This window comes from Chionomys nivalis, chromosome 5 (assembly GCF_950005125.1).
Source record: "Chionomys nivalis chromosome 5, mChiNiv1.1, whole genome shotgun sequence".
NCBI classification, from domain to species: Eukaryota; Metazoa; Chordata; class Mammalia; order Rodentia; family Cricetidae; genus Chionomys; species Chionomys nivalis.
The window spans coordinates 22,341,350-22,413,182 of record NC_080090.1 but is presented as its reverse complement, the minus strand read 5'-3'; the positions used below and the strand labels follow the sequence as shown (position 1 = coordinate 22,413,182).

Here is a 71,833-nt window from a genome sequence, read left to right as displayed (position 1 = left end):
GAACCGATAAAGAGATATCAATGGAGCATCTTACTTCAGGGTATGGCAAACAGTGCCACCTTATGCCAGAAGTTTGTAGCTCAGGCTATACCAAGGTTTACAGATCAATTTTCACACATTCATATTATCCATTGTATGGATAATATCCTGCTTGCCCGTAGAGATGAAGATTTTTACTGGAGCCATATGGACTATTACAACAGAGCCGAAGCCATGGAGGACTAGTTATTGCTCCAGAGAAAGTGCAGAGGCACCCACTTTCCCAATATTTAGGTCATATGTTATACCCCAAAGAAATTAAGCAGGTTGCTTAAAGAGCTAGAAAGACAAAGGTGAGTGATAGAATAAATAAGAGAATACCTTGGCATTCGATGTGGGGAGAAGGCCATCATTAGAGACTAGGAAATGAAAATTTCCTGATAAGGGCTATACCCTGCTCCTGTACCAAGTATATACTATAACATTCTCTCAGTTTTCAAGTTTGAGAATTTCTTTATCCACCTACCTTCTGCCTCATCATCCAGGAGGCCTTGAAATGTCTTTGGCTTAGTTAGATTGGGTTTGGGGTTGGGGAGAGATAATAGCATTAGCTCATTCCTAATTTTTTTGACTCAAGCAAGATCCATATTTCTGATAAACATTGTTATCAAAGCTCCCAAGAGCTTGGGTCTTTGGTCAACATAGCTCATTTACTTATGACAGCTCTGTGGTATTTGCTGGATGATCTCAGCCTAGACCCCTGGATTCTAGGGCTCATACAGCTTTGTAGAGTACAGTGGGAATTGAGGTAAAATCAGACAAGTTTTGGAGCATGGCTACTTCAGGAATTTTGGGTGGAAAAATAATAGAAAACTATCAGAGTAGAAGAAGACATAGAAATGGAGCCTGAAGAGGAAGGGAGGATGAGGAGAAAGAGAAAGGGGAGAAACATGCATAGATCCCCCTGGGAAGAGGAAATAGACAAGATGTCCTGAGAAAATTGAGAGTGTGGAAGTTGGGGAAGAAGGGAACATGGAAAGGGAGGAGGAGGGGAAAAGGGGAGGAGGAGGAAAACTTGAGGAAACTGGAGGGTCAAGATGGGGGAAGGACAGAGACAGCAAGGAAAGAGATATCTTGATTAATGAGCCATTATGGGGCTAGCAAGAAACCTGGCACTAGACAAATTCCCGGGAATCCACAAAGATGATCCCAGCTAAGACCCTAAGCAATAGTGGAGAGGGTGCCTGAACTGATCTTCCCTTGTAGTCAGATTGATGACTACCTTAAATGTCACCTTCATCTAGTAGCTGATGGAAGCAGATGTAGAGAACCACAGTGAAGCATTGGGATGAGCTCCCAAAGCCCAGTCGTAGAGAGGGAGTAGTGAGAATATGAGCAAAGAGGTCAAGACCGTGATGGGAATACCATCTGAAAACAGTTTACCTGAGCTGATGGAAGCCCACAGACTCCAGCCGGACAGTGGGGGAACCAGCATAGGACCAAAGTAGGTCCTGCAAATGTGGGTGACAGTTGCATGTCTGGGGCAGAGTGTGGGGCCACTGGCAGTGAGACCAAGATATATCCCTACTGCTTGTACTGGCTTTTTGGAACCCATTCTCTTTGGAGGGATACCTTGCTCAAACTAGATATAGAGGGGAGGACCTTGGTCCTGCCTCAAAGTAATGTGCTAGTCTTTGTTGATTCCCCATGGGAAGCCTTACCCTCTCTGAGGAGTGGATGGAGGGTGGAATGGGGGAAGGTGGAGGGAGCAGGAGGAGGGGAGGGAGTAGAAACTGGAATTGGTATGTAAAATACGAAAATGGGAAGTTTAAAAAAATCACAAAACAGACACAAACTTACGGCTACCACCCTCTTGGAGACATATCACTCCAACCTCTCTTTGGAGTGTTTTGCTAAATAAACTTCTGCAAAGTTGTCTGTGACTCTTGACTGGATTCCTTCCTCTGAGAATTCTTTTCCCTACTCCACCCCAACATCTTTAAGAACATGCTGAGGCTTATGTCTGGTTGTAGGTCTAAAGGTGAAGTAGCATAGGAGAGATGTGTTCTGAAGAGAATCAGTAGTGTGTTGTATGGCAGCTGTCTCTGGCGGAGCTGTTATTGTTTCCTCAGACAGTGTGAATGCCATCAGACAGAGGCAGGAAGGTGGATATCCATGGTTGTAGAGGTACCTATGCCACTGCAGTTGGTGACACTGTCACTGTTGGGAGCAGGAGTGCTGTCATAAGCTGAGAGGTAGCTCTACTGGGCTCTGGTATGCACTTTTACAGGTGACAATACTATTTCAGTGTTTGTGGGAAGTCACTTATCATTGTTTAAGAAAATGACTCATCAGAATTTAGGGGCTTCATATCCTTAGTTTGATCTGGTTTTCCCCCCATACCTCCCTATCCCAAGTTATAGGACCCCATTTCCATCAACTCTAACCTGCTATTAAGACAGCACCCTTTACGTCTCAGACTTAACTGGCATTGTAGTTCTACCAATTGCTGGGAAAGGTTCTGGGCTGAATTTTCAATAATTTTATCCTTGTGTTTAATGACAGGTGATCATGCTATCCTTTAAGGCCCCTCTGGAGGCCTTTTGGTTGTTTTTTATCTTATTGACAATAGTTTTTTCATATATTACATATACTATATTATGATTATAGTTCCTCTATCTGACTCTTTCCAGTTCCTCCCCACCATCCTCCTATCCAGCTCCACACCTTCTGTTTCTTATTAGAAAACAAGCATCTAAAGATTAATAATAGAATAAAATAAAGTAGAGACAAATTGGAATGGGACAAAACAGAAGAAAAAGAGCTAACAGAAAAGCACAAGAAACACAGAGACACATTGACACACGAGTCCCATAAAAATGTAAAAATCCCATGATACAATGTGAAGGATCTATAAGCCAAAAAAAAGCCCTTACATAGCATTATGAAACAGAGATCCTCAAAAGACATAATTGAGTTTGTTTTGTATTGCCCATCTATTGCTGGCATGGAGCCTACACTTAAAAGTTGTTTGCTTCCCCAGTGAGACTCCCTTGCCCTTGGAGAAAGCTAATTTTTCATTTGCAAGTGGTTATCAACTGGAGAGAGCTTCTGGGTTAGGGATAGGAGTTGTGTCCACTTCTCTCAGCTTTTGACCCCATTTGGTTCAAATCAGGAATGGTGTTACCTCCAGAAGTTCTTTTATTATATGAGATTGTTTTAAACATCTTGGGTTTTTGTTTTGTTTTGTTTTTTCTATTTGAAGCTGAATGTTGTCCTTTCAAGGTATTTAAAGAATTGTGTTAGAATTTTGATGGGGATTGCATTAAATCTGTAGATTGCCTTGGTAAGATGGCCGTCTTTACTATGATAGTCCTACCAGTTCATGAACATGGGAGATCTTTCCATCTTCTGCTATCTTCTTCAATTTCTTTCTTCAAAGGCTTGAAGTTTTTGTCATACAAGTCTTTTGCTTGCTTAGTTAGAGTTACACCAAGATATTTTATACTATTTGTGGCTACTGTGAAAGACGTTGTTTCCCTGATTTCTTTCTTAGCCTTTTTTGTCATTTGTATATAGGGGGGCTACTTATTTTTTTTTTTTTTTGAGTTAATCTTGTTTCCAAATATTTTGCTAAAGGTATTTATCAGCTGTAAGAGTTCCCTACTAGAATTTTGGGGAGGGCTTATATATACTATCATATTATCTGCAAGATACTTTGACTTCTTCCTTCCAGTTCTTACATTGGTGTCTAGGCATCTAAGGTTTGGGGTCATTTTAGGTGTAGGTGCCGATTTCTGAGTTTATTTTTCTTGGACAGGCATTTTGTTCCTTAATTTCTGTTTCCTCTCTGGTCTTCTGACTGGAGTGGCCTGTGATTGGTCTCCACTTCAGTTCTGGGCTGGACTTCTGAAGGCCCGAGTAGCCTCTGGTCTAGCAGGTGATTAATGCCCAAATTGGGGGCTGAGGTTCTGGCGGTCAGTGTGGCTCTGGTCCAGCGTGACGGGGGTCCTCTGCTGGGATTGGAGGCTGGGATGTGGTTACAGGGAGGGGTGGGGCAATTGAGAGTAGACTGGGTGGGCACTGAGTGGGAACAGTTTGCAGGCAGATGGTCTACCTAGAGATTTGGTGGCTAGTGTGCCCTCTGGTTGAGCAAGGGGCTTCTGCCAGAACTGGAGGATGGGATACCATGACAGGAAGGGGAGAGGTGGTTGGGGGTAAGGTTGACGGGCACTGAGAGAGAAGTGGCAGTGGGCAGTGTGCAGGGGGCAGTCTACCTGGAGTTCTGGTATGGCTTCTGGTCCACCAGGATGCCTTAGCTGTAATTGGGGGCCCAGGTATGGTGACGAGGGGAGGGCCGATTGGAGGTAGGCTGGGCAGGCACTGAGAGAGTGGGGATGGTCTGTGGGCTAGTGGCCTACCAGAGGTTCTGGTGGCCAGAGGGGTCTCTGGTGGAGCACGGGGGCTTCTGATGGAGTTGTGGTTTGGAATATGGTGACAAGGAGAAGAGGGGCGATTGGGGGTAGCCTAGGTGAGCACTGAGGGAGTGGGAGTGGTCTGTGGGTCAGGGGCTTACCTGGGGTTCTGGAGGCTGGCTTGGCTTCTGGTCTGTTCATTCTTTTATAACCTTTCACCCTTCTATCTTGTATCTCAAAGCTACTGTGGTTAGAGAAAACCGGAAAAAGTGTGTGGGCTGATACTAACACAATGCATGGTCCAGCTGCTACCATGAGACAGGCTAGTCTGAGGTGAAGATGTGCTATCCTCTACCATGGTCCTTACCCTTCTGTGGTCTTCTCATGGGTAAGTATACTCCTCTAACTCCTAGGATCTTCTTCCTGCCCCGCATGTGGGTTTATCCTAAGAATGGGACGTTGTCGTGGAATGTGTTGCCTTACGACGGTGTATTGTGTGCCTGCAGGGACTGGCATTCTGTGCCGAAATGAAGTCATGCATGCCCAGACTTTGTCCTTACTGCCCTCACCTTTCTTCTACTGATGACACTGGGTCACCTAGGCATTTCCCAAGGGGCTGAATGCTGGCAGCATGAGCTAGGGACAAGCCACAGCCAATTCTAGGACTCACTTTTCTCGTCATTTCAGCAGATTTTCTGACATGTTTATGTTTTTAAGGACTCGTAAGGGTTTTTGTGTGGTATCTGTCAGGTCCTGTTTCTCTTTCTCATTTCTCCTTTTCCTTCCAGCCCCAGAGAGTCACTCACTGTTAAGAACTGAGACTGCCACATTTCACAAACAACTTCAGGGCACAGGTCTGGCATGTGCTCAACAGTTTCTGTCTCTGAGGATTCTCACTGCTCATCCCCAGGGACCTAAGAGATGGCAGGAGGTGGCTCCGATGGTGGCGGTTAGGGGAAGCTAGACCTTGGGAAACCCACAGCGAAGGTTGCATTCCTTTCTTAATCTTATGAGTTTTATTCTTTCACGTTTGTTCTCCTTCAGGAGAAACCCAGGTTGTCCTAGCTGCAAGTCATTGACCATCATGGTTATTCTCACTACAAACATTAAGTGTTTCTTAGCATACTGATGAACCATGGATGAAACACTTTGAAGTACTTATGGCTTAGTAGTTCCTAACTACAGTCATTAAGATTTTAAAGAACTGAATCTTTCCGACAGTTTTTGAAATGGGGAGAATTCTAGAGTGGTTTCTGTTGTGGTAATGCACACCACGACCAAAAACAGCTCGGAGAAGAAAGGGTTTTTTCATTGTACAGGTTACAGTCCATCATCTAGGGAGCCCAAGGCAGGAACTTGAGTCAGAAAGCATGCGGTAAGCTAGGGATAGTACCATGTATAATGGGCTGGAGGCTCCTGAATCATTAGCAATCAAGAAAATGCCCTGTAGACATGTCCACAGGACAATTTGATGGGGCAATTCTTCAACTGAAGCTCCCTTTCCCCAGTGTGCCACGTTGACAACCGAGGTTAGCTACCATGAGGAGAAACTTTGCCTGGAGATCCCTGCTATGGAAGCAGTATAGTAAACTGGATATCAGGCTGGGATCCAAAATGCCTGTGTGTGTGTGTGTTTGTTTTCCCCCTGCTACTCCCTCCTTGGGGAGTGCGGGCAAGCTCTTAGGTTCCCTGAATCTCACGGTGTTCATTTGTAGAATGGAAATAGAAATCATGCGTTACGCGTTGGTTGGGAGGATAAAATGGCACACAATGCCCTCAGACAAGAGTCCAGGTGTTGGGATTTGTGCCCTGTGTCTGACCCCCTTGTGCCACTTTCCCCTCAGTTGAGTCAAGAAATGGGCTTCACACTATCAGCCTGTTACATGCCCCGCTACACCTAACTATGAGGCTAATCTAGCTAGCTTTCTGCATAAAATAAGGCATTTTATTCCTTACCTTATTCTCTTACCCTGGAGGGACTCATGGCTCTTGGAGAAGACTCATACAACTCTTCATACGAGGTAGGATGAAGTACATGTTTGAAACCAAACTGGTCAATAAATGTCAGAAACTCAGGGAGGGCATGGCTGGGATCATGGGTCTAGGAGAAGGCTGCAGCAGGGGAAGAGCGACTATGCCAGCTTCAGGGACCCCAGAGCTGCTTTCGCAAGGTGGGATCCCCAGGGTATATTTCAGATGGGGGCAATGCTCAGAGAGGAGTGTATATCTGATGTTGGCACTGTTCTCCTGTGGATGAGTCCTAACAGCCTGATCCTAGTGGAACCAGAATAGCTCTGCAGAGGGCGTGAACAGTGTGTGTCCAGTGGATTCAACGGTGAGCAAACCAGCAGGCTGTGGTTCCCTGGCATGCCACCAGCTTGGTACCATCCTGGAATTCCATAGGTACTGCAAACAAGGCTGCTTAGCTCAACCGTGTGTGTGTGTGCATGCGTGGGTGCGTGTGTGCATGCAAATGTGTGTGTACATTGTATGCAGATGTATATGTACATGGGTGGACACATTCGGTGGTCAGAGGTCTATGTAGAATGTTTCCCTTGATTACTTTTCTTTCTTTATTTTATTTATTTCCTTGACACAAGGTCCTGCTATATAACCTTAGTTGGCCCAGAACTTTCTGTATAGATCAGGCTATCCTTGAACTCTTAGAGATTCAACTACCTCTGCCTTCTGAGTGCTGGGATTAAAGGTGTGGGCCACCACACCTAGCCCTGCTTTATTTTTTGAGACAGAATCTCTCACTGATCATTGAGCTCACATATTTGGCTAGATTGGCTGGCCAACAAGCCCTAAGGGCCCCTGTCTCCTCCCTTCCTCCTGCAGTACTGCAGTTACAGGCTTATTACACATCTTCATTCTTGCTTGGCAAACAATTTACTGAGTGAGCCACCTCCCAAGTCCCTTGGTTTAGCTTTTAGCTGGTGCCAACTCATTACACTCGGGTACAATGACATGGTCAGCACTCTGGATCCAAATTTATATCCAGATACAGGCCTTTCCTGGTGCTATGGTGACTTTTCTCTTTAAATGACTATTTGGCAGACATTGGCCAGCTTTAAACTTTTTGCTTCTTGGAACTGCAGGGTAAAACCCAACCTAGGGTCTCAGGTACCAGTAGAATCTTCTGCAAAGATGGGTCATACCACTGAGAGGTGACTTTAAAAATGTTTCTGCATCTGGGCACAATGGTACATGCCTTTAACCCAAGAATTTGGGAGGCAATTTATGGGTTCAAGGCCAGCCTGCTCTGCATAGTTAATTTCAGGTCAGATAGCACTATACAGTGATATTTTATCTAAAACAGCCATCTTGGCAAGACAGACAGTACTGTAATCCCTGTACATGGGTACCTGAGACAGAGGAACAAGAATTCAAGATTATCCTTAGCTGTGCATTGAGTTGGAGGTCAGGCTGCACTACACTAGTCTCTGTCTCAGAAAACAAAACAAAAGGAAACGTCTCTACAAGGAGGTTGAACAATTTAGGTGATGGGCAAACGAGTTATATCCACTAACGGATTTCAGAGATATTAAAGATCTTTAAGAAGGGAAGGGCTGAGAGGTGATGGCTCAGCGGATAAAGACTCTTGTCACCAAGGCTGATGCTGTGAGCTCAGGCCCTTGAGCCCACATTATGGAAGGAGAGAACCGAGTTCTGCAAGTTGCCCTTGTCCTCTAACTTCCACATGGCTGGGGCACGAGCATGTCATTTAAAAAGAAGAGTCTTGAAGAATACTAATGATGAATTCTATTGAACTGTAATAATTATAGGTTGTGCTAATAAAGATAGTGAGTAATGTTTTACCACCTGATTTCACGTAGCCCTCACAAAATCCCAGATGTCACACCCTGCTCCACAGGGGAGCAAATTAAGAAATTTGATTCGAGATAACAGCTAGTACCTGGTAAAAGCAGGAGTTTGAACTTGGCTGCTCTTCCTGGTGTCTGGAACTTAGACTTACCTCTCATGTGCGCTTTATGTTGGGATTTTAGCAAATGCCCCCACAGAGCACCTTTAAACTGTCTTAGCCAACCGGGTGCTAATCCTGTTCCCAGGAATCATGGCTGGGTCTCTGTTTGTGGACCCTCAGCTCTGGGAATGCTGCAAGACAACAATGCCTACAAATGCATTCTGCTTTAGTTCATCCATCAGCAGGAGTGATTCAGAGGCAGCAGGGATCATTAGGTATTTCGCAAGTACTCCACACCTATAGCTGTTTCTTTCTGTGTCTGTGTAGAAGAGAGCCCTCTGCTGGTAGTGATGGGAATTGCATCCGCCTTACTGTAGTTGAATCACCATCTGGCTGTGTGGTGCTGAGCAAACCACCATGTTGTTTGGCTGTTTCCTCATCTCAGAAATGGAGTTATTAAGTCCCTGGCTTGCCCTCAGACATGCTGAGACCTTCTGTTTATTCTGGATGACCTGAAACTTCTGGGTTCACAAGGCTAGGGAACTTCCAGAGAGGATGCAGAATTCCTACTGGTGATTGGGACCCTTGGGACCCCTGGAGCTGCTCTCTGGAAGGCAGGTGGACAGCATTTTTCAACATGCCATTCATAACCAAGGACATTTGCCTCTATCGCTGTGGTGAAAAGTGGAGAGCTAGACACTTGACACTGGGGTCACGTGACTGATGTGGGCCCTGACGTCTCTCCGCAGATTAGCAACCTGAACCTGGAGGATGCAGGGTCTTACAGGGCCCACATCAACCTGAAGCACTCTCCTGTCACCTGCACCCGGAAGTACCACCTGCAAGTCTGGGGTGAGTATCCTGGGGAAGGCAGGTGGGGAGTGTCGGCCTGTGATTATCGTCACAGCCTTTAGCCACATGACATGTTCTTTCTAATCATAAGACTAACATATGCTGACTGCAAAATTTATGAAGAAGAGTAGCTGAGAGCTCATGGACTGGCTGGTTGTGTGTGTCAACTTGACACAAGCTAGAGTCATCCAAGAGGAAGGAGCCTCGGCCGAGGAAATGCCTCCATGAAATCCAGCTGTAAGGCATTTCCTCAATTAGTGATCAATGGGGGAGGGCCCAGCCCATGGATGGTGTTGCTATCCCTGGGCTTTTGGTCCTGGGTTCTATAAGGAAGCAGACTGAGCACGCCAGGGAAAGCAAGCAAGTAAGCAGCACTCCTCCATGGCCTCTGCATCAGCTCCTGCCTCCAGGACCCTGCCCTGTTTGAGTTCCTGTTCTGACATCCTTCAGTCATGAGCAGCAATGTAGAAGGGAAAGGCAAATGAATCCTTCCCTCCCCCACTTGCTTTATGGCCATAGTGTTTTGTCACAGCAATAGAAACCCTAAGACAGCCCAGGACCTGTTTCTCACCCACTAAAGCAGAACTCCTATGTAGGCAGCAGGCACTGAATGATTTCAGCACCTGAGAACTGGGTTTTGCCGCAATCTATTCCTGGGGTTCTGAGCTTCCCCACCGCTGAAATAGAAGCACTACATTTGGTTGAGAATAAACACACTGAACAGATGAGGGCAATCTCTCACTTTTCTCAAAGAAAATTTGAAAACTTTTAGCAAGGGAAATTACCAAGAAAACTGTAGGTGTGGGGTTGAAGCACTCACTGCCTTGGAAAGGCCAGAACCGGATTCACCCGACCAGTAATGGGACCAGAAGCCACTTTTGTGTTCAATTAGTTTATTGCCTATCGAAAGGGAGAAGGAATCAAAGGTCCAGGGCTACATGAGCCTCGCCCTACCATCCAACAAAGACGATGCTAGAATAAAAGAACCCAGGTGGTGGTGATGAAGATGGTGGAGCAAGTGACCCTGAGGATTCTGGTCTAGACCTTAGCTGGGGTCAGAGTGGTGTTGTGGTGGCACTGGGGTGGGAGTGATGAGGGGTCGGGGGTGGGTTACGCTCTGCATCTCTGCTCTGTGGGGATGAGGAGCCCCAAATCAAGAGGAATTGTCTCGGACAGCATCCAGGTGAGGGAGAGGCAAGGGATAGTAGCCTCAATCGGAACAATGACCTCATTGGCTTCCCTGCCTGTCCTCATCCTCTCCTGTTCTGGGAACTCACTGTGGCCATGACTCAGATTGGCTGTGACTCCAGCTCTGCCTGGAGGTGATGGGCAAGGTCCCAAGGGGCCACGGCAGAGCTCTTCTGAAATAGGTTGGGTAGAGATGAGGGAAAACTAATGGGGGGGGGGGGGGGGCTTCTTATTTTCTTTGGGTTGTGTGACAGGAAAGGCTCCTTCTCCTCTATTGCTTAGGGTCTTAGCTTGGGTTATCCTTGTGGATTCCTGGGAATTTCTCTAGATCCAGGTTTCTTGTTAACCCCGTAATGGCTCCCTCAATCAAGCTATCTTTTTCCTTGTTCTAATCTCCGCCCCTCCTCCATCTCGACTATCCTGTTCTCTCAAGTTCTTCTTGCTCCTCCCTTCTCCCTTCTTCTTTCCCTGCTACTCTCGCTTCTCCCTTTCTGCTATATTCCCAATTTTGTCAGGTGATCTTGTCTATTTTGACTTTCCAGGTGGATCTATATATGTTTTCCTTTGGGTTCACCTTGTTACTTAGTTTCTCGAAACTCAATATCCTTTGTTTATGGCTAGTATCCACTTATGAGTAAGTACAAACTATATTCATCTTTTTGGGTCTAGGTTACTTCACTGAGGATGGTGTTTTTTAGTTCCATTCATTTGCAATCTCTCATCATATAAAGAGCTGATTTGCAAAATATATAAAAAACTCAAGAAATTAGACATCAAAATTCTAAATCACAATTTAAAAAAAATGGGGTACAGAATTAAACAGAGAATTCTCAACAGAAGAATCTCAAATGACCAAAAGACACTTAAGGAAATGTTAACATCCTTAACCATCAGGGAAATACAAATCAAAACAATTCTGATATACCATCTTTCACCTGTCAGAATGGCTAAGATAAAAAACACCAATAATAGCTTATGCTAGAGAAGATGTGGAGTAAGGGGAACACTCATCCATTGCTGGTGGGAATGCAAACTTGTACAGCCACTCTGGAAATAAGTATGGTGCGTTCTCAGAAAATTGGGAATCAACCTAGCTCAGGACCCAGCAATACCACTCTTGGGCATATACCTAAGAGATGCTTAGTCATACTACACAGACATTTGTTCAGCTATGTTCATAGCAGCATTATTTGTAATAGCCAGAACCTGGAAACAACCAAATGCCTGTCAGCTGAAGAATGGATAAAGAAAATGTGGCACATTTACACATTAGAGTACTACTCAATGGTAAAAAATCAAAAACAAACAAACAAACAAACAAATAAAAGCAATGGCATCTTGAATTTTGCATGCAAATGGATGGAACTAGAAGTTTACTTTTTAATGAAGAAACATATGCTAAATTCATGCCTAAAACCCCCTGACCATGCAGAGAAAGCGGAGATGCAGATTAAATGCTGTAAAACATCAAATAGAAGGGTTATGGGTGTTGAGACCTATTAGTCAGCAGTATGACTATAATAATGCAGTTTAGGAACATGATTTTGTTGGCTGACATGTGTGAGACCACATGAAGTATTATATTTCAGAACAACTAAGAATAAACATCAATGTCTCACCATGAAAATTAAGGTAAGCATGGTAATGGATGTATTAATTTTATTTGCTCATGCACCGTTGCTTGCATATGCTTATCAAAACATTTCTTTGTGTCCCATATATATCCACATACATATATACACACACACACATATATGGCTAAAAATAAAAGAAAACAGAAAATAGAAGAAATTTAAAAATAATATTAAGTCTGGGATATAGCTCAATGGTAGATGATCAGCTTGGCAGAGTTTGGGTTTTCTGCACTGGAGACTAAAATTTAAAGAATGGAAATTCCTTGTGAATTTTGCTCCACTATCTGAGGTGTAAATATTTTAACATCTTTTATCCATTTAGCAAATGCATCCGCTAAATATCATTAGCATTCTGTAAGTTTTACTGAAGTACAGTGTAGAAGAGGTGTGGATAAGCATCTGTGCCCCCCCCCCGGGGAACACAGTTAAAATCATCACAACCTGCTTCTGAGATGCTTCTCGGCTATTTGGTCATAATAGTGGATAGCTTTAGCAGGACGTTGTGCTGTTCATGTACGGCAATGGCTGTGCTAAATGTGGGCCTGAGTGTCAGGGTTTAGTGGAAGCAAAGCCTGTCCCTGCTTCTCTGCAGCTCTAACACATGGCATATAACACTTATGCTAACAAATGTTAGCCTGACAAGGAAGCATTGATGGAGATCTGTGCTGGGTATTATGGGATATAAGGAGCCATGGTAACTGACTTCTGACAGTCATAGTCTCCTTTCCTCTCTATGGAGCCTGCATGTCACAGTTCCTGCATGTTTATAGTTCCTAGATTCCTCCTTCTAAGGGGCCGGGGCACAACTCACTTATACCTTTGACTTTTTTATCTCCAATGTCTTTCCAATTCTTCATTTTCCCATCTTCTCCTCTTCCTTCTAGCCCAATTACTAATCTATGGCACTATTCATCCAGACTCTTCCCTACTCTGCTCCCTGATGAAAAACTTATTTTTCTCCTCACCCTGGGAATTTTGAAGATTGGACTGATCTGAGCTTGACCTTGAAGAAGATCAAAAGAAAAATAAAAGCTTGCAGTCATCCTGGAGACTCAGAAATAAAGGATTCTGTGGGAGGAGCCCTGTGGATGCCAGCCTGTCCTGAGGTGAATGACAGAGGGTCACTGATTCTTACTGGAGCAGAAAACACTTTTCATTTGCAAACTGAGCTCACAATTCCCAAGAAATAGATACAGCTCTTTTGTTTAAAATAATCTGCGTATGCTGGTGGATGGTGACACATGAATTTAATGCTAGCACTCGGGAGGGAGGCAGAGGCAAGTGAATCTCTGTGAGTTCAAGGCCAGCCTAGTTTACAGAAATAGTTCCAGGTCAGAAAAGGCTTCACAGAGAAACCCTGTCACAAAACCTGAACAAAACTAAAACAAAAATAGTACTTATTTTTAAAATGCCCAGAAAAAAGGAAGTGAAGGCGGAAGTCACAAAATAATCCTACACTAGTTTAGAATTATGAATAATAAAGGGTTATTTGTTTTAGAGAAACTTACAGATCACTGTCCTAGATAAGAGTCCTCTGCTCGAAAAGGAACAAAGTCTAGCAGCCAGAAGCAAGAGTGGGAAGCTAGACAGAGAGTGCATGCTTTAGAGCTTCATTTCCAGTATAAGAGACCACGCCCAAGGGGACTGGTATCTTAAATGCTATTGGCTGAAGGAGAGGAATGCGCTCCCACAGCAAGGAAGCTTATTTAAGAAAAAATAAATGGTTTGAAATATAAAAAGATTAATAAGTCACTAAATACTAATACATCTACCTCACTGATTTTTTGTTGCTGTTTAAATAAATGAGTTCAGAGAGTCTCAATTCACTTTAAATGCCAATTCTTTGGAGCAGCTTTAATTATTGCCTCCAAATAGACCTTTGCTCTTATGCATAATTGTACTGTTTGAAAAATTACTTAGGAGACCACTTAGGCTAAAGTGGTTCCAGTGTTCCAGGTTCCTACTTAAAACAGACTAACTTGAAAGATCAACTAACGAGAATCCACTGAATAAGCTTTAACTATGGACTCTCCACTTTAACCAAGCAGCTTTTTTCTTGGGTTTGCTTCTATGAGTATCATAAAGATGTTTTTCCCCTTTATCTTCTGAGAAGCCCAGGACCACTGTGGTCTGGTGTTGCCCAATCCGTAAATTGCTATTGACTCAAACAAATGCTTTAGAATGTCAACTTGATCTTTTCTCGTTAAAGTCCTAATGTGATTAGACACCTCAGTTGTTGTGACTACAGTCTGTTTCCTCTATCAGCTCCAAGAAGGGAAGACCTGTTTGTTTGTTTGTTTGTTTGTTTGTTTTACGCAAATGTAAAGCCCTGGGAGAGGTGGAACATCTGGCTGTGGCTGTGGCTGAAATTTCAGCAGTGCAAGAATGAATGATTGGATAAGTAACAGTTAAAATTTACTATTCCTAAGGTTTGAAGACTGTCGAGTTTATCTGAAGACCTAAGATGTAACTATTTTATGTTTTCTCTTTCTGCTTTCAATAGGAAGTAGATCCTTTATTCTAAAATTTCCTAGGATGCTTTAATAACTGGCAAAAGAAGAGGGTTACAGCAAGAAGGCCGTCATTCATCTACTGATTAGCAGAAATCCATTAGAACTGGTGCCATATACAAACAACTGAACTCAAAGCAAAATTCACCCTGGAAGAAACTTCTTCCATTTTCTCCCTACCAGCTATCTCCCTATCCCTTTCCCACTTCACTTACAAATGAAGATTGATATACTCTGTCACTACATAGGAAACTGCCAAGCAAGTAGTTAGTGGTTTATTCTGAGATGTAAAAGGGCAGACAGAGCAGAAAGTAGTTGAGGAGAGGCTCTAACATAAAACAGGGTCCCCAAACCCACCGAGTTATCACAGTATGAATGATCTAGGAAAAAGTGAGGGTGTTATGTGTAGGGATAAGTCCCACCACTTAGGGGGTGTGTTCGCCTCGGGCTAATGTTTACCTATAAATCAGGCGAGCTTGCTCGCAGCGCTTGCTTCTGCTTTCCTGGTCTCCACTGGAACGGTGGTGCTGTAAGTCTATTTCCCCATTAAAGCTGTATATATTTTTACAATCTGTCTGCATTCGTTTACGCCATTACATTTTGGTGCCCAACATTTTGGCGCTAAATAGCTTGGCCAAGTCATGAGTGGAAAGTAACTACATTTAGATAATCTTCAACCTTTTCAAAGAGCTGTAGAAAATGGCCTTTAATCTAACTCAGAGTTTTGTGGTAGTGAGACACAATTGCTCCTGGCAACACCACTCTATTCCCGAGAGAATGTTGAGCACCAAAGACACTCCACCTGGAACCTTTCTTCTTGGCTGAACTGGCCTTTGGGCAAAGAAATGCCCATACCTCAACCACTGACAGAAATACAGAGTATCCGTGAATGGAAAAAACAGGACTGTCATATCCTGCCAAGACAGGGTAAGATAGTTTTGACAAGTTTCTTGCCTTTGAAAATGGTATGTCAGGGCAGCCATCTTCAGTCTTGGCTTTGAAGAGGAGCTGTCGCCAGTGGTTTCCTATTCTTGGGTGCAGCTGCTGTTGCAGGGAGACGATGCCTGAGAACTTTGGCAAAATGGAGAAGCACAACGTGGCATTGACCTATGATGATGTGTACATCAACTTCACTAAGGAAGAGTGGGATTTGCTGAATCCTGCCCAGAAGAATCTCTACAAAGATGTGATGCTGGAGACCTACAGGAACCTAACTACTATAGGATACATTTGGGAAGACCTTAACACTGAAGAGCATTGTCAGTGTTCTAGAAGACATGCAAGGATTGAAAGAAATCAAACTGGAGAGAAGTTTTCAGTATATTCTCACTGTGGTAAAGTCTTGTCTTATAACACTCATCTTCTAAGGAATGAAAATACACATAGCGGAGAAAAACGCTCTGAAAAAAAAAAAAAAGAAAATGGTATGTCAGTTATGTTAGGCCTTAGCCAAAATTGGTTGCTTCAACACTGCAAACGTGACCTTGGGTGATTGCCCAGGTAGCCAGTTGTCTCTGTGATTTGTCTCATGTTTTGGAAGTTGTTTGATTGCACTTCCTAATTACTCAGGTAACATTATTTTCCTTCTCAGATCTTCGATGGGGTTGAAGACTATATAAATGTAGTTACTTTCCACTCATGACTTGGCCAAGCTATTTATTATACAAGACCTAAGCTAGTTAGAATAGGATATTTGTACTTATTGTATATAATTTCATAGTAGGTTTAGAACTCTCTTACTTAAACAAAAGGGGGAAGTGTTGCTGGAGGTCCTTCTGCTCCTCCAGCCAATAGCCTCTGAGATACCAGCCCATTGGGGCGTGGTCTCTCTCCCTTTAAAAAAGCGGCCACTTCCCTCCTCACTCTCTCTTACTTCCTGCTCCACTTCAGGCGACTAGACTCCTTCCTGATTGCGCAGAGGGCTGTTGTCTGGGACGGTTATCTGTAAGTTTTTTCCCCTTTAAATAAATACCACCCTATTAATCATAATTCCAAACTGGTGTGGCATTGTTTGTGACTTACGCCTTCAGTTATGATTTTAATAGGAAAGGCTACCCCCTCTCCCACAGGCGCATGAGGAGTATTGGTATTAGCTCTTCTTTGAAGTTCTGGTAGAATTCTGTATTGAAATCATCCGAGCCCAACCTCCTAAACTTTTCTGGCCAGACAGCAGGGAGGGTTCCTGCTGCTGGGCTTTCTTTTCCCCAACCCTCCCTTCCCCCAAGTCTGCCTTTTTACCTGTGAGGTCCTTAGAACCCTGTAACACAGCCTACTCCAGTGCTGAGGGGACCTGAGAGGTGAGTCAGCGTCCACAAGCCTGGACAGCTGGACATCCCAGTCTCTGGGATCTTACCAGTGGGACAGAACCCAGGGGCCCCTCCCCAACTCCCTGGCTTTTCTGGCCAGCCAACGGGAGTGTTTCCACTGCTGGGCTTTCCCCAACCCAACCTGCCCTCAAGCCCGCCTTTTCATCTGTGAGTTCCTTGGAACCCTGCAACACAGGCTCCTCCAGTGCTGAGGGGACCAGAGAGGTGACTCAGCAGCCATGGGGCTGGACAGCCAGAAGCACCACTCTCTGGGACGTTCCCAGTGGGGCAGAACCCAGGGGCCCCTCCTCAACTCCCTAGGCTTTTCTGGCTAACCAGTGGGGAATGTTCCTGCTGCTGGGCTTTCCCCCAAACCACCCTGACCCCAAGCATGCCTTTTTGCCTGCGAGGTCCTTGGAACCCTGCAATAGAACTTGCTCCAATACTGAGGGGACCTAAGAGAGGGCAGATCAAGAAAAACTCCCAAGTACTCAGACAGCCACAGCAAAGATCGGACCAAGATGCCAAGACACTGCTATGAAGGTACAGGAAGCATACAGAACACCAAATAGACTGGATCAAAAAAAATTAATCAAAATATAAAACATACAGAATAAAGAATGAATATTAAGAGCTGCAAGGGAAAAAGGTCAAGTAACGTATAAAGGGAAACCTATCAGAATTAAACCTGTCTTCTCAATGGAAACCATGAAAACCAGGTCTTGGATAGATGTGCTGAAGACACTAAGAGACCGTGGATGCAAACCCAGACTACTATACCCAGCAAAGCTTGCATTCACCATTGATGGTGAAAACAAGATATTCCAGAACAAAAACAGATTTAAACAATATGTAGCCACAAACCAAGCCTTACAGAAAATACTAGAAGGAAAATCACAAACCAAGGAAGCCAACAACACCCATAATAACACAAGCATCTGACAACCCTCCACCAGCACAACTCAAAGAAGGGAAACACACAAACACTACCACCAGAAAAAATAACCAGAGTTAACAACCACTGGTCATTAATATCACTTAATATCAATGGACTCAATTCACCTATAAAAAGGCACAGGTTAAGAGAATGGATACAAAAACAGGATCCAACATTCTGCTGTTTACAAGAAACACACCTCAAACTCAAAGACAGACACTACCTCAGAGTAAAGGGTTGAGAAAAGGTTTTCCAATCAAATAGACCAAAGAAACAGGTGGGTGTGGCTATACTAATATCTAACAAAAATGATTTCAAACTAAAATCAATGAGAAGAGATGGAGAAGGACACTTTATACTCATAACAGGAACAATTTATCAGGAGGAAGTCTCAATACTGAATATCTATGCCCCCAATATAAAAGCACCCACATATGTAAAAGAAACATTAATAGAATTCAAAGCATACATCAAACCCAACATTCTAATAATAGGAGATTTCAACACTCCTCTCTCACCAATAGGACAGGTCAACCAGACAGAAACTTAACAGAGAAATAAGAGAACTAACAGATGTAATGAACCAAATGGACTTAACAGACATCTATAGAACATTCCACCCAAACAGAAAAGAATATACCTTCTTCTCAGCATTTTATAAAACCTTCTCAAAAATTGATCACATAATTGGTAACAAAGCAAACATCCATAGATACAAAGAAATTGTAGTAATCACCTGTGTACTATCAGATCACCATGGAATATTGTTAGAATTCAACAACAATTCTAACCCCAGAAAGTCTACAAACTCATGGAAACTGAACATTCAACTACTGAACCACCCCTGTGTCAAGGAAGAAATAAAGAAAGAAATTAAAGTCTTCCTTGAATTCAATGAAAATAAAGACACAATATACCCAAGCCTATGGGACACTATGAAGGCAGTGCTAAGAGAAACGTTAATAGCACTAAGTGCCTACATAAAGAAAACAGAGAAAGCATGCATTAGAGACTTAACAGCCCACCTGAAAGCTCTAGAAAGAAAAGAAGCAAATTCACCTAGGAAGAGTAGAAGACTGGAAATAATCAAACTAAGGGCTAAAAATCAACAAAATAGAAACACAGAAAACAATCCAAAGAATCAATAAAACAAAAAGCTGGTTCTTGGAGAAAATCAACAAGATTGAAAAACCCCTATCCAAACTAATCAAACGGCAGAGAGAGAACACAATAATTAACAAGATCAGAAATAAAAAGGGGGACATAACCACAGACACAGAGGAAATTCAGAGAATCATTAGATCTTACTACAAAAGCCTATATGCCACAAAATTGGAAAATGTGAAAGAAATAGACATATTTTTAGATAAGTCCCATATACCAAAATTAAATCAAGACCAGGTGAAAATTTTAAATAGACCTGTAAGTTGCGAGGAATTAGAAGCTGTCATCAGAAACCTCCCTATCATAAAAAGCCCTGGATCAGATGGTTTCAAAGTAGAATTCTACCAGAACTTCCAAGAAGAGCTAATACCTATACTCCTTAATGTGTTTCACAAAATAGAAACAGAAGGCTCACTGCCAAATCCTTTTTATGAAGCTACAGTTACCCTGATACCACAACCACACAAAGACTCAACCAAGAAAGAGACCAATCTCACTCATAAACATCGATGCAAAAATTCTCACTAAAATACTGGCAAACCGAATCTAAGAACACATCCAAAAAATTATACATTATGATCAAGTAGGCTTCATCCCAGAGATGCAGGGCTAGTTCAACATACAAAAATCTATCAATTTAATTCATAATATAAATAAACTGAAAGAAAAAAACCATATGATCATTTCATTAGATGCTAAAAAAGCATTTGACAAAATTCAACACCCCTTTATGATAAAGGTCTTGGAGAGATTAGGGAGACAAGGTTCATTCCTAAATATAATAAAAGCAATATACAGCAAGCCGACAGCTAACATCAAATTAAATGGAGAGAAACTCAAAGCCATTCCATTAAAATCAGAAAGAAGACAAGGCTGTCCACTCTCTCCATACTTCTTCAATATGGTGCTTGAAGTTCTAGCAATAGCAATAAGACAACATAAGGATATCAAGGGGATTTGAATTAAAAAGGAAGAAGTCAAACTTTCATTATTTGCAGATAATATGATAGTGTACATAAGTGACCCCCAAAACTCTATCAAAGAACTCCTACAGCTGATAAACACCTTTAGTAATGTGGCAGGATACAAGAGCAACTCCAAAAAATCAGTTGCCCTCCTATACACAAAGAACAATGAAGCAGAGAGGGAAATCAGAGAAACATCACCTTTCACGATAGCCACAAATAGCATAAAGTGTCTTGGGGTAACTCTAACCAAGGAAGTGAAAGATCTATTTGACAAGAACTTTAAGTCTTTGAAGAAAAAAATTGAAGATGATACCAGAAAATGGAAGGATCTCCCATGCTCTTGGATTGGAAGGATCAACATAGTAAAATTGGCAATTCTACCAAAAGCAATCTATAGATTCATTGCAATCCCCATCAAAATCCCAACAAAATTCTTCACAGACCTTGAGAGAACAATAATCAACTTTATATGGAAAAACAAAAACAATCCAGGATAGCCAAAGCAATCCTATACAATAAAAGTACTTCCGGAGGCATTACCATCCCTGCCTTCAAACTCTATTACAGAGCTACAGTAATGAAAACAGCTTGGTATTGGCACAAAAACAGAGATGTTGACCAATGGAATCAAATCAAAGACCCAGATATTAATTCACAAGCCTATGAACATCTGATTTTTGGCAAAGGAGCTAAAATTATACAATGGAAGAAAGAAAGCATTTTTAACAAATGGTGCTGGCATAACTGGATGTCAACCTGTAGAAGAATGAAAATAGATCCATATCTATCACCATGCACAAAACTCAAGTCAAAATGGATTAAAGACCGCAATATAAGTCTGACCACACTGAACCTGACAGAAGAGAAAGTGGGAAGTAGTCTGCAACACATGGGCACAGGAGACCACTTCCTATGTATAACCCCAGTGGCACAGACAATAAGAGCAACAATGAATAAATGGGACCTCCTGAAACTGAGAAGGTTATGTAAAGCAAAGGACACAGTCAATAAGACAAAAAGGCAACCTACTGAATGGGAGAAGATCTTCACCAACCTCACATCAGACAAAAGAACTGATCTCCAAAATATATAAAGAACTCAAGAAATTGGGCATTAAAATTCGAAAAAACACAATTAAAAAATGGTGTACTGAACTAAACAGCGATTTCTCAACAGAAGAATTTTAAATAGTCAAAAAATACTTAAGGATATGTTCAACTTCCTTAGCTATAAGGAAAATGCAAATCAAAATAACTCTGAGATACCATCTTACAACTGTCATAATGGCTAAAATCAAAAACACCAATGATAGCTTATGTTGGAGAGGATGTGGAATAAGGAGAACACTCATTCATTGCTGGTGGGAATGCAAACTTATGCAACCACTTTGGAAATCAGTGTGGCAGTTTCTTGGAAAATTGGGAGTCAACTTACCTCAGGATCCAGCAATACTACTCTTGGGAATATACCCAAAAGATGCTCAATCATACTACAAAAGCATCTGTTCAACTATGTTCATAGCAGCATTATTTGTAATAGCCAGAACCTGGAAACAACATAGATGCCCATCAAGCAAGAATGGATAAAGAAGGTGTGGCACATCTACACATTAGAGTACTATTCAGCGGTAAAAAAAAATGACATTTGAATTTTGCATGCAAATGGATGGAAGTAGAAAACACTATCCTGAGCGAGATAACCCAGACCCAAAAATATGAATATGGTATATACTCACTTATTCGTGGATACTAGCCATAAACAAAGGACATTGAGCCTATAGTTCATGATCCTAGAGAAGTTAAGCAATAAGGTGAATCCAAAGAAAACATACATAGATTCGCCTGGAAATTGGAAGCAGACAAGATCGCCTGACAAAATTTGGGAACATGGGGGTTGTGGTAGAAGGAAGGGGGGAAGGGGAAGAGGAGAGGAGAGAAGGGGAGGGTTGGGGAGAGCTTGAGGGAATGGGATAGTTGAGATGGAGGAAAGACAGAGATAAGAGCAAGGAAAGAGATATCTTGACTGAAGGATCCATTTGGGGTTTAGCAAGATACCTGGCTCTAGAAAAATTCCCAGGAATTCACAATGATGACCCCACATAAGACCCTAAGCAATAGAGGAGAGGGCGCCCGAACTGGCCTTGCCCTATAGTAAGACTGATGATTATCTTAAACATCACCATAGAACATTCATCCAAACATAGATGGAAACAGGGGCAGAGACCCACATCGGAGCACTGGACTGAGCTCCTAAGGTCCAGTTGAAGATCAGAAGGAGGGAGAGTATGAGCAAGGAGGTCAAGACCATGGTGGGTTCACCCACTGAGTCAATGTGCCTGGACTAATGGAAGCTCACCAACCCCAACTGGACTGGGAATGAACGAGCATGGGATCAAACTAATCCCTCTGAATGTAGTTGACAGTTGGAGCAGACTGAGGGGCCAATGACAATGGTAGGGATTTGTCTCTACTACATGTACTGGCTTTTGGGGATCCTATTCTCTTTGGATGTATACCTTGCTCAACCTGGATGTAGTGGGGAGGGCCTTGGATTTTCCACAGGGTAGGGTGCCTTGCCCTCTCTTAAGATAGGAGGGGTGAGGGAACAGGGTGGGGAGGGAGTGGGAAGAGGGGAGGAAGTGGGAATTTGGATTGTTATCTTTTTAAAGTAATAAAATAAAATAATAAAAGAAGAAACCATCTGGACCTGGACATTTGGGCGGGGGAGGTTGGGAGGCTTTTGATGACAGCTTTTATTTCCTTGCAGCTTTTAGGTCTATTTAAATTGTTCACCCGGTCTTGAATTAATTTTGGCATATGGTATCTATCTAGAAAATTGTCCATTTCTTTTATGTTTTCCAAGTTTGTGGAGTACAGGTTTTTGTTGTATGGTCTAATGATTCTCTGATTTCCTCAGTGTCTGTTGTATCCCCCTTTTCATTTCTGATTTTGCTATTTGGATGTTCTTTCTCTGCCTTTTGGTTAGTTAGGATAAGGTTTTGTCTATCTTGTTGATTTTCTCTAAGAACCAGCTTCATTGATTTTTTTTGTATTCTTTGTTTCTATTTTATGGATTCCAACCCTCAATTTGTTATTTCCTGTCATCTACTCCTTCTGGGTGCATCTGCTTCTTTTTACTTTAGAGGTTTCATGTATGGTGTTAAGTCACTAGTGTTAGCTTTCTGCACCTTATGCAGGTACTTAGTGCTATGAATTTTTCACACAGCTTTCATAGTGTCCCATAGGTTGGGGTACATTGTGTCTTCATTTTCATTGAATTCTAGGAAATCTTTAATTTCTTTATTTCTTCCTTGACCCAGGGACAGTTCAATAGAGCACTGTTTAATTTCCATGTGTCTGTGAGTTTTCTAAAATTAGTGTTGCTGTTGAATTCTAATTTTAAACCATGGTGATCTGATAAGATTCAGGGGGTTACTCATTTTTTTGTATCTATTGAGGTTTGCTTTGTTACCAAGTATGTGGTCAGTTTTAGAGAAGGTTCCATGAGGTGCTGAGAAGAAGCTATATTTTGTGATTGGGTGGAGTTCTCTAGATACCTGCTAATTCTTTTTTGCCATGACATCTGTTAGTTCTCTTATTTCTTTGTTAGATTTCTGTCTGGTTGACTTGTCCATTGGTGAGTGGGGTGCTGAAGTGTGGAATTTGATGTGTGATTTAAGCTTTAGTAATGTTTCTTTTACATATGTGGGTGATCTTATATTTGGGGCATAGATGTTCAGAATTGAGACTTCATCTTGATGGATTGTTCTTGTTATGAGTATAAAGTGTCATTCTCCATCTCTTTTGATTGATTTTAGTTTGAAATATATATTGTTAGATATTACGATAGTAATACCCGCTTGTTTCTTAGGTTCATTTGATTGGAATTTTTTCCCCAAGTCTTTACTCTGAGGTAATATATGTCTTTGAGGTTGAGGTGTGTTTCTTGTATATAGCAGAAGGCTGGATCCTGCTTTCGTATCAATTCTCTTAGTCTGTGTCTTTTTATAGGTGAATTAAGTCCACTGATATTAAGAAATATTCATGACCAGTGGTTGCTAATTCCTATTATATTTTAGTGGTAGTGTTTGTGTTTTTTCCCTTCTTTGGGTTTTGTTAGTGTGAGGTTATCTGTTGCTTGTGTTTTGGGGGGTATAGTTAGCTTCCCTGGGTTGGGGATTTCCTTCTAGTACTTTATGTAGGGCTGGGTTTGTGGATATTGTATTGTTTAAGTCTGTTTTTTTTTTTTTCATGGAATATCTTATTTTCTCCATCAACGGTGACTGAAAGTTTTGCTGGGCATAGTAGTCTGGACTTACATTCATGGTCTCTTAGTGTTTGCAGCACATCTGCCTAGGACCTTCTGGGTTTCATGGTTTCTACTGAGAAGTTGGGTGTAATTCTGATGGGTTTACCTTTATATGTTCCTTGACCTTTTTTTGCAGCTCTTAATATTCTTTCTTTATTCTGTATGTTTTATGTTTAGATTATTATATATTTTGATCCAGTCTATTTGGTGTTCTGTAAGCTTCTTGTACCTTCACAGGGATATCCTTCTTTAGGTTGGGAAAGTTTTCTTCTATGATTTTGTTGAATATATTTTCTGTGCCTTTGAGTTGGAGTTCTTCTCCTTCTTCTATCCCTATTATTCTTAGGTTTGGTCTTTTCATGGAGTCCCAGATTTCCTGGATGTTTTGTGTTAAGAATTTGTTTGATTTAATGTTTTCTTTGACCAATGAATTGACTTTCTCTAGAGTATCTGCAACCTGTGAGATTCTGTCTTCCATTTCTTGTGTTCTGTTGGTTTTACTTGTCTCTGTAGTTCCCATTTACGTACCCATATTTTCCATATCCATAATTCTCTCAGTTTGTGTTTTCTTTATTGCCTTTATTTAAGACTTTAAGTCTTTAACTGTTTGCTTCACCTGTTTGATTGTTTTTTTCTTGGTTTTCTTAGGTTTCTTTGAGAGATTTATTAATTTCTTCCAATTTTTGTTTGTCTTTTCCTCCATTTCTTTAAGGGAATTTTCCATTTCCTCTTTAAAGGTCTCCATCATCTTCATGAAGTTATGTTTAAAATCATTTTCCTCTGCTTCTTCTGGGTTAGGATGATCAAGTCTTCCTGTTGTATGACCACTGGGTTCTAGTGTTTTCCATGTTACTTTTTAGGTTGTTGGATGAATTCTTGCATTGGCACCTACCCATCTCTTCCTTTAGTTGATGCTGGCAGTGTCTTTGTGTCTTGGTCCAATTCTTGGAGTGGCTGTTTGTGTTTTGGGAACTGTTCTTTATCTGCTGTGTATTGTCACTGTCTATGTCTCAGGGTTTTTGGAGCAGCCTATCTCTTAGTCCTCTCTCTGTAGTAGCAGGCAGTTTCAGAGTTACATTGAGGTTGCAGAGGGATGTGCCAAGATTTTCTTAGATTTAACATTTTCTTTGACCAGAGTATTCATTTCTTCTATCATGTCTTCAGTGCCTGAGATTCTCTCTCCCATCTCTTGCTGTCTGTTGATGAGTCTTGCCTTTAAGATTCCTGTTAGAGTTCCTAAACTTTTTACTTCCACATTTTCCTCTATTTGGGTTTTCTTTATTGATTTTTATATATACATTCGGGTTTTGAACTTTTTGTTTTGTTTTTGTTTTCTTTCTATTTTCTTCCATTGTTTGTTGCGTTTTCATAGATTTCTTTAAGGGATTTATTCATTTCCTCTTTAAGGAACTCTATAATATTCATAAAGGCTATTTTAAAGCCCCTTTCTTGTGCTTCAGCTATGTTGGAATACTCCAGGCCTACTGTGGTAGGGTTGTTAGGCTCTAGTGGAGACATATTGTCTTGGCTGTTATTGATTATATTTTTACCATGTTGTCTAGGCTTCTGGGTTTGGGAAGGTTGTAGTTCTAGGTGCTTTTATCTGGTCTTGTCTCTGTTGAGTGGGTGTTTTGTTTCTTTGTTTCTGGGGCTCTCTCTGGTTCTTAGGAGAGTGTGATAGCTGTGGCTTGCCTGGTAGAAAATTCTTCTCGTGTCCTGATAGGTGTGGCCACTGGGGCTTCCTGGTAAAATGTTTCTAGGTATTGGCATCTGAGACGTAGGAAGGGAATGAGCTAAGAGGAAGGGCAGAGGGAAACCACAGGTGGGAGGGAAACAGGGTATTCCATCAAGATCTGCCTACTCCTCTGGAAATGGGAGCAGAGTCTGAGGAGAGGCAGCAACAGGCGGTCTGCTACAGACCTAGGGATGAGATTGGGGGATTGGATATGGAGGAGAAGAGGGGAGAGTGAAGATCTGAAACGCACCTTCCCATTTAGCTGGCCTACTGTTTCTCTTTCAGGCTTGACTGGTGATTCTGGGGAATGCCTGCTGGAGTTGGGGGTTGAGAAAACAGAATTAGTAGGGGAGAAGTTTGGAGGAAAGTGTTCACATCATCCACTGTGTTGGTAAACTGAGAATCACCCACCATCCAAAGCCAGGTGCTCCCCCATCCCACACCCTGCCTTCAGTGACTCAGCACCAGCGGCACTGTCATCACTAGCAGCCAATGCCATGTGTTTCCACTGCCATGGTCTCATATTTTTCCCTATGTACATGCTTCATACTCTCTATAAAGCCCTCACCATCATAACCTGCTCTCTTTTCCATCCCCACTCAGAGGCAGCATATGCAGACCCTGCCCCCAAATCTCCCACATGAGATCTGTTGTGCAGTATGATTGTGTGGCATTCTTTGCTCCTGTGATGGCCACAAAACATTTACACACTGGAGATGAGGGCAGAGAGGAGGGGGAAGATGAACAGGTGGTCTTCTACAAAGTTGGGGGTGGGAATGGGGGATTGGATTTAGAGGAAAGGAGGGAAAGGTGAAGATCCACAGAGTACCTTCATCCCTGACCAGAGTGGCCTGTGTGTTCTCAGGGGATGTCTGCTGGAGTGGGATGTTGGAGTAAAGTGATGGATGAGGAGAGAGAAGGACATTTAGAGATCTGTGTGATCCCCTGGAGATGGGGGTGAGGTGGGGAGGAGAGGAAAGGATGCAGGAGGTAGTCTGCTACAAAGCTGGGGGTGACATTGGAAGAATGGATTTGAAGGAGGGAGAAAGAGGGAAAAGTCTGCAGTTAGATTATCTCCCTGGCCAAAGTGCAACACTGCCCACTCTCTGATTTTTCTTGGACACTTCTCTTTATGTTCACCCACCTTAGAATTTTGAAATTTAAAAATTTATTATTCTCTGTGTACAAGAGGGCATGTATGCCAAAGCCCTGATGTGGAGATCAGAGGGTGACTAAAGTTGATTTTCTGCTTCCGCCTTTATGTGGGTTCAGGGGGTCAAAGTCTAGTCATCAGGCTTACATAGCAAGCAACTTCAGCCACTAAGGCCATCTCCCTGGCCCCATCTAAGAAATCTAGCCTTCTTCTGTTAGCCTCTGTTCTGTACTTGGCCTCAGCTTCATTTATTCCTGGTCTTAATCTTTTCCCTTCATGAAGGAGCTCAGTTCCAGGATTGTTTCCTGCTGGGAACTATTCCTCTAAGGCCATTCCAGCCTTTTACAGAATTGTTTTATAGAATTGCACAGGGGAAGTAATTCTTGGTCTCTTGATAACTAATGTCATGTGTCAAGTTGGGTAGGTTAAGGGATGCCCTGGTGATTGGTAAAATCCTGTTCCTGGATATATTTGTGAAGATGTTTCTCAAAGAGATTAGCCATCCATCAACAATGACACCAGAACCTTTCAGGGTTCAGGGAACAAACAGAACAAAATGGGAAACTTGGTTTCCCTGCTTGAACTGAGACATCTCCCTTTCTGCATGTAGACATCAACACTCCTTGTTTGTGAACTTCTAGATGCAGAATAGAGCTTACACCATCAAATTCTCAACTTCAAGACCTTTTAGACAGAGAATGAACTATACCAATGACTTTCCTGATTCTCCAGCTTGCAGACAACAGATCGTGGGATTGACTGGCCTTTGTAACCATGAGAGCCAATTCCTATAATAAATCTCCTCTTAGGTAAATCTCTGTCTTCATGGCCCACCTCCACAGGGACAGAATTTTAAGCATGGGTTTTCTGAATTGCTTCTGAGGCTTCTGGAATCAGAGCACTGGTGGTGCATAGATTGAGCCATTTGATGTTTGCTTTTGGTTACTCTTAATTAATACATATAAGAAGCAAGAATTTACTTGATTTCATACATCATTCTTGCAAACATTCATGGGGAATTTAATTTTCCCAGAGCTCTAAGCAAGCTCACTCTGGTGGTTTCCTTTTCTCCCTATCTGTGCTTCCTTTGGGACTGTTTGCCACTAAAACCCAAGAGTAAAATGGTGAAAAGAATGAGATCCATCAAGGGATCATTTCCAACTCAGGCTATACAGGCAACTAGAAATTTGAGGTGGTTCCTGATGAAGAGCCTTCTTTCCTGCAGGGATGAAATGACTGAAGATCAAGTATAGAACTCCATCTTGATTTTGGCCCCATTGAACACTTTCTACCTGCAGGGTGCCTGTTGTTGAAATGAGGTACTGCTTGGATGAATAAAATTTTGTGGGTTGGGATGGGAATATATGGGAAGAGCCTGATAAAAGCTGTGAGCATGGAGCTCCTAAATTTTAAGGACTGTTTTTTGCTAATGAAGGAGGTCTCCCCAACATCAATAAAGGTGCCTTTGGAATTGCTGTCACCCACCAACCAAATCTCTTTGGAAAGTGGCCTCTTACACACAAGGCATAAGACCCTCCACATATAATGGTTTCAACTTCTCCATTTCTGAGAGGATTAATGCTGCATTACCCACAGAAGCAGAAATGCTTTGTGGGAGGCAAGAGAGTGCCAGCTCACCTTAGGAGTTAAGGGTTCAATCCTTACCTCTTTTGCTTCCAGAGCCATAACTAGGTTCAGCTCCTGTAAGCCCTTGACAATGAAGTATTAAGTGGAACCCATGAAGAGTTGCACTATAATTCCTAAAGAACTGCCTGGGTTTTTTCATTTATCGTGTGCAATTTAGGATGGGACTAGGCATGAGATAACTGTGGAAGGAGCATAAAGTTGAATCAAGTCAAATTTAAAGGTATGGGGCCAGTAAACTGAGATTCTGCAATGAACATTGCAATACCAAGTTAAAACAAAAGGTTTCTAACAGTTTGTCTGATTTACTGAGTGAAACATGAACCAAGTGGAATTTTCTGTGTTGACTGACCAGCCCTGTGGTGGCAGTTGGTAACATTATATTTACTGATTTAGCTGGAAAAGGCAGCATTGTGTTCTTGCTGGAAGATACAATTCAGATATGAATATGCTTTTTCCTAGACACAGTTTTTCCCTAGTCTTATTTTAGCTTGTTATGTGTTCAGTTTATGTACCTGAGAACCTGTTCTTTTCTAAAGGGAAATGGAGGAGTGCATAATCTGAGGTTTTTCTCCCACCCTCCAGTTCCCGAATAACCACTCAGAGGCTTAATATTGCTTATAAATGGCCAATGGCTCAGGATTATTACTAACTACCTCTTACATTTAAATTAACGCCTTTCTATTAATCTATGTATTGCCACATGGCTATGGCTTTTACTGGTCTGCTGGCACATTGTTTCTTGGGTGGCCTCTGGCGTCTCTCTCAACTCCACCCTCCTTCCTATATCTCCATTTGTCTTTCTCACCCTGTCTTATTCTGCCTGGCTATAGCCCAAATCAGCTTTATTTATCAACCAATGAGAGCAACACATATTCACAGCATACAGAAAGACCATCCCACAGCAGAACCGTCTGAAGGAGAGAGAAGGTAGCAATGGAAGGACTGGGAGGACTGAAGGGAAAGGGAAACTGTGGTCAGGATGTAATGCATGAGAGAAGAATTTTTTTTTTTTTAAAAAGAATTTTTTTGAAATAGAGGTTGTTTTTTTCATATACTTTCTGGTTTTCTCCCTAGTCCCTCCTCATATGTAGGTGTACAGTGTTACTCCCTGTGCATACATAAGCTGCAGATACACATGAAGTCCTAGCACTCACAAATAAGCACTAGAGAAACCAGATTGTTATATGTGCAGGCTTTTCAACAGAAGGGATTCTTCCACACAGAAGGCTGAAATGGATGTTGTTTATAGCCTGGTGATTTTTCCTGTTCTGTAGAGTCAGGCATTACCTGAATCCCCCAGACACCTGATCATCACTTCTCAGCCAATAGAACCCATTCTTATGAAAGAGGTCCTATGTACTTTACCATAGGATTTACTATCTTGCGTATTACAAACTTTTTCCCTCTAGACCATCATCCTGAGCATTGTTTCTCAGTCAAGAGAACCCGTTCTTGTGGAAGAGGTCACAGGAACTTTGCAAAAGACATAAACTTGACAAAAGAGTTTCAATGTAGTCATACCTTATGTGTGAATCATGCATATGCATGTATAATCATATAAAATATTTAGAGCAATGCTTGATATATAGTTGAGACACTATTGAAATATTAACATAATTTTACAGTTTATTTGCTCTTTTCTTCTGTTTGCCAGTTTGACAGATGGCGATAAACACAAAGGTCACTTAGAATTAAGCCAGAGAGAAGTCGAGGTATCTATAAAATTTGTCCCCAGATTCATGAACTGAAGAAGGTTCCAGTGTCTCCCTCTCCCCTGAGTGTGAAGTGATACTGAATATGGGCTGCAGTCAGGATTGTCTCTTCCCACCCAGAGGTTCTCGTTTGTGGGGTTCTGCTTCCCTTCTGTGCCTGCTTATTTTGATCGTGTGATGAACACTGCTCATGAAAGATAGCTTTCAGGGATGGCTTGAGAACTAATAATGGCATTTTCTTCTCGTGATGATCCTTAATACAAGAAACATCAGATCTTTAAAATCTCATTTCCAATTTTCAGATGCCTTAATGTGGGCTAAGGCTAATGTATTTCTTGTTTATTTTTTTCTCTGAGGGTCAATCTTTTTGGGTTCCCAGGTCAAAGCGACAAATGAGTCCCATAATCTTGATGATTATTAGGCCCAGATTTTGTATCTCTAGAAAAGGGGAATCTCTCTGTCTCCTCTCTTAGATCATTGAACATACCCCCCAGGGCAGCTCTGGGAGCAGAAGTCTCCTGTCCCTATGGTCTATCTCTTGAAACCATTTTTCTTTCTCCACATTCATCCTACCACCCTATTCCACATCCTGGTACTTCTCATGGAACCCTACACTAGCCTCTAAGATGTTATCCTGCATCGAGCTTTGTCCCTTACAGTGTTTCTTACACTGTAACTATGTTCTATAAGCACAGATCTTTATGGGCTGGCCACAGCGACTTCTTTTCTTTCAGGTCTTCTCATCACAGGGCATTGCACTGGCTGTGCTCTCTGACTGCAAGGAGCCCCTTTTACGTTTCCCTCTTCTTGTTATTCATCTTTAGATTTCATATCAATATTGAATTGAAGATTCTCTGACCATTCCCTTGCCCTAGGTAAGCCCCCCATTGTAGGTGATCAGTCCTGACCACTGTATGCTATTTGCAGGGTAGTATGTACGTTGGCCTCTCACTGGAGTATAAGCACCCTGAGGGCACAGACTGCTGTTCTGGTTCACTGTTGTGTGCTCTGTACTCTTGGACAGTGCCTGACATTAGTGGTACACAGTAGTGCTGTTAGATAAAAATATGCATGCATGAGTGAGTGCAGGAGCAAACGCCCTCCTGAAATGATGCAAACAGTCTTGCTCCCCCTCCTTCCTTTTATTAGGTTTCTATATTCGAGAATTCATGGCTCATATTTCACAGGTTGCACACCACATAACTCCGAGGGCTGTATGTGGTGGGCCCACGAGGCGGTGTGACTTTTCGCACTAGTTGGTGGTTTCCTTTGCTGGTAGCTTGAGCTCAGGAGGAAAGGACCTCCTTTTGAGCCCACCTTTGTGAAATAGTGAGTTCATAGACTCCGGGCCCTTTTAGTTAAAGCAAGAGAGGGTGGTGGTAGGGTGGGGTGGGAAGGATGCTAATCCTATTTTTTTGCCATATGAGATGGTTCCCAGACAGAGGAGATGCGGGAGTGATGGGGGAATCTAAAGCCCAGCTCTCATTGCCTGCCCACAACCCACCACAAGATGCAAGTCATGCTCTGACCGAAATTAATCTTTTCCTGTGATCACTGTGGGAGGGTCTTCCTTTGTTCTCCCTCAGGGGGGGCATTTTCCATTTTCCTTCACCACACTTTTAACAGGTGGGTTTCAGATTTCCCCTTCAGTTCTTCTTAGCAGACACCAACTCTTTTATTTTCACTGAAAATCTATTTACAACTTTTTCCATCCTGCTCTACAATATGCATATTTTGAAATGGAAAAGCATTTGGAAAATGAATACACACAAGAAAAACAAATAATGAGATAGTTAAACTTTCACTCTCCCCACAACTATTATTAATAGTTAAATGTGCTTTCTTCACACATACATTTTTTTTAAAAAAAATATATGTACTCCGTATTAATTGAAAGATGGAGAAGCATTGGCCTCACTCCCTCCTTCTTTCCTCTCCTTCCCCCCATCCTTCTTCCTTCTTAATTTTTTTTGAACAATGTTTCACTTATTTCAGGCTGACCTGGAACTAGTTAGCAGAGGATTCTGAGTTTCTGACCCCATTGCCAACACCTCTGGAGGGCAGCTACTACAGCACACATCTTGACACCTAGTTATGTGGTGCTTGGACTGGGGCTTGTTTTCACGCAAGGCATTTCTTTCAACGTAACAGTACTCACGGAGCACATTCAATTCTACACGTTATCTTTCCCACTTATGATAACTGTTACATTTTCTAGCTTTATAAAAACTGTTTGACTTTCATTTTTTTTGTTGTTTTTGAGACAAGGTCTCATTATGTAGCCCCAGTAGACCTCAAATGTGTAGTCTTTCTGTTTCAGTCTCCTGGGTGGTAAGATTATAAGCACATAACCACCATGAACTACATTTCTTTAAATTTTAGACAAATGTAAATTTATAGCAATAACAAAAATAATAATTGTAAATATTGAAAGGATCTTCCTATTATATAGCCTTTGCTGGATTGAAACTTACTATATAGTCTGACTTCAAACTTATAACTAGCCTCCTTTCTCTGCCTTCCAAACACTGATATTATAAGCATATGTCTCCCATACTTGGCTATATAAACTGTATTTTTAAGATTTAACTTAATTTCATTATTATATGTGTATAGACATTGACTGGCATGTATGTTTATGTACCATGTGCCTGCATGGTACCCATGGAAGTCAGAAGAGGGTATAAGATGCCCTGGGAAATGGAGTTACTGATGCTTGTGAGCCACCTTCTCAGTATTGAGGATTAAACTCCTTTGGAAAATGAGCTGGTGCTTATAACTGCAGAGTCGCCCCTCCAGCTCCCTATCCTATACTCTTTAGTCTTTGCTCATTTAACCTTATTTATGGGCTCATTCTCAGGGAGTTTCCATAATTTGTTTATGGAAAATTGCAACATAATGCATATTTCAGTATGTGAATTCCATAATGTCTTTAAAAGAATCAAATTACATAATTATTATTATCTGGACAAACTTGAAGCCCTGGTTTCTCCAGGATGCACAGTAAATGGTTCTCGCCTCCAAGTGCTGTTATGGGCCCTTCCTCTCACCTTTGTGAAAACTTTGGGGGAAATCTTCCTTAATACATACTGATTTTATTTAAATAATATTTACTTTTTAATTAGAGTAATAAATACAGTGATCTGTAGTATTTAATAGCATTTACATCTGTGCCTTGGGCAAATGCCTACACAGCTCTGGGCAGAGGCTAGCTCAATCCTTTGTGGTCTTGACAGGGTTGCCATGTATTGGGGAATGCATCCTATTTTTAGCTTTTTAGCTTTCATTTCCCCTCACGACTTCAGCCTCAAGCTTCTTCCTCCTTCCCCAGTTTCTTGGCTTCCTCTTTTTTTTTTTTTTGGTATACTTATTTCTGTTTTTGCTTTCATCTTATATTTGGGAGTGCTTCCTTACTCCAGATACTTCTTCTTTATAGAAACATGCTTCCTCTTTTTTCAACATGTTTTAAAACTATTTGAGTTTATGTCCTTCAACCTTAGAATCTTGGTTCCCTTTTAGAATCCTCATTCAAGATATATAAGTTCTGGTTCTGGAAATATATCAAATGCACATGTACGTGCACGCACGCACGCACGCGCGCACACACACACACACACACACACACACTGCTCTATGTGTTCCCATGTCTCTTTCACAACACCAAAAAGTTAAAATGAGTTCTATGGGGCAAGGAATATGTCTGTTCTACCTAGCATAAGTTCTTAACAGTTGTAAACATTTTTCAAGCCATCAAACCCCAGACTCAGTTATCCCTTGACTCCAGCTCTTTGACTAGATCCAAAATGTGTATTCAGGCTATTTCTCTATTAAGAATAATTGGCTCCTTTAAAGGCCCAGAGCTTAGGCTTCTCCTTTGGAGCATGCAAGGGAAAAGTGAAGTAGAGATAAGGGGTCCTTGTCCTTCATCACTTGCTTTTTGAGTGATGGACACTCAATGGGGATGGTACCAGCCAAACATAGGGATTTAACTGGATGTCCTATCCTTGTGCATTTTGACCTCTGGCACCTGCATGCCCACATGGGGACTTCTGGGACTGTATAGCCATTGGTTCTGTGGCTCTCTGTAAAGTTGTTCATGAAGTGTCAAGCAAGATCAGAGTGTGTTGGAATAAACAACCAAGTCTGACACAGTTCCTGGCACATAGCTGTTGACTCCATTAATAATACATCATTTTGGGCTGTTAAACATGCTCGTGCTGAACATGCCTGTCCTGGTAAGCAGTCTCCTGTTATAGTTCTGATCTCAAGTTATAGAATAGGATGGAACTTGAGATCTTGTTCTGAGGTCTTAATTAATATATACATTTCTGGGCTTTTTTTCCTTAGGACCGACAGATTCATAGTCACATTTACAGGACTACAGACTCTGAGTTTGATGAGAGTTCTCAGCAGTGGAACAATGAACCTCAGGGTCCAAAGCAGCATACAAGTAGCTTATTCTGGAAGGAAGTTGTATTAGTTGGTCCTCTTGTTTTGAGGCCAGAATCCTGACAGAAGCAACTCACGAGGGCAGAAGGTTATTTTGGTTTTGAGTTCCAGCGATGAAATCCATCACCAGAAGGCATGAAGGCTGTAGGGGCTCAGTCTACATTAGAGGGTGTTTGCAATGGCTGCTTCTTTACATTGTGGTGGGCAGGACTCTGCCTGAGGTAGAAGCAGAAGGCTCTGCCCAAAGCCAAAAGTGAATATCACCTTCAAGGTCTTCCTCCTGTGGATGTACCGTCTCCAGGCAGGCCTTATCTTCTGTAGGTTCTACAGCATCCCTAACACCATCAGTTGTCCAAATTGAACACGAAGTATTCAAACACATGAGCCTGTGGAACATGCTTTAGACTCAATATATAACAGTCACACCTTGGCTCACACAAGCTCATGGTTATCACACAGTTCAAAATGTATTCCATCGAACTTTAAGAGTCCCTGGCCATAACAGTTCAATGTCTAATGTCTTTTATAAGATGCAAGGCAAACTCTTAGCTGTGAGCCCCTATAAGATATTAAAAAAAAATCTTACATACTTACAATGTACAATGGGAGAGGAAACATTCACATTCCATCATTCCGAAAGGGAGGGATTAGGCACAGCAAAGAAAGAACAGACCAAAGCTAGGTCAAACCCAACAGGGAAATGTAAATCCTGAAGCTCCGTATCTGGCATCCTGGGTACGCTGTGGCATCATGTATGCTCCAGTTGATTTGGGGAGGCCTTTTTTATTCTAACAAAAGCACACATGACCTCTTTCTTGGGTATATTCAGTGCCTGAAGTTTTCTCAGCAGATGCTTCATGTTCCTGGCAGCTTCAGTATCTTGGAGTCTATACTGCAACCTAGGCTTTGCCTGCATAGTTTCATGCAAGGTTGCTTGGCAGTTCCACTCAGAAAGACCAACCTTGATGTATACTCAGAGCAAGTCTCAGTGGCTCCTAGCTTCTACATTCTGCCTGTAAGCAAAGGCACCAGCATATGGACATTGCCAAATTCTGCAGATGGTCCAGGGTAGAGCCACACCCCCTTGAGTCAGGGCTTCAGCAGGCTCTGAGAACCCGCGCAGGTGAATCCAGAGAAACGCATTTTCAGTCTAATGTATGAAGTAGGATGCTCTGTGTTCAGACATTCTTCCTTTTAAATGAAATCTTTTCAAATGGGCTTTTCAGTTGGAGTTCTTGATAGATAGGGCCTTGCTCTCAGTGCTTCTTTTCTACTGTCCTAGTGCAAAGTCTGGGGGGTTACTCTTCAATGCAGCTCTTCTCTTTAACCGTTGCAGCTTTTTTGTGTATACCCAATTTCCCAACAACTTTAAATGCATTCATGCTGTTTATCAAACTGCATATTTTCTTCATTTTCCTGTTTCTTTTCTTTGTTTTGATTTCTTACTATAAATACGAACAAAGGGAGTATGGCTGTGTCACAGCATTGGTGTTGTGGTGTCTAGAAACAAATTTCTCCACTAAATGAAATAGGAATGAGCTCCATGCCAATCCCCAAGAGTCATTGTTCTTTGAAACTCCTTAAGTCTGGTCTTCGCCATCTGTATGCAAATGCACAAGGAGGCATTTACATTCAATCTGCAATAGAAGTTTCCATTTCTGCTGAGAATGGTGAATTCTTCATGTTTAGCTGGACTGAGAAGAGAGAGTACTGCTGTCTAGATAATATTTTCAAAGCTTAACGGCCTTGACGTAGGTGGCATTGCAAGCAGGGAGTTGGGACTCTTCACCTGCGGGCAGACATGGGAAGAAGAACGCGGGACATGAGCAGAGCCCAAGCACTCATAGAAGACCTGTCATCCCATACACTCTTTTTTTAAATTTATATTGAGCTCTACATTCTTCTCTGCTGCCTCCCTACCTCTCCCTTCCCCTTCAACCCTCTAGGTACCCAACCCATAGCTGCTTCACATACAGTCCTCCTGTTTACTTTTAGCTGAGAGAGATTATTCTTGAGGGAAATATATTTATCTTTCTCCATGCTTAACAAACTGAGTAATCTTATAATAAATTCACAAGCATTTCTGCCACTAAGAAAACCATCTTCAATATCCTTGTCTTTTCAATTCTTTTGGACAGGAAGGGAAAACAGACAAAATGGTGCCCCTGTCTCTTCAAATCACAGGTGATGAAGGGATAAGATATGCATCTTACCACATTTGGGGTTTGGCAGGGAGGGTGCAAAGTAGATGTAACATAACCAGAGCGAGAAAATCTCCCTCCTCCAGTTACATGCTACTACAGAGTCTTTACCCATGACCCGTCTCTTCGTGTGCATAGCACAAGCTGTAAATGGCCCTTCCCCTCTCTATGACTCTAGACAGAACCCTTCTGCTTTTCTATATCAATCCAATCTAGAATCCCCCTCCTACTTTGTTTGTTCCAATAAAACAGTTTTCATCTATTTCCTACATTTTTGGGTAACCTCAAACAAAGCCCTGAAAAACCTATCTAGATACATGCTCAAAGCTAAATGGCCTCAACATGTCTGGCGTCACAAGCAGGACTCCCCACCACAGGCAGACATGAGAGACTGGCAGGGGTCTGTTTTAACACCAGGGACTGAGAATCCCTACGAAATGTAAATCTGAACATGAGCCACAGAAAAGGGATTGGCAGTTAGGATGAGAGTCAGCAATAAAGGTTCTTACCACTTTGGGAATCTGCACAGTGGAATAAAGTGTGTTTGCTGCTACCTCTTCCATATTTGTTTCCTATTAATAAACCAACAACAAACAAACGTAATTATCACCTAACTTCTGAGTCACACAGACAAGAACATGGAGACATCCAGAGAAAGCAAAGTATATGTAAGAGAACACAGAGAGAAGAAAAAGAAAGTTCTGGGATAGGCAGAGAAGTTCTGTTGTTAGTAACTGATTAACAATGCCCATTAATCAGTTTTAAAGACAATCATTGTGTTTTTATTTGTTTTTATCACATTTTCTGTATTATGTTTCATTGGATTTCAAAATATGTTGAGATATATCTCATGAACTATGAGTCTCCTAAGGTGGCTAAAGGCTAACATGAAGTTATAGTGTCAGTGTTAAAAATGGACTTATCCAGTAATTCATAGTCTCTTGGTGAAACAGTAAGGATGCCCAATGAGCCAAAATAAAACAAGAACAAAAACTCATGATTAGAAAGGAAAAAATGTCCTGGGTGAGTTTAAGCTTATTTCCTGACCATGTAGGGCAGCCTTATAGTTTCTGTGGGTGTAACCTGAGCAAGAGAAGAGGAAGAGGTGATAAATTTTGACTTAGTAAGTTGAGTAGGCTACAAAGCAGACCAGCTTCCAACCTCCTGTGAGGAAGCAAAGACCACCATCATCAACTGTAAAAAGGAAGAGTGACTCATGGAACTGCTCACATGAGTGGTACAGGTGTGGAGAAGAATCAAGGGTTCTAAAGTTCACCAACTTCTGCATGGCTATGAGTTAAGGTGTGAGGGAGGCACACTGACTGAAGTCAAAGACTGTACATCTTAATCCCCTCCCTTTTCTTATGCTACCCAATCTTGTAGAGGGTAGTCTCAAGTGAAATAAGGAAAGCCTTGGAGGGATGGATCTGATTACAGAAAAGAAAATGGAAAGGGACTCACGTTCATGTAAGGGATTGTGTCATATTCTGGATTCTCTTCCAAGTGGGGACAGAAGTTTGGCTTTTCCTGGTGGATGTCCACTTTCTCCATGTCTTCCTTGGAAACTAAAGCCAGGTTTAGAGAATCAAAGACTGCCTTTCTTACCGTTCACAATCTCCCCTGGCCCACAAAACTTGGATGATCTACTCAGAGTGACCAACCATCCTAGTCACTCTGAAACGGAAACACTTTATAGGGCAGTAAACTTTCAATATTAAACTGGAGAAAATTCTGGACAAATCAGGATGAATTATCCACTTGTCACTCCACTTCCAAATCTCCAAATCAAGGTGGCTACAGTGAGAAGCAGAGGGGGTCAGCAACATTCCCAGAATGCCTCTCACAGAGGCATTCTCAAAGAATATCTTAAAGACTATCCCAAAGTCTGCATTTGTACTCAACTATTGCTGCAACTTTTCCTCCACACTCTACTCTTGCCCCACCATGGACAGTGCTGGTAGGAAGATGGGAAACAAATAAAGGTTTTGGGATACAGGACAGGGTACAATGTAGAGAGACAAAGAAAGGTTTGTCCAAGAGGAATGTGCCTAGCCTGAGGTAAAGGGGAAAGAGGAATCTTGATGCTGATTGAGTATGGAAGACAATCTGGTTGGGGACTCTGACAGGGATAAGGATAGGAAGGGCAGGGAGACCTTCCTGCTGGGAAGGAGCAGAAGCTGTAGCAGGAGGGGCTGTTTGTTGGGGTTTTTGTTCTGCCCAGTTCCCACAGCCGGCAAGTCCCAAATAAAATCACACAGAGGTCTCCATAAGTTATAAACTGAATGGCCAATTAGATCAGGCTTCGTATTAGCTCTTATAACGTATATTAACCCATTATCCTTATCTATGTTAGCCACATGGCTCAGTACCTTTTTCAGCAGGGCAGATCACATCCTGCTTCTTCCATGATCTGAACAGGACTGCAGAAAGAGCTTCCTTCTTCCCAGGACACTCCTGTTCTCATTGTCCCACCTCTATTTCCTGTCTGGTTTTCTGGCCTATACTTCCTGCCTGGCTATCAGCCAATCAGCATTTATTTAAATATAATTGACAGAATATAGGTGATTGTCCTGCACCACTTCCCCCTCTTTTTTTTAAAAGATTGTTATTTTGAAAAGACTTTGACTTCAAAATTGAAGTCAAAAGATATGTTACTTTGGAGAAGAGATTTTGTTTGTCAATTATGTTTTAAATAAACACTGATTGGTCAGTTGCCAGGCAGGAGGTATAGGTGGGATAACCAGACAGAAAGTAGAGGCAAGGCAATGAGAACAGGAGTATTCTGGGAAGAAGGAAGCTCTTTCTGCAGTCCTGCCCAGATCACCGAAGAAGCAGAATGTGACCTGCCCTGCTGAAAAAGGTACTGAGCCATGTGGGTAACATAGATAAGAATAATGGGTTAATATAAGCTACAAGAGCTAATAAGAAGCATGTGCTAATGGGACAATCAGTTTATAATCTTATGGAGACCTCTGTGTGATTTTCTTTGGGGCTAAATGACTGTGGGAACTGGGCAGGACAGAAGCCCCAACAACAAGCAGGCCCTCCTGTTACAAGAATCAACAATGTATGACCTGTATCATCAGAAGGGCCACATCCTTCTGAAGGAAGGACAGAAGTAGGCACTAGAAAGAGACTCTGTCCTCAAGAGAGAAGGCAAGGACTACATTCTCTACTTTGGAGCTAAGGCTTACAGCTATGGCACATACTTCTCTTTCTGTGTGTGTGTGTGTGTGTGTGTGTGTGTTTATATTCATGTGTGAATAGGTGCATGTGTTAGTACATGTGCATGTGTGGGAGGGTCAGAGATCAACTTCGGGTGTTGTTCTGCAGGTGTTGTCTACCTTGTTTTATGAGATAGAATCTCTCACTGGCTTGGGACTAACAGGTTAGACTAGGCTAGTTGACCAGTATAAGCCCCAGGGAACCACCTATCTCCACCTCCCCAGTGTTGGGATTACAAGTACATGCTGCCGCATCTGGATTTTTTTTTTTAAATATGAGTTCTGGGGTTTGAATTCAGGTCCTCACACTTGTATGGCAAGCACTTTACTGAATGAGCTCTCTCTGTCTAGCCATTGACTGTGCATTTCTTAAGGGAAGAGACCATGACCTCCTGGTTTTATATCTTCAACACTAAATCTTGCACACAGATTAATGTATTGCATGAGGAATAAAAAGGAGAACATATATGAAGCGAAAAATCATAAATGCTTTACCTTTTCCTTTCTCTGTATGCATAGCAACAGGAATAATCACCAGCAAGAGACCCAGTACAATTAACACTGGCAGGATATATAGGATGATGCTGGATGAATTTAGGTCCTTGGCAGCATCTTTAAAGAGAAAATAAAGAGAGGCATGAGGAGGGTGGATGTGTGTGGTAAAGTCAGCTAGGCAAAAGGACCTAACTTCCACATTCCTCCCAGCCTGCTGCTTTCCCAGAGGCCTTTAGTTGACACGGAGCCTGTTTCTATAGAAACTGGGAGCTAAAGAAGATAACATTTCTCCAACCAGAAGCTCCTGAAGAGAGGAGACTTTTACCTCCACAGAGATCCTGGATGTGGGTGGGGATTGAGGAACTTTGGCTGATGGGATTCTTGGCCATGCAAATTAAAGTCTTGTCTTTTTCTCCCAATCTCCAGGAGATGGGGAGGACGGCACCATCATAAGATTCATTGACTCCATGCCCAATGGCTTTCCAGCTGTAGGTCACATTCTCTCCTCCCTTGTCCATGGAGCATGTCAGGTTGGTTGTGCAGGTACCATTCATGTTGTCTTGCCCATTCAAGGTGACTTTGGGCCTTGAGAGATACTCTGTAAAAGAGCACAACAGAAGACGGAAGTTAGTCCTGAGCTCAACCTTCTCTGAGTTACTCTTCTTTACCTTGGACCCGACTATTGCTGGTAAATTCAAGAAGGGTAAGCAACTAACAGTTCAGAACAGAATGTCTTATTCTTATCTGGGAAAGAGACCTCTTAAGTCTGCTTGGCTCTACCTATATAGCAAGAATAACAATAGCAACTATTCTAGCAGAGATAATCATACAACAACAATGTAGTGATATTCACCACGCCTAGACGCAGGGCAAACACTGACCTTAGTTGTATTTAAATACTACCCAGTCTTTAGGCAGAGGCTTTTCATTGCTTGTCCTCGGACTTCCTTGAACACACTTTCCTTTATCCTCTTAGGGAGAATAATAATAATGTAGTAACACTTTTTACTAACTTGTGCCTACTCCTTTATGCTTAGAATATCATCAACAGCTTATCTATCCTAGAGTTTGGTCCATTAAATATTTCTGTTCAAATACCTTTTTCCTCTTCACCCTTCCCCCAACTAGATTACCTGCAGATTAACTCATTTCTGTTGCCTTCCACAGTATCTCAATGGAATATAAGCCTGGCTCAAGGTGCATTGCCTAGCTCCTGTAAGCTAGTCTTGGGTCCCTTCTCCTGGTATCTCTGATGCTGTAGTTCAGTGCACAGGACAAGTAACTCTTCTGGTAGAGAGCTGACTGGTTTGCAAGTTTAACTTCCTGAGTTTCTCTTTCCTCTCTCCCTCTCTGCCTTTCTCTTACTGTTGCCCAGGCTAACCTCTCAAACCTGATCCCATAGTTCTCCAGAGTAGCTACAACTACAGGCATAGTCGGATCTTATCTTCATTCTGATTTTGTGTGTGTATGTGTGTGTATTTCCCAGTTGCTTAAAGTTTATAGGGGAAAGAATGTAATTAATTTGTATCTAATAATCTTAAGGTAGGCACCATTGTCCTCACATATGTGGAACTAAGGTTTAAAGAAAGTAACTTGGCTAAGGCCATGCACACATCAAATAGCCAACTTTTGACTTCTATTTGTGTGGTAGCCACCTTTTTTGTCATTTCTGTTTTGTTTTTGAGACAGGGTTTCTTATGTAGCTCTGGCTGTCCTAGAACTCACTCCATAGACCAGGCTGTTCTGGAACTCAGAGATCTGACTGCCTCTGCCTCCCAAATCATGATATTAGATTCATGCTCCACCACTGCCCAACTGATAGCCACTTCTTAGGTTGCCCATCGTCTACACTGCATAGCCTCTTTTTAATTGTTTTTTTACTGAGCTCTACATTTTCTCTGCTCCCCTCCCTGCCTTTCCCCTCCCCTTTAACCCTCTCCCAAGGTCCCCGTGCTCCCAATTTACTTAGGAGATCTTGTCTTTTTCTACTACCCATGTAGATTAGCTCTATGTATGTTTCTCTTAGAGTTCTCATTGTTTTCTAGATTCTCTGGGATTACTGCACAGTCTCTTATAGAATATCAAAGTAAGCAGAGAACATATGGGCCATATCATCAGTGCAGGAATCCTCTGCTCCCTGATCCTTGCTGTGTGATTATCCAAACTTGACTTTAACATCCACTGTATCAGGATGCTCACTACATCCATATGCCTACCATCCACCATTAGAACTAAGCCTACTTACCATAGACATACAGCACATATTCCTGGGTGAAGGGAGACTCAAGAGATGTACTGTGAATCTCTGCCCGGTAGACACCTGAGTCATTCTTCTTCAACTGGCTAAGTGTCATGGAGTAGCTTCCATCTGGGAAGACAATCCTTTCTTTGTTATGATTTTGAGGCACTATGACTTTGTCCTTAACTATGATGGCAAAAGAAATTGTCTTGAAGGTCCATACAATAGTGTGAACCTGTTTTTCTGTGAAATTCAGACTGAAGGTCACAGATCCACCAAGGGCACCAACCATCTCCTTCAGAGTTCCAGAAGTTTTTGCTGTCACTGCAGACACAGAAAACGATAACATAAGCTCTTGTCACAAGTTACCACAACCTTTGAGTCCTTGGAAGATCCTGTGACATATCTTCAAGTTCAATAGAAGCAGAACCTCATCCACATTGAGGTGGCATTAAGAACAGACCCTTCTGCCTGCAAGGTCACCTGCCACCACCACACCATATTCTCAGAGACCCCCAACAGAGTAGTCCAAACTGTGGTAAACTTGAAAGACCAGCTCCATCCTCGACAGGTTCCTGTTGTTGGGGGAGGTAAGGAGAGACAACTAAAGAAGTTTCTATCTGGGTCTCTTAGGAAAACCAGATTACTCCAGAGATGTTTAGCATGAAGCTGATGAGATAGGTTGCCCAAACCAGAATCACTGGTTCACAAGCATCAACATGGTAATGGGAGGAGAGCTAGATGTTTGTAGGGACAGCAATAGTGGACACGTGTAAGGATGACCTCTCTTCCCAGTTTAAGACGCATTAGTAAACTCAAGGTCATCCCCACAAAAAGCTTCTATACTTACATGATATGTTTGTGTGGGAAGAAGAAAAAGGGAGTCTGAGTGTTGGGGAGCATTAAGACGCTCACCTCACATGCTAAAAATTGCTGTAGGGTTTTCATTCCACAAGAATTTTGTTGCTTTGACTGACACAGTCTTAGCTCACCTGGTAGAGCCTGACTCTGAAGCAGTCATCACTAGACTCTTGGTGGAACTTCCAGAAGTGACCAACTAAGTAAACATTTACAGTGATGGTGATGGGGTAACTGTCTGTAAAAGTCTAAGGGACAAAATCTGGGGCTAACAAAGGCACTGAGGCAAAAAATTTAAAGCATGTACTATGAACTTTCTTTAGCTGTTAAAGTTCTTAGAAGAGGAAGATTTTTACTTTCATCAGACAGAACAGAATTTACTCCCTTAAGTACAGGTCTGGGGAACCTTCAAAAGTACTGGCTTCTCTTCCTGGAAAAAATTTCCATTTTCAAACATTTTCTCCTATAACTTCTTAGTCAGTGTACATATACTTTACATCCCTGCAATCTTGTCAAAATATCTAGTTAAATTTGAGTTTTCAAAAAGTTCCCTACTCGTATAATACAAAGGCTGGAATGGTTTTAGACTACTTTTACTTTAATTATCTCAAAGGATGGAAAAATAGTACCAGTAAAAGTTACAGACAAAATCAAACATACTCTGGTTTATTTGATCAATTGATGCCTTCATTCTTACATTTCAATGACAGAGACAGAAAGGGTAAATATTTTGAAGTCAGGTGAAGATTGGGTATCACTTGCCCCCCTAGTGGGTCAAATTCCTGGACCTTCAAGTAATTTCATTTTCACATTGGTTTTGGGGGACTTTTATTACTCACTCCCTTTTATGGTTTGTATCTGTCCTTTTCTGAAGGAATAACAACATGCTTGAAGGTGGATACTTTATAAAGAAAAAGTAACTTACAGTTTGGGAAGTTGAAAATCTGAGCGTGTGCAATACCATATGTGAAGCCTTTGGTGAAGGTTCTCTTTGTTGGGTCACAAGACGGCAGAGAAACAGAAGGGAAATCACCCCTGTGCAGAAGAGGCCAAGAACAGAAGGGCCTCACCACAACAAATCTGCTCTCAGGACAGTTAACTTACTTCAAGAAAGTGGAAGCAATTCTGTCTCAGAATAATGGTACCTTCGTCACCTAACAGCCTCTGCTAGGCCTTAGCTCTTAAAGGTTTTATCACCTCTACCTCACCACAGTACTTTTAGTATCAAACTCATGGGTGTGACAGATCACATCTAAACCATAGCAAAGTGTTTAAGGGGCAAACTGAGACTATGGCTTTAGTATGTTAGTACGTGCACGTGTGCTTCAGCCAGGAGGAAGCCCTCTTCTCACTCCCTCACAGTAGGTGTCAACTTTCTCAGGGTAAATGTCACCAGATATGAGTAATGTGGAGCAAGGGTGCGGAAAATCTGAAATTTGCTGTCCTTTGTTAGGAGGGAAGTAGAGGATGACAGGGGGCAGAGTGCTCCATGGAGCACCACCATCCATTCTCTTCCTCCTCTCTCCTGCCTCTTCTTATTTTTCCTTTTCTTTTCTTTTTCCAAAGTTGGCTTCAAACTTGCTATGGAACTAAGGGAGAATGACCTTGAACACTTTTTTTTAAAAAAAATAAAAAGTATTTTTTTTTTTAGGTTTTTAAATTTGACTTTATGTGTATCAGTATTTTGTCAATGTGTAGATATGTATACCATGTGTGTGCCTGGTACCTGTCAAAGTTAGAAGGGGACAGATCCCCCACTAGAAATGAAGTTACAGGTGGTTGTGAGCCACCATGTGAGTGTGGGAATCAACCCCAAGTTCTCTGCAAGAGCAGCAAATTGCTCTTAGCCCCTGAGCTCCAGAGTCTTGACCTCTTGATCTTCCTGCCTCCACCCCCTAAGTGCAACCATCCCCAGATTACTGTTCTGTCTTAAGTGTATCTTCAGGATGGAAAAGAAAGTTAAATGAAGGAAGCAGTTCCCTGCCATTTCCTAAATAATAGGTTAACGAACAAAAAACAGTGTTGGGAAATTCTAGCCAGTTTAGTTTTATTATCCCAGTGACTGAGAAATGGGATCTAGAAACCAGAGACATTTTTAAAATTGCTCAAAGTTGAGATGAAACTTTGGCCTCATCTTCATCACTTCCAGGCATGATGCTACAGTTTGTTCAAATTTAAGCAGACAATGTTTGGTATGCTTGATCTTTTTAGGAGCTAAAGAGAGAACTGAGGACTTGAGCAAGATGTCATGATCCTTGTGCTCTCAAAATTGCGAGAAATCAGCAGTAAAACAACAGCACGTGCTATGAGAAGGGAAGTAATGATTGCTGTGGGGATTCCGTGGGAGGGTTTAGCCTGACCTGGAGTCTGGACTCACAAGCCTGCTCAACCTTTTGACATTGCGCCATGACAGTCATCTGAAAATTTTGCCTTTGAGAACTGCACAGTAGAGTTACTAGAAGCATCCCATAGTGTTGTAAGTATGTTTCCAATTTCGTGCTGGGTCACATTCCTGGATTTCTTGGGCTCTATGAAGCCCAGTGGCTACAGACAGGATGTGTTTGCTAAAGAATGTATGACTACCAATTCCTTCCTAAAGATCTGGGTCGCACGAGACTCACCTACCTCCCTCAGATGCCACTCTCCCACCTGTCAGCAGGGGATGGTGTGACCTGCTTCCTCTGTGCTCCCTTGACCTTTCACTTCACAGCAGCCAAGTGGTTTGGGTAAGTCTGATGGCACTCAGCTTCAGTGATATTCTCCTCTGGTCCAGTGATTTCCTTAGAGTTATCACATGACCTGAGAGAAGCCGGGGGCTTTAGCTCTAAGGCCAAGATAATGTTATAAAGCTATGGAAAATACAAAACCCACTTGCTGCCAATCAACAAGTATCCAGGCCTCTTCTCTTTCCTGATACTCAGTTGTGTGTGTGTGTGTGTGTACACTCACATGCACACCCGTACACACATGCTCCATATGTGCATCATATGTGCATATAGGGAGACATATGCTGTGGTGTGCCATGTGGAAGCCAGAGGACGACTATAGAGTCAGATCTCTCCTTTCAACTGCACATGGATTCTGGGGCTTGAACTCAGGTGGCCAGACTTGCATGGAAAGTGCCTATACCTGCCAGGCCATCTTGTTGGTCCCTGGTTTGCTTTTGATTTTATGCTGTTTTGTGCTTCAGCTCTCTATCTGAAATAAATCATATTCAAACCCCGTCTAAAGCCACACCTCTGGAATACCTTGACATATGTGTTTCTTTATTTCCTCTTCAACTTTTCAGGAAAGAAGTAGCCCTGCTTTGTGGTGACTGGACATGTCATTTTTTTGTGTGTGGATTAGCCAATGACCAGTCTACGGGTGTTATGTCCCAGATTACCCTGTCGTGGCATCACTGTGTCCACAGAAGGATATGATGGTCTCTCTTCCTACCAGGACACTGCAGAATGAAAAAGGGCTCTCTGTCTTCAGTGGGAGTCAAGGGTCCCAGGACCCATTCCGGCTCCTCCACAGTCATAATTCTAGAGACAAACACTTGGTGTCTGTAAGCCAGTCTGATGGACTTACCTTTGTTGATCTTCAGAACAAGCTCAGGAGATAAGAGTTAACACATTCCATTTCATAAATGAGGATACCAGGGCTGAGTGACTTTTCTAAGACCACAAAAATGGCAGAGATGTAGCTCAGTCTTAGAGTCCTTGGCAGATGCACATGAGGCCCAAGTTTGATGAACCCCAATTTGAGAGAGAGAGGTAGGGGTAGAGATCATCCATCTCAGAGCCCCCCCCCCACTTTAACATTTACTATTTTGAGTTTCAGTTCTCTGAGGGAAAAACACCTTCAAGTCCTAGGAATTTGGGGAGAGTGAATGTTGATCTGAAAGTATTTTGACAAATACAGAACAAGAACAGGTGACAGCATGGTGGGAGGCGCCAAGGGCATTGGTAGGAGGCGCCAAGGGCATTGGTGGGAGGTGCCAAGGGCATTGGTGGGAGGCACCGAGAGCAGAAGGCTCTTTGAGAAGGCTTTCCATTTTTCAAGTTTCATGTCTGAGGCATTCAAGAAAATAGTTCACAAAACAGCAGTGGGTGACTTTGTAGTAAGACAAAGGTTCAGTCACCACTGCAAATCTCCCTGGCAGCCAGTATGGAGAGGCTGAAGGCGCTGGACCAGGAGGCTGTCCGCTTTCTGCCTCTCTGTCTTTGTGTCAGGAGCATCATGATCTCTGAGAGACACTTTGGAGCAGAATGAGACATCTCCACCCTCGTGTCGCGCCCTTTCATATTTTCACTTCTCTCTCTTGTGACATTCCCCCGGAAAAGGTCAAAAGAACAGTGAACTGGAGCAGCAAGAAGCAGCCCCAGCCCCAGGAGGGCAAGCAGCCCAGGAGGAAAACACAGGGGAGGGGCCTGGCAAAGCTCCAACTGCCTGTCAGCCCAGCCCTTGACAATGCCACAGACACCACCACACTGGACAATCCTCCTCATGGAAGTCAAGAACAGAACATCTCAGACCTGGGAGGAATCTTCAGGGGGTAATAATTAGTTTGATTCCATTCTATTTCCCAGACAGGGAGACTAGACTCAGGATAATGAGGGACGCCACGAACCAAGGCGCTAAAGGCAAGATTTTCCCCTGTACCTCTTGCTACAGCTGGAGTCTAAAAATCTCTATCTTTCTGGGAACCTTAGGGAGAGGGGCAAAGAACAGAGAGCCAAGGCTTTGGGGTTTCCTCAATACCAGGGAGGCTACAACCAAAGGTAGAATCACTTACACGTTTCTGTTCGTAAGTGAAAAGCACTGCTTCCATAACAAAGTGGTTTGAAATGAGTGACCCTTTAGATAACTTCTTTTCTAACGTTCCCTGAAAATTGCATTGTAAATCAATACCATGGGGTACACACACAACAGAACTCACAAACTTTCCAGTCCCTCACACCCCTTGCCTGACACATCCAGGCTGCCTCATTTGCTTCTTTGCCTCTTGTTTGTCTCCTGCTCTCTTCTCTGTCTTTTTTTTCTGGTTCTTTGCAGCGATCCCCCATACTCCCCTCTCATCTTTGTTTTCCTTAAAGCCATTGTATTACTCGGCCATTACGAAATACTCAGAGGAGCAGACTGTTGCCCCCCTTACCCTGGTGAGAATAGAAAGACTGCGAGAGCTAGCCTCGCAGCTCCTGTCAAGTTGTCCAGAGTGGCATCCCTTTGGTATTACCACGCCCCCCAAACAGTGCGACCTGTTTGTTGACTGTCTTTCCAGTCTCTGACTTGGGCTCCTGTACCTGGGGAAGGAAGAAATGACTTCTGGCTCTTGCTGCGGGGGACTCAGTCCAAATGCATTTTTCCTGAACACCTTTCCAGGGTCAGGTAGACACCTGAAGCTGTTGGTTAGCGCTCGGTGTGTGGGAGACAGCGCCAGCTGTGGACACTCCTTTCCTCCTTCCCCTTGTAATCTCGGCATGATCTTGCCTAAGAAACTCAACCTCTCCCAGCCTGTTTCCTTATCTTTAAGTCCCTGTCTTATAGGTTTGTAAGGAGATGCCCCCCAAAGTACCTTGGGATATCAGGAACTTAAATGGCCACTATTACTGAATCGATTTGTTTTTGATATTGCACTTTAAAGCATCGCAGTAATTCTGCAAGTTAGTTTTATCTATCTGTTATACACTGAAAAGCAAAGTTCAAAGTACAAAGATGCTTGCTCACAGCAATCCAGTACAAGTTAAACTAGGAAACTTGCATCCAGGGTCTGTACTGTTCCACTGCTCTGTCTTTTGGGGGTTCTAGGACAATCTCTGACTCTTTTCAGCCATAGGAGATGTAACCCCAGACTTCCCACAGCCTACTGGAGTAGAATAGCAGGAGACTCAGGTTACATACCTATGGCACTACAGATGTTTCAGGTGATCACCTGGGCTTTTCAAAGCCCTGGCATGCCCTCCCCCACCTTCTCTTTAAATTCTAGTTCTGATCACCATTTCCGTTCAGGTAGTATTTTAGAAACAAGTCTGTTTTTAGGGCAACCTACTTAGGGCCAGGTGCTTCCTAGCAATGCAAGGTTTGATGAATTCAAGGAGGTGTGACAGACTGTAGATTTGAGTCACTTAGTTTGGTCTGGTGTGAGAAGGAAAGGATTGAAAACCCTGTGTGGCTTGGGAGTTATTTTAGGAAGGTTTATTGTGTACAGATATGACAGCTATGGAGGAGAGAGAGAGAGAGAGAGAGAGAGAGAGAGAGAGAGAGAGAGAGAGAGAGAGAGAGAGAGAGAGAGAGAAGAGAGCCCTCATGGTGGTACCCCATGTGTCAGAGAACACTAGGTATAGTAAAATCTTTCATTATTTTCATACTTATGACAGGGTCATGCAGGCACCCCGTCTTTCATGTGAGTGAACATAGAGTACCTATAATTAATTAATTTTCTAAGTAGAGGCAGATTGGGTTAAGAGAGAACAAATTCAAATGGTTGCTTCCATTGATTGATCTCATTCTTATGCACCATCATTAAATCTATTTAGACATGTATTAATTAAAATACATTTATGAATGAATACACAGCTGTATAACTTTACTTCTAAGGTTGTTCTCAAAAGGAGAGAAGGCTAAAAGAGAGAGACCCAAAAAGAGAGAAACCCTGAAGCCTAGGGTAGTTTTATCGTTCTCCTTTTAACTCCTGGCAGAGCTGGATCAGGACACAGGACTCTAAAACCCAATTCTTTCTGTCTCTCCTTCCCTGGGGTAGGCAGAAGGGACTTAGTTCCAAGAGCTGCTTCTTTTCTTCTCCTTCCAGATATCAGCGGCTAATTACAAAGCCAAATGAAGCAGAGGCTCCAGAGTGGACTCAGAAGCTTGGGATGACACCTCAGGAGGAGGAGGTCAGGAGACTGGACAAGAGAGGGTTAGACTCACCTGGGATCTGACAGAGCACAGAGGTAAAGATGATGAATGTGGAGAAACCAGCCATAGCGTCGTCAGGTTGTCAGTCACTCAGAGGACCCAAATTCCCCCTAATGCAGCAGACTTCTCTAGCCTTCAGCTGGGATTTAAATTAGGTAGGAGGAGTCACGTTAGAATGAGTCATCTTCTAAGTCACAGTAACAAGATTTCCAAAAGGAAGGAAAAAATGATTGGCAAGATTCTTATTTTCTGTTACAGGTAAGGAATCACACGCTTTGTAGGAATTTTTAAATAGAAATGGTATGCCTTTTTTACTTTACCTGTTACTACTTTGGTTTTTTTTTTTCTTTCTTTTTATTTAATCTTTCACATCATGCACATCTATCCCATTCATTTCTCTGTCCCTTCATATCCACCCTCTGGCCTTGCAACCCACCGCCCCCCCTCCAAAAAAAAGAATAAAATAAAATTTAAGAGAAAAAAGAAAGAAAGAGAAAAAAAGAAAGAGAAGGAAAAATAAACAGCCTCGTCACGGAAGCTACAGTGTGACACAGTGAGTCACACAGTAAACCTTTTCCATGTATCTTTACTTGTGAATGTTCATTGGTCTGGTTTGAGGCCTCTGGTGTCTGTAACACTATTGGTGCCAGGCCCTCACTGGAACTCCTCTTGGTTATTCTGCTATCGCCCTGCGTTGTGGAGATCCTGCAGCTTTGGGGTCTGTGGGTTAGGTCCCTTCACGTGCGCTAGTAGATGACAGATGTTACCGGTTTCTTCTAAGAGACTCAGAAACAGGAAATCGGTTAGATGGGGACAGGAGGGAGCGAATAGTAAATTTAATAAGCTTTTCTAAATGTCAGTCGCTGTGCGAAGAGTACACACATTGTCTTTTTTATTCTTCCCATAAACCCTATGAATGGAATTCTACTACAAATCCTATTCTACAGTTGAGAAATCATAGTGTAGGTCTTATGACAACAATACCAAAGACTTCTTTTGGAGCTGGAGAGATGGCTTAGTGGTTAGCAGCTCTTGCTACTCTTCCAAAGGACCTGAGTCCCAGGATTGACATAAGGAGACTCAGGGGATCTGACATCTTCCTCTGGCCTCAGAGAGCACTTGCACACATGACATGCTCACATACAGAGACATACACATATGCATGAATAACATTAAAAGTAAATCCGAAGAAAAGTCTTTTAACCAAAAGAAACTCCTATGGGGATATAAGAACCAGACATAAGAGTGGGAGAAGATATTTATAATGTTTATATCTATAGAGATATATATCCTCCATATCAATAAAAAGTAGGAAGATAAACCAGGAATGGTGATGAATGACATTAATTTCGGTCATTGGGAAGCAGAGGCAGGGGAATCTCTGTGAGTTGGAGGCCAGTCTGACCCACACAGTGAGTTCCAGGCCAACCAGTGCTACATAGTGAGACAATCTCCAAATAAGTTTAGAAAGATTCAAACACTTTATTAGAGGTGTGACCAAAGGTTGATAAAGAGAAAATACAAAGGGAAAAATGCAAATAAGAGTGCTTAAAGGTTCAACAGTGGGTGGCGTTACTAAAAGTAAATTATTAAAAAAAAATCTAATGTTTTTTAAGTAAAAGGAAAAAATGGCAAGAAAAAAACCCAAAAAGAACAATCAAGCAGTAAATATCAGACCTAAATCCGACTACACTAATACTTGCACTAAGTATAAACAGACAAAACATTTAATTAAAGGAAAGACTATTAAAACAGATAAGAAAAACTCAAGGCTGACGTCTCTAGTTTACAAGAGCTACACCTTCAAGATACAAATGGGGAGATGGCAGGAAAACAAGAAGGCAGGTGTGATGGAGGGATGGGTGGAGACTGCACACGAGTGTCCTTGAAGGACCAGTGGGTAGGAGTGATGCTTGATAAATTCTGATATAATTTGATATAAACCAGAAGGCAGGAGAAAATCCCCAAGAGTAGCGCTATGGGGGGAAGAGCAAGGAGAAGCCTGAGCCGGAAAATGGAAGCACAAATCCAGGTGTGTCCTAGAATGTGAACTTTGCTCACTTCTGTCCCTTGCTTCGGAGGAGCGTGACATTGGCACCGTGACACGCAGCACTGTGACACGTAGCACCGTGACACGCAGCACCAGGCTTCAGACTCCTACTTTTGTGGGCATTCTGCCTCTTTCTCATCCTTCAGCAACCGCCACAATCTCCTGCCTCCTCTGCCTTCCTCAGAGCACTGAGCTATATTGTCTTTGTTTTTTGTACTTTTGTGTTTTTGTATTGAGGCTGGATCATCCAAGTTAGGTTGCTGGTTGGAATTTGTTTTAAATAGGACTTTTTAAAAACAAGAATATTCAAAATGGTCAAGAGTGGCCGGGTTGTAATAAGGTTGGAGTGGCATTTTTTTTTTCTCTGCTTGGTTGGCGTTTAGGGCATCAGACTAGGCCCCAATACTCCCCTGAAAGTAGAAACTCTCTTGAAAAAAGAAAAATGACCGCTATCAAAGTGAAAGCCCACCAAGAACATATGGTAATAGCCAAGTAACAAACGATCACCTATTACTCTCCACTCATTGTAAGAAATAAACTAATACTAATAGAACAGAATCACTAAGATATTAAGTCCTATGGATATGAGTAGACGGGAAAGGAGCGGAGTGACTTGTGATTCATATTGGGTTGAGAAAAAAAGGAGAGGATGGAAAAACTAGATAGAATGGGGGACGGGAGTCAGGGTGGGGAATGAGGCAGTTTTGGCTAAAGGTAGGATGAAAAGAGAAAGAGAAAATAATGTAATATGATTGCCAAAAAGAGCTCCATGTCTTAGGCATCCGGGCCATAGCGACCCTGCAAAGAATAGGCCAGCTTATGTCGCTATAGTGACCCTGCAAAGAATAGGCCAGCTTATGTTCTTTGGGAAAGCCCATGAAAACAAAAATAAGGATAAAGAAAAGATGTGTGTGTGTGTGTGTGTGTGTGTGTGTGTGTAAGAGCCAGAGGAGAAGAAATAACAGTGAGAGCAAGAGAGAGAAGACAGCAGGACAGATCTGGCCTCCAGCATAGATACTAGGTGTTCAGTGAGGGAAAAACACGTGAAGAAGAGCGTGGCGTGGGTATATGTGTGAGCGTGAATGAGGTCCTGCCCTTCCACTCTCTGCTTTCTTGGTGTTCTTTCCCAGGTTCCCAGATGCCTGTTACACCCCCGAGTAGTTCTTTGTGAGGCTGTGCCAGAGATGCTGGCCTCATCTGTGGGAAGTACCCTGGACAGTCCTTTCCAACGTCTGCTGGGTCACTTGGATCTTTGTTCCTATTTCCTTACTGATACTGTATACACTTCTTTCCCACAATCTATGGGGTTCTACCCACCAAGCTTTTGGATACTCTTAGGCAATACTTGCTTTTGTTTCCTGAAAATGAACCTCACGGCCAGTCTGGGACTCCCAAGCTGCTAACTCAGGGTGTTTTGGAAATGGTGTCTCACCATTGCTCTGGTCAAGAGTTTACCTGGTATCTTTCCTATCTATGTCAATATAGAGCACAACTTTTCTTTCCCTTCTGTTTTTCTTGTTAATATCTCTATTACAAGTGCAAAATGAAAGTAGACGCTGGGAGGCAGAGGATGGAATGGTCTAAGTAGGGGAGGGTGGAAGGGAATGGTAGATGGGGAAAACCAAAAGTAGAGATTGGAAACTTTACCATTTTGTAAGTTCATTTAAATTGTAATAATTAGAATCTGAACAGAGGTACCTTGTATGGGGGAGCAATGCTTCCTTCAGAAGCCATAGGTTATTAAATACGTCTTCCAATGCCAATTGTAAGATACCTCAACAGTTGTTGAGGTCAGGGAGGTCAAGGGGCCCAGAGGCTCTCAAAACAGTACAGCTTCACCACTGCTCTTGGTCACCCACCAGGATTTGATGATAAGGCCTATTGCTAAAGACATCAACCGCACACTTTGGATACAGAGCACAGAGAGACCAAGCTGCGACTGAGCTGAGAGCCTCCTCTCTGCCAGCTAGCTCTCACAGCCTAGAAGGTGCTATGCAGACTCCTGGCGGAGAAAAGCCACTAATAATCTTACCTAGCTTTGAAATTTGCAGACTAGAGTACTGGTCTCCCTGCCAACATGTGCCCATTGGTACAGCAGTGGCGTGGTCACGATGGGAATAGCCAGCTACTTTCTGTCTAGATCTAAGGCCTGTTTCGTGGGAAGGAACCCATGCTTGATGCTGTGAATTTAGTCAAGAACCCATGCGCTGGGTAAGTCATAGGCCTTCGAGGGGAGCCTATCACCGTTGTGATGCTAAATGGGCGTGCCGTTAAACTGCCTTCTAAACACTCCCATTACACCCACAGATTAGTGATACCTCCAGCCTTGGGAAGAGATGATTCTTGTAGCTGTGGGCAGTGGTTAGTGCAGAGATTCATAACCGGTCAAAGTTTCAAGAATAAATGATGGTCGAGTTCTCAGCTTGCATCAAGACGTCTATGTCGCCACCACCTCCTCCCTGGGCTCAGGAAACATTAAGGAGGAAGGGGTGGAAAGAGTGTAAGAATTGGAAGACAAGGTGGTACACTGTGAAACCACATTGTCTGGTCAGGACACCGCCCTTGCACTCACGACTTCACTGCAGCTGGGGTTACCTGCACAAGTTTGGGCCTTCAACATCTCATCTCGCATAGGGGTGATGCTCACGGAGCCCCACCCTCCCCAAGGGACTATTGGTGGTTAATGGTCACTTGGAGATAACCACTGACGAATAGCCGATGATCTCTAATAACCACCCAGTGCTCATGCGGGTACCCTAATTAGTTTCAGCGGGTCACACACACCAAAAGACCTGAAAGTAAGAGTGTGACATCTCGTGAAGAGCAGTTTCAACAAGAGGAAGGTGGACACGCAGGCGATAGGTGCGAAGATGACTAAAATTCACCACATTGGTGATGAAACCGTCAACGAATAACACCTTAAGAAAAGTAAAAGCATGAAAAACAACAAAATGTCCGTTACTGAGAGTACAGTGCAGATTTTCTGAGGCTCGCTCTTGGGTGCGCCTTGCTCCTTCTCTCTCACTCGAAGGTTGGAGCTCTACAAATTCACCAATCCATCTGGGACAGATTGAAATGCCTCTGTTCTACTTTTATCATTTTCTGTTTTACTTTGCTATCAAATTGGAGATTTTTTTTTGGCTCTTACCTGCCATCTTTACTCAGTTTATTCTCTGGAGAGCCTTAAAGTCATGCCTGCATGTCATCTATCACCTTCCAAAGACCTACCTAGATATCTTTCCAACTTGGCTCACAGACTGACACTTATTTGTTAATCTAGACAGCTCAGTTAAAAGCCAGAGATGTACTTTTCTAAATATGTCTTATTAGCAAACATTTCATTAGCAAAGCCAGAATAAGAACCCACCTGCAGTGACATTAAATCCTATCATATCTTATCCTGTGATAAACATTATTGAGTATTGTTTGTTTTCACAACACGCCATACAGATGATGACAGCGGAGGGAATAATGGTTATTACAAAACATTGCAATTATGATTCTAGGAATTCTTGGTAAACAGAATGAAGATGTGAGAGAAACTATTCATACGAATTGACCCAGAAGGGGCTCGGGTAATTCATGACATAACTTGTTCCTTGTTCCTGTAACTGACTAGACCAAGATTTTTTTGTGACATATGGAGAGAATTTTGAAAGGGAAAGAGGCCCAGATAGTGTCAAATTAGATCATTGAAAAGTCCTGAGTTGTCCCTTCAAGGACTACTTGGAGAGAAATTGAAAAAGAAAGACTAAGCTAAGATAAAGGGTGAACTACCTTTGAAAGCTAACTCAAACTAGCAGCACTAGCCAGCACTCCTTCTTGTCCATGAGATCCCATTCTGTCTTGCTCTCTTTTGTTCTTTATTATGATTCTCTCTTATCGATAAAAAGTGAAATATTTCTAGGTTAAATCTTAAGCTTAATTATTTCTTTATCTCCATGTCTCAGGCCATCTTACCCAGTCTTTTGAGCTAACACATTCAGTTTTACAACTATCTTTCCTGAATTCAAATTTTGTACATGCAGCGACTTCTCAGCATCTGCATGGGGAGGTTTATCCCACATCGGAAGTTTCCTATATACTAAGTCAACTCTTGCTTTCTCACTCTGAGCCTCTCACTTCACCTGAAGTGTTTTCTCTGTCTCAGTTAATTGCTGCCATGGTCACTCAACTATTCAGGCCAGATACTTGTGACTTTCCTTAACTCCACTCTGTTCCAAATCCAGCTCTCAGCAAATTCCACGGGCTCTGTGCTTTGGTTTGAATATGAGTAGTGTTCCCCAAAGGTCTATGTGGTAAAGCTTTTGTCCTCGGTGATACTATTGGGAGGTGCTGTGAAAGCTTAGGCCTTATGGGGGCTTCTTAAATTTGGGGGCATTCCAATGCTTCAAAGAGGATGGGAGGCACGATGGTCTCATCTCACTCTTCTCCCGGCTCATGACTGTGAGCAGTTCCCTCCCCCATGCAGTCTCTACCATTGCCTTCTGGTCCAGTCGCAGTTGCCATCTGAGAGGCCCAAATCAATGGGATCCCCTAATCTTTAATTTGAGCCTCCAAAAACATGAACCAAATAAATCTTTTCTCATAGTGTTAATTAGTTCAGGCATTTTATTATGGGAACAAAAAAATTGCCTTACAAATTCTGCCTTGAAAAAAGAATACCTAAAATACAAGCACATCTCCTCACCTGCAATACGTTCAACACTACCTAATTAGTCTCTTTGTATCTGTCTTGGTCCTCTGAACCCATCAATAGGCTACTGAAGAGGTGCATTTAACATCTCAGCCTATGTCATTTCTTTTTTGTTGCTTGTCTCCCAGGTATCTTGGAACAAAATGCAAGGTCCTTTCTAGAGTCCCCAGGACATACATGATGGCTTTGGCTCCAATCATAATGTCCTCTCCTGAGGCCTGCTTCACACTTGTCATTAGTGTTCGAGAATTCTTAAGTACATCCTCATCTCCATCTTCTGTATTACAAGAATTGTCTCTCTTCTGCTCCTCAGATACTCATGCGGCTATCTCTTCTTCAAGATCTATTAAGGCTCCCCCACCACCACCATCCACACACAGAGCATCGTTCCCTAATTTCTAAAAATTCTTTATCCCAAAAATCAAAACAACTCTGAGATTCCATATTACACCTGAAAGAATGGCTAAGATCAAAAACACTGATGACAACTTATGCTGGAGAGGTTGTGGGGAAAAGAGAACACTTCTGCATTGGTGCTGGAAATACAAGCTGGTACAGCCCCTTTTGGATGGCAGTGTGGTGATTTCTCAGAAAATTAGGAAACAACCTTCCTCAAGACCCAGTAATACCACTTTTGGGTATATATCCAAAGGATGCTCAATCGTACCACAAGGACAAGTGCTCAGCTATGTTCATAGCAGCTTTGTTTGTCATAGCCAGAAACTGGAAACAACCTAAATGCCCCTTGACCGAAGAACGGATAAGGAAAATGTGGTACGTTTACACAATGGAGTACTACACAGCAGAAAAAAATAATGACAGCTTGAATTTTCAAGCAAATGGATAGAGCTAGAAAACATCATTTTGAGTGAGGTAACCCAGACCCAGAAAGAGAAGTATCATATGTACTCACTCACAAATGGTTTTTAAACATAAAGCAAAGAAAACCAGCCAACAAATCACAATCCCAGAGAACCTAGACAACAATGAGGACCCTAAGAGAGACATACATAGATATAATCTAAATGGTAAGTAGAAAGAGACAAGATCTCCTGAGTAAATTGGGAGCATGGGGACCTTGGGAGAGGGTTGAAGGGAAGGGGAGAGGCAGGGAGGCAAGCAGAGAAAAATGTAGAGCTCAATAAAAATCAATTTTAAAAAATAGAAAAAAAAGCAAGGTGTGGGTTTGTTGGAATAGGTATGGCCTTGTTGGAGGAAATGTGTCATTGTGCCAGGGTAGGCTCTGAGATCTCATATGCTTAAGCAATGCTCAATGTGACACACAGTTGCTTCTGTTGCCTGTGGATCAAGGTATAGAACCCTCAGCTTCTCCAGCATCATATCTGCCTACATAGTGCCATATCTCACCATGATGATGATGGACTAAACCTCTGAACTATAAGCCACCCATTATGCTTTTCTCTTTAAGAGTTGCCACGGGGACCTTAGTTCTCTTCCGCATCTTGAAAGATGGTACCTGAGAAGCCTGACACAGAAGAAACCTGCAGCCAAGAAGGCTGGCAATGATGCCCCTGCTGCTGGTTCCCTGCCATTGGTGCAGTCAAAAAGGATGACCCTACTGTTAAAAAGCCCAAGAAAGAAAAACCCCCTTGAAGCCGAAACCCTGCCTTGATTAGAAGAATTGGCAGGTACTCCTGATCTGCTATGTATTCCAGAAATACAAAAGAAAATACTCAGCTGTGAAAACCAAGGTTGAAAAGAAGAAGAAAGAAGTCCTTGCTACTGTCATAAAACCGGTTGGTGGCTACAAGAATGGTGGTACCCGGTGGTTAAACTTCAAAAAACGCCCAAGCACTATCCTACCAAAGATGTGCCTCGGAAGCCACAGCAAGAAGCCCTTCAAGTCAGCATGTGAGACAGCTGAGTGCCAGCATCACTCCTGGGACTGTCCCGGTCATCCCCACCGGGCACCACAGGGGCAAGAGAGTAGTTTTCCCGAAGCAGCTGGGCAGCGGCTTGCTACGCGTGACACGACCTCTTGCCCTCAACAGAGTTCCTCTGCAAAGAACACCCCAGAAGTTTGTCATTGCCACCTCTAAAATAGTTGATATCAGTAAGGTTAAAATCCACAAACACCTGACTGGTACTTCGAGAAGAAGCAGCTCTGCAAGTCTAGGCACCAGGAGACGGCGATCTTTGACACAGAGGGAGAAGTACGAGATTACAGAGCAGCGCAAGGCTGATCAGAAAACTGTAGACTGGTAGATTTTTTTCCAAAGATCAGAGCTGTTCCTCAACTCCAGGGCTACCTGAGATCTCAGTTCTCTCTGACCAATAGGATGTAGCCTCACAAGCTGGTTTTCTAAATTGCTAACAACCTAATTAAACAGTTTCATGAAAAAAAAAAAAGAAAAACCTCTTTATCCCTTCTCCTTGCCTGACTATTTTCACCACAGAATCCACTATAGTAAAATATAAAAAGTATCAAAAGGGAGGCATTGTTCTCTTTGCTAGTTTCCATGTTCCCACAACTGCTGGTACATACGCTGGCTGAATGAGTCCCAAACGATGAAAGCTGGGCAGGCATGAATGGTCCAGCACAGCCTTCTGCTTGTAGAAGAAAATCAGAAGCATGAAAGGGCAGGCTTCCCAGGGTCCTGGAATCCATCTTCTGTGAAACTAGTATGGTGAAGAAGAGAATGTGGGGAGGAATTCAGAAATTTCAGAATTCTGGAAAAAAATGTTTTGAAGCAAGGATCGAATGCTTGTGTGTTTGGGAGTGGGGCTTACCAGGAGTCATTACAAGGACCCATGCTGCTTGTCTGAAACCACGGCAGTAACTGAGTTTGTAAAAGATCATTTTAGTCGTCACTTGTTTCTCAAAACACACATATGGTACGAGAGAAGGAATAATTCATAAAGAAAAGACATATTTCCTACTGTTCTGGAGGCTGGAGAGTCCAAAGTTGAAATGCCTGCATGGAGGGGGGGATATTTTACTGTTTTGTCCTGTGTTGACAAGTGAAAAGGAGAAGGGAGGGAAGGAGAGAGGAAGTGGGAGAGAGAAAGGAAGAGAAGAAGAGAGAGAGAGAGAGAGAGAGAGAGAGAGAGAGAGAGAGAGAGAGAGAGAGAGAGAGAGAGAGAGAGAGAGAGAGAAGAGGAGGGAGGAAGGGAGGGAGGGAGGGAGGGAGGGAGGGAGGGAGGGAGGGAGGGAGGGAGGGAAGGGGAAGGAAGGAAGGGAAAAGGGAGAGGGAGAGGTGCAACATAATTACAAAGCAAAAGGCAAACCCATTCTAGACACAGGAGTTGAAATGTATGTATTATTTAAGTACTGCAATGTATACACTGTGTGTAAGTACATAAGGTTGCCTGCCACAACCTGCTGCCCTGCTTCTCTGACTTGTCTCCCCATGTGTGTGGGACGGGAGTGGTAACGCAGGGTAGCTCTGAAGAGCAGTATTTCAGTGACTAAAACGTAGATGAGGGTCCAGGATTCCAATCCAGGAAAAGGTCCTGACCTTAGGTAAGATGGGCTTCCTTATGTTAACATGATCTAGATATTTCCTTATAAGTGTGCATGTGTTCTAAGTGTTTGTAGATCCCATTAAGTTGAAATATTAACATTCACAGTCTCCTATTTTTTATTTGACGTTGGGCAAGTTGACTTTAATATTCCATTTCTTAGTTTCCTCATCCGGGAAATAAGTACGGTTGTAGTTCATAGTCATTAAAGTTGGAAATAATAAATGAACTCGTAAATATTAAAAACAGTAAAATGGACTACCTTCTGATAGAGCTTCAGTAACATTAGCTATCATTTAAATAGTTTTAGATGTATTTTATTTCATGTGTGTGAGGGTTTTGCTTGCATCAATGTATGTATGCCACATGCATGCAGTACCCACAGTGATCAGAGGAAAGTATCAGAACCTCTGAAACTGAAATTGTGGATGGTTGTGAACTATCATGTGGATGCTTGGAATCAAACTCAGGTTCTCTTCATGAGCAGCAAGTGCTCTTAATGGCCTAATTGTTTATATAGCAACAAAAATTGCTATTATTTTTAAATCATTTTAACAGCTTTTGCTAACTTCTGATCAGATCTCAGGTTAGGTGCTGTGTATCAATGTATTAAGCAAGCAAGGCTCAGTCATTGTGTTTAATAGGGAAAGCTGGTGAACCACACGCCTGCGCCTTTTCTCCACTTGCCTTGTTGTTCTCAGTGCCGTTCTAGCTTCTTCCCATGGCAAAAATAAAGTCACCTGGCCCCCAATGCCAGTTCCAGTAACTTGTGCAGTAGCTCTCTTCATCCCCCCATCTCTGTCTCCCTCTATCTCTCTGTCTGTCTCTCTGTCTGTCTCTCTGTCTCTGTCTCTCTGTCTCTGTCTCTCTGTCTCTGTCTCTCTCTCTCTCTCTCTGTGTGTGTGTGTGTGTGTGAGTGTGTGAATCCCATGTACACAAAAGGCCAGGTTTAGATGGGGTTTGGATGGGGTGGTTCAGGAAGGTCTGTGGGAAATTTGCAGGTACGTGTGTGCACGGGTGCAGAGGTCTCCGGTATAGATACTCCCATAAGAGTGAAACTTAGCATAGAATATAGAATCTTAACATTTTCCCCAGTTGCCTAGTAGCTGTGCAAACTGATACAAACAGATCTATAGAGCATTTTGGGCACTGTGTTGTGGAAACTAAGGGTGGTTTTGCTACAAAAGGTCACGCTAACACATTAAACTGGGGATAACATCAAATTAATGCTGAGAATGCAAAGCATATTAGAACCCCCGTCTCCCTCCACACATACACGATTCTGATAGGCCATGATGGGCTCTGGTCTCACATCAATCAAAAGTAACTTTGTGGCTAACATAGGCAAATGTATGCAGAGTTGCAGTAAGAGGAAAGGCCCAGAAGGCGAAAGCACTGGAGATTATAGAACATAACATAAAGCCTACGACAGATGCAAATCTAACCAACGGCATCCCGGCTGAGTGATCACTTTGTTCATATGGCTCTCTCCGCAGGGTGTGCCATCTCTACCCTTTGACCCGATTTTAGACACGTCCACTACTCCACTTCATCATGTGTTTGGACGTTTTCCTTTTTGCAACCTTTCTTCTTACTCAGGTGCAACTCTGCAATTCCCCTTCTCCAAGCATGTTCACTCACCAGACACACCCAAGCACCCCAATCTTTCTAATCACCGCTAAAGTCCTGCCTTTGCCCCACAACCCACATTCCCGAACTTCCCAATGCAGACTGGAGATGAATCAGGCTCTGTGCCTCTGATGCAGGTTCTGTGTCTTCTATGAAGAAAATGTTCTCAATCAGTGTTCTGTGTCCCTACTGTGCCACAGACTCCTCAGAGGTGTGACGTCTAACTCCATGCACACATTTTTGTTTTGTTTGTTAGTGAACTGATATGATCATGTCTGTGATATGCCAGCTTCTGTTCAGAAAGTCATATAAAGTAGCGTGAAGTTTCTGCTAAGACATAAGACATTATGTTAAAGCTAGCACAATACCCATATATGTTTACATCCTAAGAATACCACAGAACCATCTAACTTGCGACTGGACTATTCAAATAAAGGGAGCAGTGGAGAAAGACCGACGGAATAGTGTAATAACTGAACGTGTGGCAGTCAGTGGCTGGAGTGCTTTGAGCTTCCTGGATGGAATCGTGATTCACAGGAAGAAGATGTGTGAAGACTTGGTCCCTAGCAGTTTTTGCTTCCCTGTGTTTGACAACAGCTGCCTGTTTCTGCCTGTCTGGCAGCTCCCTCTAGTGTTCAAATTCAGGGAAGTCCTTTGGTATCAAATCTTTGCCTTTTTTTTAAAAACAGCCAAATCTTTATTAAAATATCTTATACTACAGTAGTAATACATTCAATACAAAAAATACATATAATAAGACATGCTTTTTTACTCTCACTTCATTTTCCAGGCTAGAAGACACAGTGCCTTAAAGAAAAGGCAAAATTTTATCGTTTATATAAAAATCTATGTTACATATATATGTAAGCAATATATGGATATAGATATGCTGGAAAATATATGTGTATACACATGCATATATGTGTATTGTTTTACTCCACCAAGAACAGTATTTTTTTCAAAAGAAAACAAACTATCCTTTTTCACTCTACATACCAATCCCAGTTCCCACCCCTCCCCTCCTCCCATTCCCTCCACCTTCCTCCCCACCCCACACCCCCACCATCCACTCCTCAGAGAGGGTAAGGCACACTGCTTTGAGGAAGGACCAAAGCTCTTGACTTGCTTCTTGACAGCAGTCAGTGTTAGAGTTCTCAGTCTGGGGTGCAGGTCTCTTGGCACTAAAGACTGACAGCTCTCTGCTCGTCTGGTAAGGAAGGTCTGGGGGTCCTATCCTGGCTGCTACCGCCTTTCGTCAGTGCTCTGCACTCTCTGCCTGTGTCTCTGATTCTTTCTTGTTTCCTAACCTAGCAGCTTTGAAGTATTCAGCTGTTTACCACCTCCACCCGTATGAAAAATAAATTCTTTTCTCATACAATATATCCTGATTGAAGTTTCCCCTCTCTCTATTCCTCCAAGTTCCTTCACACCTCTTACCCCATCCAGATACATTTTCTTTCTGTCTCTCATTAGAAAAAAACAGGCCTATGAGGATGCTGGACTAAAATCTGTTAAATGATGTAAACAGGCAAATTGTATACTACATGAATTATTTATCAATAAAGGTTTTATAAAACTTAAAAAAGAACAAAAACATAACAAAATAAAATATAGTAAGATAAAACAAAAACCACTACATTGAAGTTGAACAAGGCAAACCAACAGAAGAAAAAGAACCACAAAACCACATGACTCAGAGACCTATTTGTTCATGTGCTCAGACGTCCAATAAAAATACCAAACTGAAAGCTACACTGTGTATGCAGAGGACCTGTTGCAAACCTGTGCAGGTCTTGTGTTTGCTGCCTCAGGCTCTGTGACTTCATATGAGCTTTGCCTAGCTGATTTAGAGAGACTTATTTTCCTGGCATCCACCATCCCCTCTGGCTCCCATACTTCCGCCGCCTCTTCTGCCGGTCCCCTGAGCTTTGAGGAGAGGAATCTGACGGAGACATCCCAATTAGAGCTGTGTGCTCCAAGGTTTCTCTCTTTACATAATATCTGACTGTGGGTCTCTGTATTTGTTCCCGTCTGCTGCAGGAGGAGGCTTGCCTGATGATGGCTGAATAAGACACCAATTAATGAGTATAGCAGAATATCATTAGCAGTCATTTTATTGTTGCTTTTTCTTTCTTTATAGACCAGTAGGTAGGTCTCGGTGCAATCTAGTCTGTGGTTCTTCGTCAGTCACCCAAGCAATGTCAGGTATGGGTTCCATTCCATGGAGTGGGCCTTAAATCAAATTAGACATTGGTTTATTAACCCCACAAGCTTAGTGCCACCATTGCCCTAATATTTTTAAGGTTGGACAGATTATAGATCAAAGTTTCCATGGCTTTATTGGTGTTCATGTTTTTCTTTTAGTAGCCTGCAGAGCGCCTTCCCATACTAAAGACACAAGAACATGCCGGTGCAGGCTTTATGTAGGCACCGGTTCACCCTCTCCAAGGGCAATGAGTTGCATGGGTGCTGTCTTCAGCAATGCTGCCCTGCTGTCTGTTAGGAGAGGGCAGCCCATTGTCTCAGTAACAGCCTGGGTTGTTTAGAGATTTCCATGGGACCCTTTTGGGCCAACACTCAGTCCTGGTACTGGCAACTTCATTTGGTGACAAAATCGGGTGTTTCTCCCATTATTTGGAGACTTCATTAGGATTGTCTTCATATATTTTAGGAAGTTTCCACTGCACTAGGTGGCTATACGACCCTCAGTTCTAGCTGTCTCTCCCTGCATTCCCTCCCTCAACCCTGTCTCTCCTCACCTCCCAACCTGATCCTCCCATTCTTGACCCTGTTACCCTAGTCCACCCATAAAATCTATTTTGTTTCCGCCTCCCATAGAGATCCGTGTGTATGTATCCTCCCAGTCCCTTTCTCTGTTCCTAATCCCTCTGGGTATATAGATTATAGGCTGCTTACCATTTATTTAATGGGTAATATCCACATATAAGCAAATATATACCACATTTATCTCTCTAGGTCTGGTTTACATTACTCAGGATGAGTTTTTAATTTCCATCTGTTTGCCTCCAGATTTCTTGTCATTTTTTATTACTTTATAAATAATACCAATCAAAATTTTCACTTCCTCCCCTCCCCCTCTCCCCCTTCAGTCCTAAGAGAGGGCAAGGTAGTCCAAGTCCAAGGGCTCCGTCCCCCCTCCACCCAGGCTTAGGAAGGTGTGCATCCAAAGAGAATAGGATCCCAAAAAGTCAGTACATGGAGTAGAGACAAATCCCAGTGCCATTATCATTGGCTTCTCAGTCTGCCCCAATTGTCAGCCACATTCAGAGGGACCAGTTTGATCCCATGCTCGTTCATTTCCATTCCAGCTGGATTTGGTGAGCTCCCATTAGCTCAGGCACACTGTCTCAGTGGGTGGACCTCGTGGTCCTGACTTCTTGCTTATATTCTCTTTTCTTCCGCTCTTCAACTGAACCTTGGGAGCTCAGTCCAGTGCTCTGAGGTGGGTCTCTGTCTCTATCTCCATCCATCGCCAGACGAAGGTTCTATGGTGATATTCAAGATATTCATCAGTGTGACTACAGGACAAGGTCAGTTCAGGCCCCCTCTCCTCCACTGCCCAGGGTCCTAGCTGGGGTCATCCCCGTGGATTCCTGGTAACTCCTCTAAAGCCAAGCTTTTTGCAAACCCCAAAGTGGCTCCCTCAATTAAAAAGCTGTTGAGTGTAGCAGGTTTTCTCAGACCGCCAGCCCCCAAATCATGACACAGAGACTTACTAATAGTTATTAATGCTCAGCTTTGACTTAGGCTGATTTCTTGCTAGCTCTTATAACTTATTTTAACATGTTTCTCTTCATCTACACTTTGACTCATGACTTTTTAACTTTCTCTCATTCTGTGTGTCCTTCTCCATATCTAGGTGGCTGGCAGCTGCGTGGCTAACTGACCCTGGGCACCTCCCTCATTCTTTTCTATTTTTTCTCTTCTCTTCCTTTCTTGAGCATAGATTCCTTTTCCTACTTATTCTCTGTGCCTGCCATCCCTGTGTATCCCTCTACGGCCTAGTTATTGGCCATTCAGCTTTTTTTTTATTAGACTCTCTCTTACTGTTTTTTTATTACCTTACACAAGGAAAGCAGCACATCCTTACATCTTTAAACAAATGCAGCGTGAACAAATGTAACACATCTGCCTGAAGTCATATTCTACAACATAAACAAATGTGACTCATCTGTGCATAGTTAAAGTAATATTCCACAACAGCTGAATAATACTCCATTACATAAATGTACCACATCTTTTAATTCCATTCATCTGTTAAAGGATATCTATGTTGTTTCTAGTTTCTAGCTATTATGAATAGAGAAGTAACTAACATGACTGAGTGAGTAGCCTTGTGGTAGGACAGAGCTATCTATATCCTTTCGGTACATGCCCAAGAGTAGAATAGTTGTATTTTGAGGTAGGCTGGTTTCCAACTTTCTGAGAAACTGACATATTGATTTCCATAGTTACTGTATGAATTTGTACTCCCACTAGTAATAATGCATTTTTCTCTTATTTCACATCCTCACCAGTATGAACTGTCATTTATATTATTGAACTTAGCTGTTCTGACAGGTGTGAGATGGAATTTCAAAGTAGATTATATTTGATTTGCATTTCCCTGATAGCTAAGGATGTTGAGCATTTCTGTAAGTGTTTCTCAGCCATTTGGATTTCCTCCATGAATAATTCTCTATTTAAATCCTTACTTCATTTTTAAATTGGAATATATATATATATATATATATATATATATATATATGTCCTCTATCAGATGTGGAGTTGGTAAAAATCTTTTCCCAATCTATAATCCGTATCTTTGTCCAAATGATGTTGTTCTTTGCCTTAAAGAAGCTTTTAAATTTCATGAGTTTCCATTTATTAATTGTTGATCTTGGTGGCTGCGCTATTGGTGTTCTGTTCAGAAAGTTGTCTCCTGTGGCAATGAGTTCAAGATCAATTCTCTACTTTTCTCTTCTATCAGGTTTAATTGCCTAGTTTTATGTTGAGGTCTTTCATCCACTTAGACTTGAGTTTTGTGCGTGGCGATGAATATGAATCGCCTTGCATTCTTCTACATGCAAAGATCCAGTCTGACCAGCACCGTTTGTTGAAGATGCTGTCTTTTTTTTTTTAAGTGTGCATTTCTGTTTTTTTTATAAAAGAAAAACAAAAACCAGATGTTCATAAGTGTGTGGGTTGGTGTCTGGGTCCTCAATTTGATTCCATTAGTCAATGTGTCTGTTTTTACACCAATACCATGCTGTTTTTATTACTGTCGCTTTGTAGTACAACATGGAATCAGAAATGGTGAGGTCTCCAGCAGTTCTTTCATTGTTCAGAATTGCTTTAGTTATCTTTTCGACAGCAAGAGAGAGTTGAGTAGCTGCCAATTAGGGAGTCTAACTGCTCTCTCCTTAACATCTTTGCTTGTTTACAAAACAGATGTCAGAAAGAGGGCTTACAATATAAATTTATCATAAAGTGGCAATGATTTCAACAGACCTCAATAATATTTTATTGATTCTTAATACCTTTCAACTGTCTAGGGAAGGATAGATTTTCCTAGTCATCTCAGAAGCAATTTGATTTATCTCATATATAACATGAAATTACCCTCAACACAGAAAACAGAAAGTCACTCTCTAGCCTCATCGTTATACATTCCCACCTCTGATGACTGCTCATGTTCATTCTGTAAGATCTGAAAGGGGTATCACTTTCTAGGCTCTCCCGCCCTCCAAAAATTTGCAAAAGCTAGCCGACTGCAACATTATGGGACAGCCCTCCAGATTTCCTTATTTCTGACATTAACTCACATGTTGAGGGACTGCCCCAAACCGTAGTCAAGTTACGTAATTCAGTAGAAGGGACTCGCATGAGTTACAGAAAACTGATACTGTGGTTTGGGTTAATAAGGTTGGCTTATAACCAAGGTTATAAACTAAAGACTAAGGCTACTGAAGAGAAGAGACACTAGAGCTGAGTTCAGGAGGGTTCCAAAGATATAGATTCCAATTTCCCTCTGCTCATGGACTTGCCAAGAACTTTAACTTTTTCTTTAAAAAAAAAATCTTATTTTACATACCAATCCCAGTTCCTTCTCTCCCTCATCCTCCCACTCCTCCCATCTTCTCCCCATCCCACCCCTCATCCACTCCTTAGAGAGGGTGAGGCCTCCCATGGGGAGTCAACAAAATCTGTCACATCGCTTGAGGCAGGACCAAGGCCGTTCCCCCTGTATCTAGGCTGAGCAAGTTATCCCTCCATAGGAAATGGACTCCCAAGAGTCAGATCATGCATGAGGAATAAATACTGGTTCCACTGTTAGTGACCCTACATACTGCCCCACCCACACAACTGTCATCCACATTCAGAGGGCCTAGTTCGGTCTTATGCTGTTTCCCCAGCTGTCAGTCCAGAGTCAGTGAGCTCCTACTAGCTCAAGTCAGTTGTTTCTGTGGGTTTCCCCAATCGGTCTTGCCTCCTTTGTTCATAGTATCGTTCCTCCCTCTCTATAACTGGACTCCAGGAGTTCAGCACAGTACTTAGCTGTAGATCTCTCTGCATCTGCTTCCATCAGTTTCTAGATGAAGGTTCTATGATGACAATTAATATATTCATCAATCTGATTGCAGGGGAAGGGCGGTTTAGGCACCCTCTCCACTGTTGCTTAGATTCTTAACTGGGGTCATCCTTTTGGTTTCCTGGGAGTTTCCCTAGTGCTTGGTTTCTTGCTAACCCCACAATGGCTTCCTCTTTCAAGGTATCTCTTTCCTTGCTCTCCCTTTCTGTCCTTTACCCAACTTGATCTTCCTGATCCCTCATGCTCTCCTTCCTGGTTCCTATTTCCCCTTCCCACGCCCCCCAACGCTGCCAACTTACTAAGGAGAACTTGTCTACTTCCCTTTCTGAGGAAGATCCATGTATGCCTTTGTCTTCTCTGGGGTTGTGGACTGTAAGCTAGTTAGCTTTTTTATGTATAATATCCACTTATGTGTGTGTACATACAATGTTTGTCTTTCTGTGTCTGGGTTACCTCACTCAGGATGGTTTTTTCTAGTCCCACCCATTTACCTGCAAATTTCAAAATGTCAGGTTTTTTTTTTAACCACTGAGTAGTATTCCATTGTGTAAATATGCCACATTTTCTTTACCCATTCTTCAGTTGAGCATGTAGGTTGTTTCCAGGTTCTGGCTATTAAAAATAATGCTGCTATGAACAGAGTTGAGCAAATGTCCTTGTCATACGGGTTTGCATCCTTTGGGTATATGCCCAAGATTGCTGGGTTTTGAAGTATATTGATTCCCAAGATTTTGAGAAATCACCATACTGATTTCCAAAGGAGTTGAACAAATTTGCACTCCCACCAGTAATGGAAGAGTTTTCTCCTTGCCCTACATCCTCTCCAGCATAAGCTATTATTGGTGTTTTCGATTTTAGCCATTCTAACTGGTGTAAGATCGTGTCTCAGAGTCATTTTGATTTGCATTTCCCTGATGGTTAAGGATATTTAGTAGTTCCTTAAGTGCCTTTCAGTCGTTAGAGATTCCTCTGTTGAGAATTCTCTGTTTAGATCTGTACCCCATTTTTAATTGGATTATTTGATATTTTTATATCTAGTTTCTTGAGTTCTTTTGATATTTTAGAGATCAGCCCTCTGTCCAAAGTGGAGTTGGTGAAGATTTTTTCTCATTCTGTAGGTTGCTATGTGTCTTGTTGACTGTGCCCTTGACTTTTCTTTTTGACATGTGACTGCAGGCACTTATTTTCCATTGCAGAAGCACACACTAAGTCTAGAGTTAATTTTGGGATGCTGTCTTGAGGTCATTCTTTGATTCTTATGGCTGGTCTCAGTGTTCAGTTCTACAGGAATCTGAGCAGATAGTGTATGTGATCCAAAACCCTTACATTGAATCATTTTGCTTGCTAACTGGAGCAAATCTCTGCCATACATACACAGCTCCATCAAGCATGATATTTCAAGGACTCGTATCGTTTCTCATAGTCTAAGGACAAATGTTAGTCCTCTCTTTCGGTAAAGTTATAGAGTTACTTTTTTATCACTATCTCCTTTTCCTCATCTTCTCCTCTTCCTTGTCCTATTTGCCACCAATTTGTCTCTCTTCTCCCTCCCCTCTCTGACTACCATTGGACTACATTCCCAGTCCCAAGGTAATATGCTTTTTTTAAAAGAGCAATAAGCACTCTTTTTAAAAAATAATTTCTTTCTTTTTATTTTATGTGCATTGGAGTTTTGCCTGCACTTATATATGTGTGATTGTGTCCTAGGAATTATAGATAGCTGTGAGCTGCCATTTGGGTATGGGGAGTTGAACCTAGGCCCTCTTGAAGAGTATTCAGTGTTCTTAACCACTGTGGCATCTCTCCAGCCCCTAATAACTTATTTATTTTTATTTTATGTGCATTATTGTTTTCCCTGCATGTATGTATGTGTCCAATCTTTGAATTGCAGTCAGTTGTAAACTGTCATGTGGGTGCTGGGAATTGAACCCAGTCCTCTGGAAGAGCAGTTGGTGTTCTTAACTGCTGAGCCATCTTTCCAGTCCTGGTAATACTATTTACTATACAGATTCTTTAAAAGCATTGGTTAAATATCCTTTTCTCAAAAGTTAAGCATATTGAAGTTATTTGGCTTTCTAAAGCAAAATGTAGTGAACGGAATAGCATATATATAATAGAAATTTGTTTCTCACAGTTTGGGGGCAGGGGAAATACAAGATCAAGATGATGTTAGACTCGTTGTCTGGTGAAGCCAACCTCTGTGTTCATAGATGAAGTCTTCTCACTGAGTCTTAGATAGTGTAAAAGGTCAGAGATCTTCTAGGCCTCTTTCATAAGGGCATTAATCTTATTGATGAGGACTGCATTCTCATGATTTAATCTGCTCTTACAGGTTCCACTTTCTTATATCATCAGTTATGAGGTTAGGATTTCTTCAGATGAATGGAAGGGGTGCGAACATTCAGAATAGAGTGTATGCTTTAGTTTTGATTTAGAATGCAAGCAGAGGATATTATAAAACTGGTGGACTGATAATGTGACTCCTGTCCCTGACTATCCCTTCCCTATTGCCATGGAAGAGACCACAAGGAAATAGTGAAATCCTGGTCAAGTTCCAGTGACCTTGGAGGAAGCCACTCTT

General features: G+C 42.3%; 2 protein-coding genes and 1 pseudogene across 3 annotated transcripts; 2 read left to right on the top strand and 1 right to left on the bottom strand.

Annotated features, from left to right (window-relative positions):
* The first annotated feature begins 15,566 nt into the window (after nt 1-15,566).
* LOC130874583 (zinc finger protein 431-like) lies at nt 15,567-31,283 on the top strand. The gene is made up of 2 exons (XM_057769973.1): nt 15,567-15,840; nt 31,261-31,283. The coding sequence occupies exons 1-2, from the start codon at nt 15,567-15,569 to the stop codon at nt 31,281-31,283; spliced, it is 297 nt and encodes a 98-aa protein (XP_057625956.1).
* Nucleotides 31,284-35,585: 4,302 nt separating this feature from the next.
* On the bottom strand, nt 35,586-50,890 carry Slamf7 (SLAM family member 7). Of its 2 annotated transcripts, XM_057770047.1 has the most exons (7): nt 50,815-50,890; nt 43,051-43,368; nt 41,131-41,403; nt 40,806-40,922; nt 38,548-38,651; nt 37,596-37,658; nt 35,586-36,674 (listed from the first exon to the last, which is right to left on the bottom strand). In XM_057770047.1, exons 1-7 carry the CDS (start codon nt 50,867-50,869, stop codon nt 36,603-36,605), a joined length of 1,002 nt encoding a protein of 333 aa, XP_057626030.1. In that variant the 5' UTR covers nt 50,870-50,890; the 3' UTR covers nt 35,586-36,602. The 2 variants fall into 2 exon arrangements, with proteins under 2 accessions (XP_057626030.1, XP_057626031.1); XM_057770048.1 differs by lacking the exon at nt 38,548-38,651.
* A 1,890-nt stretch (nt 50,891-52,780) lies between these two features.
* LOC130874579 (60S ribosomal protein L6-like) lies at nt 52,781-59,875 on the top strand (annotated as a pseudogene).
* The last annotated feature ends 11,958 nt before the right edge of the window (nt 59,876-71,833 follow it).

Excerpts from the sequence above, each read along its gene's own strand:
- LOC130874583 (XM_057769973.1), top strand. The coding sequence starts at position 15,567 with ATGCCTGAGAACTTTGGCAAAATGGAGAAGCACAACGTGGCATTGACC. Across the intron at positions 15,841-31,260 it reads TTCAGTATATTCTCACTGTG|ATTTCATATCAATATTGAAT; the intron begins GTAAAGTCTTGT and ends ATTCATCTTTAG.
- Slamf7 (XM_057770047.1), bottom strand. The coding sequence starts at position 50,869 with ATGGCTGGTTTCTCCACATTCATCATCTTTACCTCTGTGCTCTGTCAG. Across the intron at positions 43,369-50,814 it reads TGTGCTCTGTCAGATCCCAG|TGACAGCAAAAACTTCTGGA; the intron begins GTGAGTCTAACC and ends CTGTGTCTGCAG. Across the intron at positions 37,659-38,547 it reads ACACAATCCCTTACATGAAC|GAAACAAATATGGAAGAGGT; the intron begins GTGAGTCCCTTT and ends GTTTATTAATAG.